Raw genomic sequence first — 54,904 nt, 5'->3', positions numbered from 1 at the left:
AGAGTCCTAAGGGTTCATATGCTCTTTGTGAAATTTCTGACCCCCTTTTTTCCTTTGGATGGAGATCACACTAAGAAACTGTTACACCTATACAGGAACTCTTAGTAGTTAGCTAAGTCTCTCCCCACACCCTTGGCGGAGGATCCAGAGGCTACAAAGCTTGTTGACACTTGTAAGTGTCAACATTTGTGTAACATACTATCTAAATTCACCAATTTGATACTAACAGTTTTTAATTTTTTTTTTTTTTGGTTTTTGGCCGGGGCTAGGTTTGAACCCGCCACCTCCAGCATATGGGACCGGCGCCCTGCTCACTGAGCCACAGGCGCCGCCCCGATACTAACAGTTTTTAAAGAAGTGAAAATATAGGGCGGCGCCTGTGGCTCAGTGAGTAGGGCGCCGGCCCCATATGCCGAGGGTGGCAGGTTCAAACCCAGCCCCGGCCAAACTGCAACAAAAAATAGCCGGGCGTTGTGGCGGGTGCCTGTAGTCCCAGCTGCTTGGGAGGCTGAGGCAAGAGAATCGCATAAGCCCAAGAGTTGGAGGTTGCTGTGAGCCGTGTGACGCCACGGCACTCTACCCAAGGGCGGTACAGTGAGACTCTGTCTCTACAAAAAAAAAAAAAAAAAAGAAGTGAAAATATAGATGTATCAAAGCCAAACACTTATCCTTCCTTCCGGTATTTAAAACTACTAACTGTGGCTCAGTGAGTAGAGCGCTGGCCCCATATACTGAGGGTGGCGGGTTCAAACCCAGCCCGGGCTGAACTGCAACAACAACAAAAAAAACCCTACTAACTAAATTAGCAAAGCAACATTAGCGTAACTTGACATTATTTTGGTAAGCAGCCCATATTAAATATTAAAAAATGTGTTAACCAAGCTTAAGGAAAAACAACTGAAAATAAAAATAGACATTTCATATTTATCTTTCAAAAGTAGTTCTGAAAATTTCTTCCAATTGTTATCATTTCCTGTTTTCCTAACACCCATTCATTCAACAATAACTCAAGTGCCAGTGTGTGTGGCACTGCGAGGACACTGAGCAAAGAGTCATCATCCTATGTCAGACTCTGCAGTGGAGGTTTTTGGTTCTGACAGTAGCTCTTAGGACTATTTACTGGGGAAAAAAACAAAACAAAACTTTGTCCAGAGGAAAAAAAAATTTATTATTGAATAAATTAATTTTCTGATGTATGTAACTTATGAGAATTAAGAAGGGAAATAAATACATTATTGCTGTATAAATTTTGTTAAATGTTTAAAAATCATATCTTAAATAATTTTTATGTACATGTCTATTTACTCAACCTATACAGTTAATAATTTACAGAAATTATGCCAACTATACACAATAAAAAATTATTCAAAGTGGTGTAACACATCATTTCTGAGAATTACTTTTATCATGTTTTCTAATAATGTCCATAAGATTAGCTCCTGTAACCAGATCATTTTGTGTCTGTTTATCTTTTTGTTGTTCTTTTCTCTTCTGGTCATGAAGATAAGGGGAATTTAATAATTGTGGGGGAAGAATGGATCCTGTGGGTTTTACTCGTTTTGCAATATCCCAGAAGAGTCTTTTTGAATTATTATTGATGAAAGTAATTGCTGTTCCATTTTGACCTAATCTCCCCACTCTTCCAACCTGGAATGAAATGCAAAGCACATTTTAAAAATGTTCACATAAAATTTTAATGTCTCTTGCAAGAAATCAAATACTATTATTTAAAGAAGCTTTACTAAGATTAACCTCCATTCAGATAGCATTTTTTTAACTGCATCTCAAATATTTGTGAAATCAATTTAGTGAGTTTCTACCAATATATTTTAAGTGACATGGCCCCCAAATAAGAAAGTGATCACAAATAATAAAAGCATTGCTTATAAAACCTGTGTTTTCAGTTATATACTTGTGTGCGTATGGGAGGGAGGAGGGAGCATGTAATGATATAAAAATGTTTCTCATTGGGCGGCGCCTGTGGCTCAAGGAGTAGGGCGCCGGTCCCATATGCCAGAGGTGGCGGGTTCAAACCCAGCCCCGGCCAAAAACCAAAAAAAAAAAAAAAAAAAAAATTAAGAAAAATGTTTCTCATTGTGGGTAAGTTAGGGTCAAAAAATTTTGAAACCTCCTACATTGAGAACAAGAGGACCATTTAGAACATTTGGCCAGGTGCGGTGGTTCACACCTATAATCCTAACACTCAGTGAGGCTGATGTGGGTGGATTGCGTGAGCTCAGGAATTCAAGACCAACCTGAACAAGAGTGAGATCCCATCTATAAAACTAGTTGGGTGTTGTGGTGGGTTCCTGTAGTCCCAGCTGAGGCAAGAGGATCTCTTGAGCCCAAGAGACTGAGGTTGCTGTGAGTTATGGTGCCATAGCACTCCACCCAAGGTGACAAGTAAGACTGTCTCAAATAAACAGACAAACAAACAAGAAAAAAAAAGAAGGCCCAGCGCTTATGGCTCAAGCGGCTAAGGCACCAGCCACATACACCAGAGCTGGCGGGTTCGAATCCAGCCCAGGCCTGCCAAACAACAAGGACAACTGCAACCAAAAAATAGGCGGGCATTGTGGTGGGCGCCTGTAGTCCCAGACACTTAGGAGGCAGAGGCAGGAGAATCACTTGAGCCCAGGAGTTGGAGGTTGCTGTGAGCTGTGATGCCACAGCACTCTACCCAGGGTGACAGCTTGAGGCTCTGTCTCAAAAAAAAAAAAAAAGAAAGGAAAAAGAAAAAAAAGAGTATTTAAGAAGCCCTGAAATGCTAGCTATCAACTAATTCATTTTTGCATAAAGTTCTTTCTTTCTTCTTTTTAAAATTTGAAAAAGTCACTGTCATAAGGGCTACAGTACAATGGCCTCATCATAGCACACTGATGATCATAATTCATTCATTATATGCTCACTGAATAAAATAAAAATAAACCCCAAATTTTACTACCTACATTATTTTTAAGCTAACATTTTAGGTATAGGCATATGTCCTCATGCCCGGCTAAATTTTCTTTCTTTTTTTTTTTTCCGGCTAAATTTTCTAATTTTTGCAGAAACAGGGTCTCACTATGTTGCCCAGGCTGGTCTCCAACTCCTGGCCTCAAGTGATCCTCCTGCCTCGGCCTCCCTATGTGCTGGGATTACAATAGGCATAAGCCACTATGCCCAGCCTATTTCTCATTTTGACAGAATTAAATGGACGCAAATTTGTGATGGAGAACCCATAGTAAGGCACAAATCTACTTGTTTCCAAGTATATGTATAATGAAAATGTTCTGAGAAACTCTTTGGAAGATGAGAAAAATACACAATCATAATCAACTTCTGTTTAATTGAAATGTAAAACTTAAAGTCTATATACAAAAATATTTAGATGAATAGATGGTTCCTGCTAATAGGAAGGGCATTTCTACCATTATAGCAAAAAAGCCTCTAAAAAAGTTAAAAGAGGTTGCTTCAAGGGAATGAGACTGGGAGATGTGAGGCAAATCAATATTGTTTTCCAGTATCAGCTTATATTTTTACCTGATTTAATTATATCACTGAATTGTTCCAATTAAAATAAAAATAAAAATAAAGTACCTTCAACCCACAGAATTGGAGAAAATATCTGCAAATCATGTATCCAATAAGAGGGTGGCGCCTGTGGCTCAAAGGGGTAAGGTGCCAGTCCCATATGCCGGAGGTGGTGGGTTCAAACCCAGCCCTGGCCGAAAACCACAAAAAAAAAAAAAAAAGAGTCTTCTAGAGTATATAAAGAAGTTTTACAACTCAATAATAAAGACAACTTAACTTTTTTTTTTTTTTGAGACAGAGCCTCAAGCTGTCACTCTGGGTAGAGTGTCATGGCATCACAGCTCACAGCAACCTCCAACTCTTGGGCTCAAGCGATTCTCCTGCTTCAGCCTCCCAAGTAGCTGGGACTACAGGTGCCCACCACAATGCCTGGCTATTTTTTGGTTGCACCCGTCACTGTTGTTTGGTGGGCCCGGGCTGGATTCAAACCCACCAGCTCAGGTGTATGTGGCTGGTGCCTTAGCCACTTGAGCCACAGGCGCCAAGCAATAAAGACAATTTAATTTAAAAAAAAAAAAAATGAGCAAAGGATTTAAAATCATTTCTCCAAAGAAGATATAGAAAAATGACCAATAAGTACATGAAATGCTACTTCAACACCATTAGTCTTAGTGAAATGCAAATCAAAATACAAGGAGTATCCTTTTATATCCTCTGACATAGACAGATAAATGCTGAACTCTCATAAAACAGTGAAGCCATTTTGGAAAACAGTCTGGCAGTTCCTCAAAATGTTAAATATGTAGTTATCATATAACCCAACAATTCCATTCTTAGGTAAATGATCAACAGAAATGAAAACATGTCCACACAAAAACTTGTACATGAATATTCATGGCACCATTATTCATAGTAGACAAAAAGTAGAAACAACCTAAATGTCTAACAATTCATGAATGGATAAACAAAGGTGGTATATCCAGATGATGAAATATTATTTGGTAGGTATAAAAAATGAAATACTGATACATACTAAAATATGGATGAAACTTAAAAACAGGCTAAGTGAAACAATCAACTCCTGGAGAATATTCACTTTACCGTGCAGGTAAATGAGGTGGCACCCCCCCCAAAAAAAAAAACAAAAAAAAGAGGAAAGAGTACTACTGCTGTATTATTAAGTCTAAGTTACAAATAAAAGCAACAATGTATTAAAAGCAATAAAAGCCTTTCAGTGGGTGATTCAAGTAAATGTGGCATTCAGAGACTTTCTCAGAACATTAGAGAAAGGTTTTACTTGGAGAGTTTATTAAGTGATGCCTGAGAAGGAAGACGGACAGCCGTCAATGAGATAACATGGTGCCAAGAGAAGGCTCCATTTCTGCTAGAAAGAGAAGCTATTGTTACCTTTGGCAGCAAAGGAAAGAAACAAAACATTAAAAAGTGAAAGATAAGAACAAACACGGATATCAAGAAGAGGTGAAGATTCCCTGAAAAAACAAGTAACATTTAAAAGTTCAATTTTATTTTGGCCATATAGATCAATGTAAAATATCTTTTTAAACAAAGATTCTTTTTTATTATGAAAACTCACTGATTATATGCTCACCGAATAAAATAAGAAAAATAAAGGAAATAAAAATAAATCCAAAATTTTACTACCTATATTATTATTTTATTTATTTATTTTTTGTAGAGATAGAGTCTTACTTTATCACCCTCGGTAGAGTGCCGTGGCGTCACATAGCTCACAGCAACCTCCAACTCCTGGGCTTAGGCGATTCTCTTGCCTCAGCCTCCCAAGCAGCTGGGACTACAGGCACCTGCCACAACGCCCGGCTATTTTTTTGTTGTTGTTGCAGTTTTGGCCAGGGCCGGGTTTGAACTCACCACCCTCAGCATATGGGGCAGGCGCCCTACCCGCTGAGCCACAGGCGCCACCCCTACCTATATTATTTTTAAGCTAACATTTTAGGTTATTGTCAGTTTTTATTTAATGCACCTTAGGCATAGTCTCAAGCTGGTGCCCTGTGTAGAGTGCCGTGGCGTCATAATTCACAGCAACCTCCAACTCGAGCTCCAGCAATCCTCTTGCCTCAGTTTTTCTATTTTTAGTAGAGATAGAGTCTTGCTTTTGCTTAGGCTGGTCTTGAACTTTTTTTTTTTTTTTTCTTGTAGAGACAGAGTCTCACTTTATGGCCCTTAGTAGAGTGCCGTGGCATCACACAGCTCACAGCAACCTCCAACTCCTGGGCTTAAGCGATTCTCTTGCCTCAGCCTCCTGAGTAGCTGGGACTACAGGCGCCCGCCACAACGCCCGGCTAGAGAAAGTTATTTTTTTTTTTTTTTGTTTGTTTTTTTTTTTTTTTTTGTAGAGACAGAGTCTCACTTTATGGCCCTCAGTAGAGTGCTGTGGCATCACACAGCTCACAGCAACCTCCAACTCCTGGGCTTAAGCGATTCTCTTGCCTCAGTGGTCTTGAACTTTTTAAGTTCAAGGGATCCACCTGCCTTGGTCTCCCAGAGTGCTAAGATTATAGGAATAAGCCACCACATCTGGCCTATATACATGTATATTTTTTAAAGTAAAAACAGTTTTATGTCCCCTTTTTTCTTTCCTTAAAATTTAACATCACATTGACAATACCTTACTCAGTAAAACTCATAAACAAAATGGTGGCAACAACAAAAAAAAAGTGGTGGTAACATATAAGTATCTTTACCTGATGGACATACTCATCCATACTTGAAGGCATATCAAAATTGACAATCAGCTTGACGCTGATCAAGTCCAGGCCTCGTCCCAGGACTCCTGTGCTCACTACAACTTCATAATCTCCATCAAGTAATCCCTTTTTAAAAAAGCAACAAAATTTATTATTCAGAATTTATTTTACATAATTCTGTTTCTGTTTTCAATGCCGACTTCGGTATTTTTATTGTAACATCTTTTTAAGAGACAGGTTGTCGCTAACATTGCCCAGGTTGGTCTGGAACACCTATGCTCAAGTGATCTTCTCACCTTAGTCTCCTAGTAGCTGCGACCAGAGACATAAACCACTGCACCCAGCTCAGCTGCATTATCTCTTCCTTTTATAAAATTAAAAAAAATGTTTTGTAAACCTTTTTTAAAAAAGTCTCACTATGTTGCCCAGGCTGGTCTTAAACTCCTGGCCTCCCAAAGTACTGGGATTACAGGTGTGAGCCTCCACACCAGGCCATATCTTTTTTGTTTGTTTTTTATTAAATCATAACTTTGTACATTGATGTATTTATGGGGTTCAGGGTACTGCTTCAATACATACCTTTTAAATAAGTAAACATCTTAGGATGCCTGAAAATTTACCCCAGTCCTCATGGAATTTATTCTATTAATTTACTCAGGCAAAGCTTTTCCACAGGTGAGCTACGGCTCTACCCCAGTCCAAACTGACTTGATTTCAGAAATGGCAAATTCTAGGGTCGGGCATGGTGGCTCATGCCTGGAATCCCAGCACTCTGGAAGGCCAAGGTGGGTGGATCACTTGAACTCATAAGTTCAAGACCAGCATGAGCAAGTGTGAGATCCTGTCTCTAAAAAATAGCCAGGTTGTGGTGAGTGCTTTAGTCCAACCTACTTGGGAGGCTGAGGCAAGGGGATCACTTGAGCCCAAGAGTTTGAGGTTGCTGGTAGAACCGGGGTAACAAAGAGAGACTGCCTCAAAAAAAAAAACAAAAAAGGAAAATTCTGAATTAGTAATCTACTTAGTACGTAATGCCTACAGAATAGGCTATTGCTCTCCCAACACAAAATCCGAAGCAAGAGGAACAATTAACTTCAAGCTGCTTACTTGAAGTTCTTGCAGTCATTATAAGAGGGTGTGCTTTTAAAACCAGTTGTAATGTGGTATCCCTTAAGGAGGCAAAACAGATTTATAGGAAAGAAAATATAAAATGTTGAGTGCCAAACCTTCAATATGTTTTTCCTTTCCACTTGTGACTTCTCTGAATGTATAGATACGCTTTTTAGACCTGTGATTTTCTGAACAGCCTCACTCAACAGATCTGCTCCTAGTTTGCAGTCCACAAACACCAACACTGGAGGCTTAAAGAGTTTCTTATCCTGAAAAATTAATAATATATATTTAAAAGTATGCATATACCATAATTTACAACAGGAAGTTTTCTGAAGGCATTAGCACAAGCTAGTTATCAATAGGTCTATAAATATTGGTAGAGACCTAAAAAGGCAGTCTGTTAAAATGAGTTATTTTTTTTTTTTTCTTTTTTTGAGACAGAGCCTTAAGTTGTTGCCCTGGGGAGAGTGTCGTGGCATCACAGCTCACAGCAACCTCCAACTCCTGGGCTCAAGTGATTCTCCTGCCTCCACCTCTCAAATAGCTGGGACTACAGATGCCTGCCACAACGCCCAGCTATTATTTTGTTGCGGCCGTCATTGTTGTTTGGAGGGCCCGGGCTGGATTCGAACCCGCCAAATCAGGTGTATGTGACTGGCGCCTTAGCCACTTGAGCCACAGGCGCCAAGGCAAAAATGGGTATTTTGTTTAAAATACATATAAACAGAAGCTAGTCTGCTGCCCTTTATATTTCTGCATCACTTCATGAGTACTGCAATATTATGAGTAATTAAAAAGTGTTAAGTGCAATTAATATAGTTCTACATACTGTTCATAACTCAATACCCACCATATTTAACTTAATTCTGTGTTTGTAAGTAATTACACTTGTATATATCACCAATTTAACAAATTTCTGTTTAAACTAGTAACAGTTAAAAACATTCTCAAGGATAGAATAGCCAAAAAATACTTTACCCCTCCTCATCTATAAAAGTACTAGTATATTTTAAAGAAAAAGTATTCTTTAGGAATAATCTTAATATTTAATTATCTTTCTATAATAAGAAAAAGAAAACTGGCTTCGCGCCTGTAGTACAGTGGTTACAGTGCCAGCCACATACACCAAGGCTGGCGGGTTCGACCACAGCCTGGGCCAGCTAAACTACTGCAACAAAAAAATAGCCGGGCATTGTGTTGGGCGCCTGTAGTCCCAGCTACTTGGGAGAATGAGGCAAGCGAATCACTTAAGCCCAAGAGTTTAAGGTTGCTGTGAGCTGTGACACCACGGCATTCTGCTGAGGGAAACATAAAGAGACTTTGTCACAAAAAAAAAAAAGAAAGAAAGAAAGAAAGAAAGGAAAGAAAACCTAACCCCCCTATCTACCCAGCATGTTTTCACAAATAACAATTTGTTTGGTCCTCACAGAACTCTGAGGCAGGTAAAGCAATTTCAATTCATTGTTCAATACCTACACCAAATTCCCTGAAAGATGCATCTAAAAATCATTCTCTCAAGAGCTCTGAAAAATGCAAACACAATCTATAAAACATGGCTAACTGCTTTACTACTCACATTTAAAATTTCAAATAATTTTTTCTTTTTGGCTGGATCTTCCACCCACAAAATTATCTGACGCACGTTGGCACAAGGTAGGTTCTTTTCTCCAGCTATAATTCTCACAGGATCATGAAGAAGCTGGCTTGCTAGTTGTTCTATGCTAGTTGGAATTGTGGCTGAAACCAAAATGGTCTGGCAATCATTTGGAATGTTTTCCAAAATGTCAAGCACTTGCTGTTGAAAGCCCATCTTTAACATGGTATCAGCCTAAAATAAAATCATTTTAAAGTTAGTTCAGCTTGGCTTCAAAACCCAGAACTGGGGCGGTGCCTGTGGCTCAGTCGGTAAGGCGCGGGCCCCATATACCGAGGGTGGTGGGTTCAAACCCGGCCCGGCCAAACTGCAACAAAAAATAGCCGGGCGTTGTGGCGGGCGCCTGTAGTCCCAGCTACTTGGGAGGCTGAGGCAAGAGAATCGCTTCAGCCCAGGAGTTGGAGGTTGCTGTGAGCTGTGTGAGGCCACGGCACTTTACCGAGGGCCATAAAGTGAGACTCTGTCTCTACCAAAAAAAAAAAACAAAAAAAACCCAGAACCACCAAAGACTAATGTAATTAGGAATATAAAGAAAAATACACTACAAACAATGTCAAAAGACAAAGGACAAACTAGGGAAAATATATACTTATAAAAAATTATAAACTATGTAGACTGTTATTATGGCAATTCATAATATACATACCCTAAATATTCATCAATAGGGGACTTGGTAAATGATGGTAGATCCACATAATACCACATTTTTGTCATGAAAAATGATCATAAAGCACTTTATTAAATAACGAATGGTTGCTAGGAGGAAAAAAAGCAAAGCATACAATACTATGTTTAATAGGATACAATTTATGTTACAAAATATTATATACTCAAAAAGCTTCATTATTAACACTAGGGAAAAGGCTAGAGGGCAGTTGGAGGCACAGTTTCACTTTTCATATTTTAGCTTTTTGCAGAGTTTGATTTTATTTACCGTGAGCATATACTATATTTATAATAAAATATTAAATAAAACAGTTAATGTTGGGGGCTTCTGTGTCTGAATGCAGGTATCTCCCCTAAATTCACATGTTGAGACCTAACCCAAAATGTGATGGAATTAAGACACAGAGCCTTTAGGAGGTGATTAAGTCATGAGAGCACCTCCTTTGTGAACAGGATTAGTGCCCTTACAAAGGAAGTTGAAGGGAGCTGCCCTCCCCTTCTGCTGGGTGGAGATGAAATGAGAGAGCACCATCTTTGAAGCACAGAGCAATCCCAGATCCTGAATCTGCTGGCTCCTCAATCAGCCTTCAGAGCTGTGAGAAATCAATCTCTGTTGTTTATAAATTACCCAATCTAGGATATTTTATTTTGCAGCAGGAATCGACTAAAACAGGGGTTTTCATTTCTGTATATGCTCTGTATTGTTGGTGTAAGTGCTGCTTAAAAAAATAAAAGATTAAGGCTGTCTTGATTTTCAAATACAATCCAAGTATGTATAATTGGGGAAATAAGTTATTTAATTATTTTAATATAGTAACGTATTATATTTTTAAGTACCCACTAATGTATTTTCATTTAAAGTTTGAACATTCATTTTAATATTATTCATTCTATGACATTTAAAAAAAATCTGAAATAATCATGACAGATTGGATTTGATCCTGGCTTGACCTACAGCCTTAAGTGAGTTAATTAGCTTTAAGCCTTACTTTTACCCTTTATAAATGAGAATAATAATAGTACCTACCACAAAGGACTGTCATGAGGATTAATGAAATAAAGTATAAAATAGACTACATTTAGGACAATGCCTACAACCTAAGTATCAGCCACTGTTTCAATTACTTATGGGACACAGAGAACAAGGCACACACAGTTTATCTGGAAAATGAGTCTGACTTCTCTCAACAACCTCGCCAAGCCCTATTCATCTCAGTAGATGGCCTTGCTTCTCCTGGCTCAGAGAAAATGCAGGCCTTTAGGAAGAAATTCCTTCAATTTCTCTTCTCACACAAGCTTTCTCTCAGAGTAGTCTAGACCTGCTGTCTCCATTCCTTCACTTTTTGCCTCCTACTCACCATTCAATCTACTAGCCTCCACCTTCACTTCACTGGCACTACTCTTTCAGGTAGAAAGCACCGTGAGTGTCAAATTCAAAGGCAGTCTTTGTCTCTCTTTATGATATATATATATCTCATATATATATGTATATAAATTATATATACACACACACACATATATATTTTAATTTCAGGTTACAATATTTGCATTTGTTAGATAGAGTCCCTCTTGTCCTGATGCAAAGGGTGTGCCATATACCCCTACATTGTGCCCATTAAGTAGGAGCACACCAGTCTCATCCCTTTCTCCCCCTCCCTCGTCCCCCTCAACTTGAATTTAAGATATCTTTTTTAAAAAATAACAGAATATACTCACTGTAGAAAACTTGGTAAACACAACCAAGTATAAAGAACTAAATTCACCTACAGCAGCCTCAAACTCTTGGGCTTGAGCAATCTTCTTGCCTCAGCCTCCCAAGTAGCTGGGCCTATAGGCACCTGCCAAAATCAACCAACTCAATGCCCTTCAGCGACATATGTATGAGTTTTTAAAGACACCTCTCAGTGAAGGATGGAAGACGCATGGAATGGTGTGCAGGGCCACTGAGCATGGGGTGACCAGAAGGAAGCAAGTGCTCTGACCTGGGGGAGCACCATGGTGACAGAGAGGAGGAGAATCATCAAGAGATATTCAGAAGCCCGACCCTACAGGATTGGTCAGTAATGCCAGGTTATGCACTGGAGTGACAAGGAATGGGGAAAAAGACAATTCTAGTTTGGCCGTTGGTACTAATGGCACCCGCTGGGACCAGATACACAGCGTCAGGTGGTTCTTTTTTTAGCATCAGTGAGAACAGGTGAAATTATGTTCTTTGTGCTAGGTAAAGTGTTTTAAAAAGCAGAGAAGGTGGCTTCAGTCAGAATTTATCAAAAACCATTTCTGCCAGCCATATCAATTGATGACTCAACTCCTCAACTGACTTATTAGCTCTCCAGGCATACGAATCTGAATTGCCCAGCACCGTTAGACATTTCCTATACTCAAGTGGTTCTCAACATTCCCTATTACTGTACGTTATATTATCCCAGGGGTGGAGGAGAAAGGGTTAAAAAGTGTGTACAACAAAGTCCATGCAAAAACTTCAACGTCAGAATGTCTGGGGTCAAATCACCGGCATCACTATGTTAAAAATATTTTCCAAATGATTCTAATATGAAAACATGACTGAGAATTAAAATGTAAATCCTAAAAAAAAAAAAAAAAAGAACTAAATTCACCTATTATCCCATAATCCAAGTGTTACCTCCTTTACTTTCAATCTCCCTCCTCCTTATCCTTCTAGCCCAGTGGTTCTCAACATTCCTAACACCTCCTAATGCCACGACCCTTTAATACAGTTCCTCATGTTGTAGTGACCGCCAACCATAAAATTATTTTCTTTGCTACTTCATAATTGTAATTTTGCTACTATTATGAATCGTAATGTAAATATCTGATATGCAGGATGTATTTTCAATGTTACCAAGAATCGCGACCCACAGGTTGAGAACTGCTGCTCTAGCCACTGTCCTGGCTGGAACCCTCCCCTTCACTAACCAGGAGTCTGATTATAATACACTCCTACTTAAAACCTTTAAAGGTTCTTAATGTACACAGATTAAACTCTGAAGGCCTCTTACAAACAAGCACAGGAGAAAAAAATCTGAAAAGAAATACACTAACTGTGGTCAGGCACAGTGGCTCACACCTGTAATCCTAGCATTCAGGGAGGCCAAGGCAGGTGGATTACCTGAGCTCACAGGTTTGAGACCAGCCTGAGCAAGAGTGAGACACTATCTCTAAAAATAGCTGGGTGTTGTGGCGGGCGCCTATAAGCCCAGCTACTCGGGAGGCTGAGGCAAGAGGATCACTTAAGCCCAAGAATTTGAGGTGCCTGTGAGCTGTGATGCGACAGCACTCCTCCCAGGGTGACAAAGTGAGAGTCTGTTTCAAAAAAAAAAAAAAGAAAGAAATTCACTAACTATGGTTGTTTTTAAGGTGGTAGAAATATTGATGGTCCCCTCCATTTTCCAATCTGCCTTTCATGTGCATGAAATACAATTGTTATTTAAAATACAAAGTGCAAAAAATAAAATAAAATAAAATAAAATACAAAGTGCAGCTCGGCACCTGTGGCTCAAGCGGCTAAGGTGCCAGCCACATACACCTGAGCTGGAGGGTTCGAATCCAGCCTGGCCTGCCAAACGACAATGATGGCTGCAACCAAAAAATAGCTGGGCATGTGGAGGTGCCTGTAGTCCCAGCTACTTGGGAGGCAAAGGCAGGAGAATCGCTTGAGCCCAGGAGTTTGAGGTTGCTGTGAGCTGTGATGCCACAGCACTCTACCCAAGGGGACAGCTTGAGGCTCTGTTAGAATAGAATAGAATAGAATAGAATAGAGTAAAATAAAATAAAATACAAAGTGGGCCATCAATAGCATTTTTAAAAAATCAGAAAATGGGACAGAATACAATAGAAAATATCCAAATAGAAAAAATCACATGTACCAAGGGTAATAATTACTATTTCACAAAACTTTTGCTTCATTTAAATGTGCACAAATACAACATTTATATAGTACAAGTCCCCATCTAAACTGTATTTTTAAAAATTAGATATTGGGGGGCGGTGCCTGTGGCTCAAGGAGTAGGGCGCCGGTCCCATATGCCGGAGGTGATGGGTTCAAACCCAGCCCCGGCCAAAAAAAAAAAATTAGATATTGGGAAAATCTTAGTCTTTCTACACTTCAGTTTTCTACTTATAAATCTATTTCCTTACCTACCTTAGAAGAATGCTAGCATATTAAAATATGAAAAATAAAAAGACTGTCCCTGGGTTACAAATGAGATAGGTTTGTTTTTAAGTTGAATTTATATGTAAGTTAGCAACAGGTACATTTATTTTATTTGTAATAACCTCTGTTTGTAAGTGCAAGTTGTATGTCAGTAGGATGTTTGTAACTCGGAGACTGTCTGTATACTTTTTAAAAACTCTTAGAAATAAACATAAGGTACTTCAAATATTACAACCAATTACAATTAAAATAAAGTTACTCTGGGCTGGGTGCCCGCAGCTCAATGATTAGGGCACTGGCCACATGCACCAGGGATGGTGGGTTAGAACCCTGCCCAGGCCTGCTAAACAGAACAAACAAACAAACAAACAAAAAAAAAAAAACCAGCTGGTCACTGTGGCAGGTGCCTATACTCCCAGCTACTAGGGAGGGTGAGGCAAGAGAATCGCTTGAGCCCAAGAGTTTGAGGTTGCTGTGAGCTATGATGCTACAGCATTCTACAGAGGGAGACAAAGTGATACTCTGTCTCAATAAATAAATAAATAATAAAGTTACTCTGAAAATGTAAAAGTGAGAGGTAAACCCAGATAGAGCAGGAGTTAAGAATAAAGAGGTAAACATACTCATAGGTATTCCCCAATCATAAAACAAACTTTGCCGGGCGGCGCCTGTGGCTCAGTGAGTAGGGCGCCGGCCCCATATGCCGCGGGTGGCAGGTTCGGACCCAGCCCCGGCCAAACTGCAACAGAAAAATAGCCGGGCATTGTGGCGGGCGCCTGTAGTCCCAGCTGCTCGGGAGGCTGAGGCAAGAGAATCGCGGAAGCCCAAGAGTTAGAGGTTGCTGTGAGCCGTGTGACGCCACGGCACTCTACCCGAGGGTGGTACAGTGAGACCCTGTCTCTACAAAAAAAAAAAAAACAAACTTTGCCAAACTTTTCTGGAAATGTTTGTTTTTAGTGTTGCCTATAGTTTCTTCACTAGTCATGACTTCTTTAACCTACAATCTGCCTTCCATCTCTACTACCAAAACTTCACTTGAGGATCTCAAGGCTAAGCATCTCTCATTCCCCACTGAGTGGCTAACTGTGGCTCGAAGCCCACGTGCATGAAGTGTTTACTATGTACCTAGCACCTTTCTAGGTGCTGCACATGTCTCCAAGATAATCCTGTGAGGCTGATACTACTAGAATTCCAGTTTTACAGCTGAGGAAACTGAGCCATATTACATAACTTTTCTTTGTTGTTTTTTGAGACAGAGTCTCAAGCTATTGTCCTAGGTAGAGTGCTATGGCGTCATAGCTCACAGCAACCTCCAACTCTTGGACTCAAGCTATCCTTTTGCCTCAGTTTTTCTATTTTTAGTAGAGACGGGGGTCTTGCTTTTTGCTTAGGCTGCCTCAAACTTGTGAGCTCAAGCTATCCATCCACCTTGGCCTCCCAGAGTGCTAAGATTATAGGCGTGAGCCCCCGTGCCCAGCCTTATATTACGTAGTTATTAACTGGTAGGGCCAGGACTTGGCAATTTGGTTCTAGAACATGCATTGCAAATGAACTTGAAATTCTGTGTGCAAGTGGTCAAGACACATGAAAAGACCCTACCTTCAAAGAATTTATAGTCTAACAGAGAAACAGATAGGTCACCCAAAACTTAATATTCATACACATGCAATATTCTACACTTACATTACAGCACTTGATGTAACTGACCACCGCCTCTTCATGCCCTTCTTTCCTCCTCTGGCGATTCTCCTGCTCTCTCACTGGCTTCTGTTCCTAGGAGCCCCTTCCCTTCTCGCAATCTCTGTATGCTGGACAGAGCCGTGGGCTGTATCCCAGGCCCTCTCCTCCCCATCTATACTCTCTCCCCAGATAAGATCAACAAGCTCCATGGCTCTGAATACCATACGTGATCAGAGATTCCCCAAATCTTATCACTGTCACAACGGCTTCCCTGAATTCAAGTGGTAGAGACTAACTCTTGACTTAACATCGCCACCTGATCTAACAGACCCCTCAAAGACAACATGTTCAAATGTAAAATATGTCTTATATTTCCTGCCTGCTAAACCCACTCCAGGAAAGGGCACCATCAGAAGCCCCCCATTTCATCTCGTCTTCATTACTCTACATCACATCAATTAACAACCCAGACAACACCAATGACACTTGGCAAAGCTGGTCACGCTTTTGGGCTCAGGCTGTTCAGAGTGCTCCCATTCCTGTTACCTTCACCCCACAACCCATGTTGCTCAAGCAACCAGATTATTCTAAAATATAAACCTAGTCTTCGTAATTCTCTGATTAAACCCTCCAATGGTTTCCCAACACGCTTAGGATAAAATCCAAATTCAGATCATGGCCTAAAAGTCCTCGTCCACTTCTCTGACTTCATCTCCTACCACCTTCTCTTCACTCTCCAGGATCCTTCCACACCAACCTTCTTCCTGTTCTCAAACACCCCATGCTCACTCTCACGTTAGCCCATGTGGACTGGCCAGCTTTGTCTGAAACACATGATCTTTACATCTGGCTCCTTCTCATTCAGGTATCAGCATAAAAGTCACCTTTCCAGAAAGCCTTGCCCTGACTCCAAGGTAGCCCCCTGGTTGCCACTGCCATATGACCTTGTGCAGGTCTGTCACAGCTCCATACAACCCACTCTGATGTCTCACTTTCTACCATCTCCTCAAAACCAACAATAGTGTCTGGCACATAAAAAGCCCTGAATATGTATTTCATAAATAAATGAACATGTTAATTGAAGGCACAGAACAAGCACCTTACTTTATATCAGACAACTTACTAGTCAGTGTGTACCAAACCTCTCTAAAGATAAGATCACCTGGAATGAGTTTTTAAAGATTCCTGGGCTCCAACTCAGACCTACTGAACCAAAAGATCCAAGTGAGAGAGATTTGGTCTTTACTGCATTAGCTGAACACGCCAGGTGATTCTTATCATTAGGGAAACCTGGGCAAACACTGTGCTTGATTACTGGACACTGCAGGAAACACGACAGCAATTAGCCATCTGTGCACAGTTCAACAGAGCAGAGGAAAGAAGACCTAAAACCTGTCTTGGGGGCCAGGCACAGTGGCTCAAGCCTGTAATCCTAGCACTCTGGGAGGCTGAGGTGGGTGGACTGCCTGAACTCACAGGTTTGAGACCAGCCTGAGCAAGAGCAAGACCCCCATCTCTAAAAATACCTGGGCGTTGTGGCAGGTGCCTGTAGTCCCAGCTACTTGGGAGGCTGAGGCAAGACACTCACTTGAGCTCAGGAGTTTGAGGTTACTGTGAGCTGTGACACCATGGAACTCTACCAAGGGTGACAAAGTGAGACTATCTCAAAAACAAACAAACAAACAAAAAACCCTGTCCTGGTGATAAAGATTTCAGAGTCATGGATACTTAAAGACAAAAAAGAAGGCACATAGGGTGGGAGAGGATTCTGAACCAAAGGACAGGTGTGACAGGAGAGACAGAAAAGTGACAGAGCAGAGTTTTCTAATTCAATGAATGATCTGAGTCCTTACCCTCCTCTTGTGACAGGAACTTCTTCCTTTTTCAGGGATATTATTCATTCTTAGTTCCTCTCTGGTCTCTCAGACTACCTCTCTGTTTACTGACTCATCTTCAAACTCCCAAAGTCAGTCCTCGGCCCCAATCCTTGTCTTTCTCTTCTGCCCATTTCTCCCCAACCTTCCTCCCTGAGAGAAACTACTGTGTCTCATGGACTCCAACGCATATTCCTTATTTCTATAGAATACTTCCCCTTAGTTCTTCATTCACAAGAAATTCAACAGGTCTAAAGCCAAACTCAAATATTACTACTGAGACCCAGCGTTTACCCACTCACCCTTTTCTAAACTTGAGGACCATAACTTAGGGAGTCACTCTGTCACTGCCTTTTCCTTCCTCTCTCATATTCGGTCATCAGAAGACTCAAGAATGGTTCCTTCAGTGACTCTCAGATGCACTCCTGACTCCTACTGCCCCCACCCTGTCTCTGACTCCTCACCCTTGTCTGGACTGTTGGCTGCTGTCCCACAAACTCTCTTCTCTAATTTCTCCTGTACTCAGCAGACTAACCTTCCTAAACCACCACTTTCAACATATTATGTCTCACTCAATAATTTAGAAAGCCTCTGTCTCCAACATCAAATCCAAATTCCTCTGCCTTCCCTTCTAGGCCCTCTATAATCTGGCTCCACGCAAACTACCCGACTTTACCTCCTGTTATTTCTCAGGAAGAATTCTTCAAGTGAGTGCTCTTTTCTTTGCCTCCTCCACACAGACACTTGGACTTCTAACTCTGTTTATTGTCAGTCTCTTCACTTGGAATATCTGATCCATCCTTTTGTTTTCTAAAGCTTTTCCCATCTTTTGAGGCCAATACCTTTAGAGGTCATTTTTTTTTTTTTTTGTAGAGACAGAGTCTCACTTTATGGCCCTCGGTAGAGTGCCGTGGCCTCACACAGCTCACAGCAACCTCCAACTCCTGGGCTTAAGCGATTCTCTTGCCTCAGCCTCCCGAGTTGCTGGGACTACAGGCGCCCGCCACAACACCTGGCTATTTTTTGGTTGCAATTTGGCCGGGGCCGGGTTTGAACCCGCCACCCTCGGTATATGGGGCCGGCACCTTACCGACTGAGCCACAGACGCCGCCCTAGAGGTCATTTTTTTATAGTGCAATCCAGTTACTCTTTCATTTCTCCTTTTTTTGTCCTGAGCAATAACCATACCATATATAGTCCAATTATTTTACTAACAGTTTGTATCAGGTGGTTGGCAAATAATAGCTCTGGGGACAAATTCATTTATTTATTTTTATAAATAAAGCTTTATGGGAACCCAAACACATTCACTTTTTTTTTTTTTTTTGGTTTTTGGCTGAGGCTGGGTTTGAACCCACCACCTCTGGCATACGGGACCGGCGCCCCACTCCTTGAGCCACAGGCGCCGCCCACTTTTTTTTTTTTTTTTTCTTTTTTGAGACAGAGTCTCATTATGTCGCCTTTGGCAGAGTGCTGTGGCGTTACAGCTCACAGCAACCTCCAACTCTTGGGCTTATGCAATTCTCTTGCCTCAGCCTCTCAAGTAGCTGGGACTACAGGTGCCTGCCACAACACCCAGCTATTTTTTGGTTGTAGTTGACTGTTTGGCAGGCCCAGGCTGGATTTGAACCCGCTAGCTCTGGTGTATGTGGCTGGCACCCTAGCTGCTTAGCTATAGGCGCCAAGCTGGGACACATTCATTTTCATACTGTGTACATATCAAGTAGTTGCAACAGAGACCACATGGCCCCCAAAGTCTATAAACTATTTTACTATCTGGGTCTTTACAGAAAGCATGTGTCAACCATTGGCCTACGTCATACAGTTCAGTATTTTTGTACCTCAGTATGTACGGTAAATCCTTGCCTTTATTTCATGTGTATGTGTCTCTTCTCTCCAATAAGATTTCAGCACCTGGTAGGTTTGAATGGTACTCAAAGCTTCTCTGTGATGCCACCCCAAACTTATCCAGCGTTGGCCAATTCATACCTAAAGAGCACTACTGCACTGACTTCAGTTTCAGCACATTACTGGTCATGTTTACCAGCTCATTTCCCCTCTCAACCACATGGAAATCATATTCTTTAAAAGTAAGGAGCTGGGACAGTGGCTGTACAAATTAAGCACTTGACACCTGTGTGCTGAATACTCCTTTTATACCACAACAGTGAGCACAGCACTGAAGTGCATTATAAAGCCTTATTAATTGAAGAAAATGAAAATGCCAAAAACAGAAGTGAAGATGAAAGAAAACTAACTTTAAATTCTATATAAGAATTGTTTCTCAGGGCGGCACCTGTGGCTCAAGGAGTAGGGCGCTGGCCCCATATGCTGGAGGTAGCAGGTTCATACCCAGCCCCAGCCAAAAACTGCAAAAAAAAAAAAAAAAAAAGAATTATTTCTCAGGTTCACAGATGGAGAGAACTTAAGAACATGGGATCATCAGCAAAAGGAAGCCCAGGCATATGTTAAGGGTGGCAGTAAGTCTCATGATAATCAGATGCAATTAATCAATTCCACAAAACATCTGTGCCAAGAAAATGCTGATTCAGCAGTACTTTTTATAGGCCTGAATAATATTATTTTACATTTCTACAGGACTTTTCAGTCTATGAGATATTTTCACAGTCTTTCTTCACCCTCACCAAAACTGGAAAATTAAATGATTTTCGGACAACCTCACAGGGAATGGAATAAATATTCAAACCCGGGTCTTTCAGATACTGGCTATGTGTTCTCTCACATCCTCCAGGATCCCACTGGGGCCCACAAAAGGTGGACAAACATGCTGGGTAACACCAGGACCCTGCTCAGTCACTGGTGGTGGGTCATGTGGAAAGACACATGTGCCCTGCAAGCAGGAATGGCCCATACCCAGGGTGGACTGACATGTCTGGGTTCATGTTCTTCTTTGCATGGTAGAATATCCTTGAGTAATCTTACTTTTGCTACATCTTACTAAGCAGGCCAAAGGTACAAAAATGCTTATATCATATGTGTAACATTAAAAATGAGAACTGCAGGGCGGCGCCTATGGCTCAAGGAGTAGGGCGCCGGTCCCATATGCCAGCGGTGGCGGGTTCAAACCCAGCCCCCGCCAAAAACCACAAAAAAAATGAGAACTGCAGATGCTTATGTCCATAAAGAAAAAAAGAGAAATAAAAAAAGGCCATCCAACTAAGCACTATAAGTTACTTCCAAAATTCCTGTTAATAATTATTTGCTGTAGATTCCTTGGATTCCATGGATTAGACAAATGACAGCAAATGCCAAATGTTAAGAAACTTATCGCTGAAAAGAGAGCACCTGTTGAATTTGGGTTTCCTATCAAATAGGAAAAGATGGTTCTGGTTTGATTTTAGTGTACTACTTCTTACTTTGGCTGTGGTAATACACAGGAATAAGCTGAAGAGCCACTACTGCAATTTTTCAAAAGTCTCTGAATGTGTTTTCTTTTGTGAGAAAAAATGTCCTGAATATACAATGAAACATAAAATGATACTTTTCATAAATTACATAAAACGAGGTGACTAACAGTTTTTGAACATCACTACTTACTTCATCTACTACTACAGTTTTTACACCACCAAGTTCTACACAGCTCTGTTTTATTATATCCAGAAGTCGCCCAGGGGTCGCTATGATAACCTGAATAAAAGAGAAAAAGCAAATTTAAAAATTAGGTAATATTCACTCTTTAACTCATTTTATATTTATTGAGAGGCTATTATGTGCCAACGTGTTAAGCACTTGGAATTCAATGATGAATAAGCCTGATAGAGACTCTTTGCTCATGAAACTCCTAAAGGAAAAAATAAAACATGGTAAGTACTCATGAGGTAAGTACTCAGAATGCCACAAATGGAGGGATCTATGCAGGCTCCCTAACACATAAGGTCAAACATAAAGGATTAGTGGGAGTGAGCAAGGTGAGAAGTGGTCTAGGCAGAGGGAAAAGCATCTATAAAATTCCCAAGGCTGGAGGCTGGTGAGGTTTCTATGTCGTTAGGGAGAGGAAAATGGTAGAGGCTGGGGCTTGAGACCAAGAAAGGCTTTACAAGCAGATTGATTGTTATTTGGCCCTGCAAACAAGTACAAATTCCATAACATCTCTGGGCTTTTAAAAAACATTTTTCATTTTTTAGAGAAAGGGTCTTACTCTGTTGCCTAGGCTGGAGTGTAATGGCATGACCATAGCTTACTGCAACCTCAAACTTCTGGGCTCAAGCAATCCTCCTTCATCAGCCTCCCAAATAGCTGGAACTATAGGCACACAATACTATGTCCAGCTAATTGTTAAATTTTTTTATAGAGATGGAGTCTCACTATGTTGTCTTGAATTCCTGACCTCAAGCAATCTTCCCACTTCGACCTCTTAACGTGTTAACAGGCATGAGCCACCATGCCAAGCCTATTTCATTATTAAATAAGAGATTGGGCAAAATGATTTCTAAGGTTGCTCAAGGCTCTTAACAGTTCTGTTTTGTTTTTTTGAGACAGAGTCACATTACGTCACCCTTGGTAGAGTGGTATGGCATCACAGCTCATAGCAACCTCAAACTCTTGGGCTTAAGCAATTCTCTTGCCTCAGCCTCCCAAGTAGCTGGGACTACAGGTGCCCACCACAATGCCCGGCTATTTGATGTGGCAGTTGTCATTGTTGTTTAGCTGGCCCGGGTTGGGTTCGAACCTGCCAGCCTCAGTGTATGGCTGGCAATGTAACCACTGTGCTACAGGCACCGAGCCTCTTAACAGTTTTTTTGTTTTGTTTTTTTGAGATGGAGTCTTACTCTGTCACGGCATCATCGTAGCTCATAGCAACCTCAAATTTTTGGGCTTGAGTAATCCACTTGCCTCAGCCTCCCAAGTAGCTGGGACTACAGGTACCTGCCACTAATCCCATCTGGTTTTTCTATTTTTAGTAGAGACAGGGTCTCACTCTTGCTCAGGCTGGTCTGGAACTCCTGAGCTGAAGTAATCCATCTGCCTCGGCCTCACAGAGTGCTAGGATTACAGGTATGAGCCACCTTGCCCAGTCAGTGTCTTCACAGTTTTATAATGTACTAGTTGAAGTAGGGGCTAAAAGTCAGGGTGCTCTTGGCTCAGTGGTTTTAGGGCTGCAGGGTTCCAGCCCAGCCCAGGCCTGCTAAACAATGACAATTACAAGAAAAAAATAGCTGGGCACTGTGGCAGGCACCTGTAGTCCCAGCTGCTTAGAAGGCTAAGGCAGGAGAATCACTGAAGCCCAAAAGTTTGAGGTTGCTGTGAGCTGTGACACCACAGCATTCAACCAAGGACAACATAGCGAGACTCTGTCACAAAAAAAAAAAAATTAAAGAAAGTCAGGGTGCTCTTTAGTCAAACAAACTTTGGTGGGAATCCTGGCTATAGCATGTAATGTTGTGCACCTTATTGTAAGGATTAAATGAGACAGACCTGGCATAAGGTATAGTAGAATTACAAATGATCTAACAAATTCATTGTATTCTACTCTTCAAACACACACCAGCAGGCTGGTAATCACTGATGATAAAACCTGAGCATTGTAGGATCCAAATCTATAGATCTGTAGGGTTTTGCTCAGGTACTTAAGAAATACCACAAACATTTTTTGTTGTTGTTGTTGCAGTTTGGCCGGGGCCAGGTTTGAACCAGCCACCCTCAGTATATGGGGCCAGCGCCCTACCCACTGAACCACAGGCACTGCCCACCACAAACATTTAAATCAATTTTAATTATTTTGAATTGATTTCAAAATATTCTATATCCTTTTTTCCCTTACTGCTAGTTTGGAAGTTTTAAACTTTTTTCATTCCTTTAGTGTTTTCCCTTAATTTTAACAACATATATAACTTAATAAAGTCTAAAGTTATTTAACATTTTTGCCTTTTTCTTGAACAATCAAAGAAAAATACTTTAACAATCACATCTCCTATGCTTACATACTACTGTTGACCAGTATTTGACTATTTTATTTTAGAACACACAGATTGTTCATTATTAATACTATTTCATTCAGTCAGTGTTTGTTGAGATTTACCACATCCTATTTTCTTTACACCCCACTGTTCCCTCCATCCCACATATTCCTTTCTGGAATCATCTTCTTTATCTGTGGAATATCTCAGTTTCAAAGGTCTTGTAGATGGTTTATTGTTAGTAACTCTCTCAGTTTTCTTTATTTGAAAAGCTTTTTATTTTGCACTTGCTCTTGAAAGAGAGCTTTGCTGAGCAGACAGAAGTTTTAGTTTCTTTCTCAGAGGGTGCCTGTGAAGAGTGCAGGCTGGCACACCAGCACAAGGTGGGGTGTGTGTGGCTGCACGGTGAAGAGGGGCTTCCTCTGAGGGGGAGAAGAGGGGAAGACATCTAATGAGGAAGGCCTCACTGTGGGAGGGGATGGTGGTGATGGTGGGAGACCGATAACATATAGGAGGATTAAATAAATTATACATAAAGGAAAATGAGTGGCAGGTGTCTCCCTGCCAGAGTTATGAATGTGGAAACAAGAAACCTCAAATGAATCCTGCTGTGTTGAATGTGAATTAGAAGTATGAAAAGGAACTTATAGTCTTATGGTCTCCAATAAGTAATAGATGGAAAAACACACACTTAGATATATTCCTAAACTATATCCATGAGAGGTCTTAGAAGCAGTGATAGCCCAGTAGCAACAAGCACACACAAAGCCCTGGTCTCGGTTTCTAAGTATTGTTCTCCAGCTTGCAGAAAGGCATGATTCCAGGGCTGAGGCAGGGGAAGAACAAGGTAAGCATATAACATCTTTAAGTAGAAAGGGAGGACATACTCAAAAATGACAGGGATAGAATCAAAAGACACAAAAGCAACCTGAAGATGCTTCCACTAGTCAAGGTGGGAGCAACTGGAGTATTAAAACAAATAATGCTGCTGCTCGGGAGGCTGAGGCAGGAGAATCGCCTAAGCCCAGGAGTTGGAGGTTGCTGTGAGCCGTGTGACGCCACGGCACGCTACCGGAGGGCAATAAAGTGAAACTCTGTCTCTACAAAAAAAAAAAATAATAATAATAATGCTAATAACAAATTATAACCCTTTAAATAAGAAATCATAAGACCAAATTAATATAAATAAATGAATATATCGAAAGCTTAGTGAAGAATGAGAAACTTACATTTCAAAGCACATCAACTACTCCCCACTCCCAATATTTACTAAATATAAATGGGAAAAAAAAACTTTATAGTTGCTTTACAGATAATAATAGCAGGAAAAGGACAAATTGGAATCATGTGCTACCTAATAAGAAGCAATGAAAAGAACAAAGCACCCCCTCTGTGGTATTCCTGTCAAGGATAAACAGTTTAAATCTAACTGATGGATGTTCCTCAAAGTTAGTGATTTGCAAACCTTAAAAATGCCAAGATTATAAAAAAGGAAAGACTAAGGAACTGCTCCAAATTAAAAGAAACGATAGAAACATGACATCTAAATGCAATTTAAGATTTTGAACTGGATTCCTTGTGCTATAAAAATAAATGATGGGACAATTGTAAAAATATGAACAGAGGGCGGCGCCTGTGGCTCAGTCGGTAAGGCCCCGGCCCCATATACCAAGGGTGGCGGGTTCAAACCCGGCCCCGGCCGAACTGCAACAAAAAAAATAGCCGGGCGTTGTGGCGGGCGCCTGTAGTCCCAGCTACTCGGGAGGCTGAGGCAAGAGAATCACTTAAGCCCAGAAGTTGGAGGTTGCTGTGAGCTGTGTGATGCCACGGCACTCTACCGAGGGCCATAAAGTGAGACTCTGTCTCTACAAAAAAAAAAAAAAAAAAAAAAAATATGAACAGAGTCTGAAGGGTAGGCAATATCAATGATGTTAATTTCTGATGTATGCTAATGTATCAAGGTCAGTGTTGACCTGGCAAGGTGGCTCATGCCTGTAATCCTAACACTCTGGGAGGCCAAGACCAGTGGACTGCCCGAGCTCAGAAGTTCGAGACCAGCCTGAGCAAGAGGGAGATGCCATCTCTACTACAAATAGAACTAACCAGGGGTGTGGCGGGTGCCTATAGTCCCCAGCTACTCAGGAGGCTGAGGCAAAAGGATCACTTGGCCCAAGAGTTTGAGGTTGCTGTGAGCTATTGACAACACAGCACTTTACCTGGATGAAAGAGTGAGACTCTGCCTCAAAAAAAAAAAAAAAAAAAAAAGTGCCAACTTTCTGATTCTATAATTATGCTGTGGTTAAAGTCTTTTTTTGCAGAAATCACACTCTGAAGTAAATGGGGATAGGGTTCAAGTCAGCAACTTACTTCCAAAAGGACTGGAAGAAAAAAAAGTTCTTTGTACAGTACTTGCTATCTTACCTTATTTTATTTATTTATTTATTTATTTATTTTTGAGACAGAGTCTCAAGCTGTTGCCCTGGGTAGAGTGCCGTAGTGTCATAGCTTACAGCAACCTCCAACTCAGGCTCAAGCAATCCTCTTGCTTCAGCTTTTTTATTTTTTAATAGAGATGGGGGTCTCTTTTTGCTGAAGCTGGTCTCGAACTCATGAGTTCAAGCAATCCACCCACCTTGGCCTCCCAGAGTGCTAGGATTATAGGCGTGAGCACCACACCCAGCCATTGCCACCTTCAGTATGAGATTCCTGTAAGAAAGGCTGATAATCACCCATAGAAGTTGTCAAATACCGGGTGGCGCCTGTGGCTCAAGGAGTAGGGCGCCAGTCCCACATGCCAGAGGTGGTGGGTTCAAACCCAGCCCCGGCCAAAAAAACCACAAAAAAAAAAAAAAAAAAAGAAAGAAAAAAAAATTAAAAAAAAAAAAAAGAAGTTGTCAAATACCATACTAGCTTCATCCCAGCTGGTATCTTTATTTATTAATTTATTTAATTTTATTTTTAAATTTTGATATGACTACAAATCGTTAGGTTACACTGCTTTCACTTCTAAGGTAAAGTTCAAGTTGTAGTTGAGCCCTTCATCTAGGGGGCATGCTGAACACCTTCACCTTGTGCACAACAGGTGAGATCCCACTAATCATCCTCTCTCCTTCCTGCTGTCCTTTCCCCGTTCTTTCCTTCCCCTCACTAGACTATACTTGTATTTTCTTTAGTGTGCATCTCAGCTGGTAGATAACTGCTGCCCCTGCCCCTGACTGCCCTTCTCCAGCTCCCTGTGTACCCAGCTCCTGCCCCAGGACTCCAGGACCTCCTACCACTGCAAAGACTAAACAGTTAATGCTGAGAAAACCAAAGGGCCTCCAGGATCTGCTCCTGTACCGAGGCTGCAGTACACTTTGATTTGGTCAGTATGTGTGCCAAACCTTTCATTAAACATTTTGACTTTAGGCTCGGTGTCTGTAGCTCAGTGGTTAGGGCACTGGCCATGTGCTCCAGGGCTGGTGGGTATGAACATGACCAGGGCCCGCTAAACAACAACAACAAAAGCATTGTGGTGGGTGCCTGTAGTCCCAGCTACTTGGGAGGCTGAAGCAAGAGAATTGCTTAAGTCCAGGAGTTTACGGTTACTGTGAGCTGTGATGGCACTGCACTCTACTGAGGGTGACATAGTGAGACTGTCTCAAAAAAAAAAAAAAAAAAAAAAAATTTTTTTTTTTTTTTTTTTTTTTGACTTTAAAAGGCAGGTGTCTTCACCACCTATTCAAACTCAAGAAAACTGAGGCTCATGAAACTAAAAGAACTTATCTATGATCAAATAGCTACCAGATTCCCAAGCTAGAACCAGACCACATTGCTTTTACATACTTTTATATATCAGAAAGTGCAGACTACACATAAGGGCATCACTAAGGAAGGAGGAGAGTCAGGTAAATTATGGTTTCAGTTTTGGCAATTATTATTTATTGGCTCCAGATCCTTAGATGAATCCCATCTTTCTGAGCTTCAACTTCTCAACCATGAAAGATGGGATGTACCAACCTCCCCTAGAAGTAAATGTGATGCTTCAATGAGATAACACTCATGAGAACATCCAACAGTATTTGGCATATAAGAGGCACTCAATTAACTGTGTTTCTTGCCCTTATTATATAAAACAAATGCTTTAAAAAAAATTAAGGCTTATCCACTAAGGATTTAAAGCTACCTAAAATTACACTTGTAAGTTCCTCAAGGGGGGGGAGGGGGGGACCGCAATAGTACACTGCTTACAAAACTTTTCAAAGGCATTGTATGTGCTTACCTTAACATGTTGTTGCAAACGGTAAAGCTGTGGGGGTAAGGGTAAGCCCCCTACTAGAAGCACCGTTTTCATGCGTGGGAGGCCACTCATCAGTTCCTTGGCTTGTCTCTCTATCTGAATGGCTAACTCTCTTGTTGGTGTAAGAATGAGTGCAGATGGAGTTCTGCTCTGCAACAACATGAAAAACAAGTCTAAAAACACCAGCAATTAATTCCTGCTGATCTGAACTCAATCTTCACAGTGATTCCAAGAACACTGCCCTTTAAAGTGTTCCCATAAGCCCAACTGGATATATGAGCCCTCCTGCCTTCTGTTTGCTGCAGATTTTTTCCTCTAAAAATTAAAGCTATTTCTTATATAACACAGACACAGTACTATGAAAGATTAAAATTGGGCCACAGTAACCAAGGTGAGAAAACCGAGGGTTTGCTCTTAGTTAATTGGACCCTGCAATCTCAAGCCATCTTCCCCTGGAGAAAAAATCTTGGTCACCATGATGATCTGGTCAAAGATTAGCATTCAACCCTTGACTTTTCCCTCTCGGCTCTCTTGTAGATTAGCTTCTTTTTTTTCCCCTAAAGAACTTATAGATATATCCATATCCTATTTCTTGCCTTATAGCTCTATTTTGGTCCTCCAGCAGTGTGTCTGACCTACATTTTGAACATCTAGTGCTTTCTTTTATTTTTTTCCTCACATTATCTTCTACGACTCTCTAGTTCCAAATTTATCTCCTTTATCTCTTCTCTCTTTGTCCACAATTTTGTACTCGTTTCCCTCCTTGCCATACTTCATATCTCACAAGCTTACCATACTACTTGGCAAACAGTCATTACCCAAAATGCTTGTTAAGCTACTTATTATGAAAATGCTGTAAACACTATAACAAGTAAGACAGTATTAAGATGAAGTATGGGGGTGGCACCTGTGGCTCAGTGAGCAGGGCGCCGGTCCCATATACCGAGGGTGGTGAGTTCAAACCCATCCCCGGCCAAAACCGCACCAGTAAAATAGCCGGGCATTGTGGCGGGCGCCTGTAGTCCCAGCTACTGGGGAGGCTAAGGCAAGAGAATTGCCTAAGCCCAGGAGCTGGAGGTTGCTGTGAGCTGTGTGATGCCATGGCACTCTACCATGGGTGATAAAGTGAGACTCTGTCTCTATAAAAAAAAAAAAAAAAAAAAGGGCGGCGCCTGTGGCTCAGTGAGTAGGGCGCCGGCTCCATATGCCGAGGGTGGCGGGTTCAAGCCTGGCCCCGGCCAAACTGCAACAGAAAAATAGCCGGGCGTTGTGGCAGGCGCCTGTAGTCCCAGCTGCTTGGGAGGCTGAGGCAAGAGAATCGCTTAAGCCCGAGAGTTAGAGGTTGCTGTGAGCCGTGTGATGCCACGGCACTCTACCCAAGGGCAGTACAGTGAGACTCTGTCTCTACAAAAAAAAAAAGAAAGAAGAAAAAAAAAAAAGATGAACTATGGGTCACATTTAAGGGTATTTTTTGAAATCCTATGATATTGTGTTCCAACTTTGGTCTAAATCAACTTTTTCAAAATATAAAATCCAAGGAGGCAGAACTGACATATAAATTGCAGTTCATCTGGTTGGCATAATCTTTCTCCCCAAATCAAAAGTTTCTTTCAAAAGTCTGTCTTAGGATGGTGCCTATAGCTCAGTGGATAGGACACCAACCACCCACTGGCAGGTTCAAGCCCAGCCCAGGGCCCGCTAAACAAGACAACTACAACAACAACAACAAAAATAGCTGGGCATTGTAGAAGGTGCCGGTAGTCCCAGCTACCTGGGAGGCTGGAGGCAAGAGAATGGCTTAAGCCCAAGAGTTTGAGGTTGCTGTGAGCTATGACGCCACAGCACTCTACCAAGGGCAATATAGTGAGACTCTGTCTCAAAAAAAAAAAAAGTCTGTTTTAAAAAATATTTAGTAAGAAAACATATTTTTAGGCCCTCAATAAAGAAATCTTTGGTTCAACATAATAGAAGAAAAATTCCCTAAAAAATAAAAAAATAAATAAAAAAGAAGAAAAATTCCCTAAAATTATGTTTTGCATACAAACTACCAGAAACAAGAAAGTCATTAGGAGCACTAGTGACTAAAGTTCCAAACATTCAGTATCAGCTTGCAATCTTAATATAGTTAAGGATGGAACTTGATAAACACCTCATTTGTTTCTGAGAATGATATATGTGAATTGTGTAACTTACTTCAAATAAAGCTCGGATGATAACAGGAAGGAGAAAAGCAGCTGTTTTTCCTGAACCAGTATCTGCACTAGCCAGAATATCTCTTCCCAGAAGTCCCACAGGAATCATCTGCATTTGGATAGGGGTTGGCACTTCATAACCTGATTTCTTTAAGTTGTGATTTAAGGCCTCAGGGAAACCACAATGTTCAAAGTCAATGATTGGCCTCGTGACTTCTTGCCCTTGAACTAAAATTCCCAGCTGCTGCTTAAGATTTTCAATCTGGTTCTCTTGAAGGTTCAAAATAAAGGGGTGTTCTTTGTAGACATAGAAAGCATTCAGTGGAGACTCTGGTTCCAAATCAGCTTTCTGTGGATCGCTAACTTTTAATTTCTCGTCCTTTTCCTTAACTTGTAGAAGATGTTTTGCTTTACACTCCAGGCTGCACACATCTTCATCAGTCTTATCACAGATATATTCTCCATATCGACCACAGACAACACAGACAGGTTCTCCAGGTTCTGCCCAGCGCTGTGTTTTGGAAAATGACTTAACAGGCTCTTCAGAAGGATGGCTGTCCTTTGCACATTGCTCAAGTCCTACTGAACAAACCTCAGCCAACTGGCCAGCTGGACTGGGAAAGGGGCAAGACTCACCAGTGTGCCTGTCTGGTGTTGTAGCTTCTTTTCTAACTAAAGGATCAACTGGAACATCTCTGTCTTTGTCCAACTGAAGATCTTCTGCTTCTGGTTTCATTTTCTTAGCTACACAACTTTTGCCATCTTCATTAGCATTCCTCTTGATTTTCAGAGATCTTGGAACAAACATCCTTCAATATTCTGTTGAGAAAATAATATAGTAAGATTTATTTTGCCCTTAATAAGATTCACACAGAAAGTACCACATATTATCCTCCAGTTAGCCTTTGCCCCAGGGCTTTGCCTCAAAGGAACAATGAAGACATCATTATACTATTTACATCACGCTTTTCTTCCATTCACCAATTTCCTCTGTTGAAAAGATAGAGTCTTTTCCTTATGGTTAGGAGTAGTGAAACATTGCACACAGCTCCACACAGCTCTGTTGACATGGTCTATTTCTGGTGGCTGATTACTTGAATTTTGAAGTATCAGATATTATAGAAATTCTGGGACAAATCCTTCTATTTCATTTTCATAAGTAAAGAAAATAGCATACTTCATAATTAGAATCTTCAAAATCAGGCCAGGCACGGTGGCTCATGCCTATAAATCACAGCTGCTGCTGGAGGCCTAAACAGGAGGATTGTTTGAGACAAGGAGTACCAGACCAGGCTGGAACTTCACAACAAATTTTTCAAAAATTAGCCAAGCATGGTGGTGAGTGCCTGTAGTCTCTGCTACTGGGAAGACTGAACAAGAAAGATTGTTTGAGCCTAGGAGTTGGAGGTTGCGGTGAGCTATAACAGTGCCACTGTACTCCCCTCTGGGCAGCAAAAAACAAGATCTTAGGGCTGTGCCTGTGGTGCAGTGAGTAGGGTGCTGGCCCCATATACCAAGGGTGGCAGGTTCGAACCAGGCCCCAGCCAAACTGCAACAAAAAAATAGCCGGGCATTGTGGCGGGCATCTATAGTCCCAGCTACTTGGGAGGCTGAGGCAAGAGAATCGCCTAAGCCCAAGAGCTGGAGGTTGCTGTGAGCTGTGATACCATGGCACTCTACCGAGGGCAACAAAGTGAAACTCTGCCTCTATAAAAAAAAGAGAGAGACTTTATTTCAAAAAAACGAAATACAGTAGAGCCTCCATAGTTGATCCCCTCCTTAAGTTGACCTAATTTTTATAGACTGGACATGTATCACATGTATGTATCCGTGCAGTAGGCCTAATTCCTTATGTTGACTACCTCTATATGTTTACCTTGCGAAATAAACTTCACAGAAGTTCTACTAAAATTAAAACCACAAACTACAGAGAAAAGCACTATTTTTATATAATACTTAGTGCTGATTGTGTGCCAGTGTTTAGTGTTTATTTTTTTTTTTTACATTTCCTGGATATTTTGAATAACCATTCTTTTATTTTTTCTTTAGTATTATTATTATTATTTTTGGAGACAGAGTCGCACTATGTTGCCCCCTCAAGTAGAGTGCCATGGCGTCACAGTTCACAGCAACCTCAGCCTCTCAAGTAGCTGGGACTATAGGCGCCCGTCACAACCCCCGACTATTTTTCTTGTTGCAGTTGTCATTGATGTTTAGCTAGCCCGGGCCGGGTTGGAACCTGACAGCCTCAGTGTACTTGGCGGGCACCCTACCCAGTGAGCTACAGGGGCGGCCAGTGTTTAGTGTTTTACCTGATCTTTACATCAGGTAAAGTAAATTACCTCCCGGGGTGGCGCCTGTGGCTCAGTGAGTAGGGCGCTGGCCCCATATACCGAGGGTGGCAGGTTCAAACCCAGCCCCGGCCAAATTACAACAAAAAAATAGCTGGGCATTGTGGTGGGCGCCTGTACTCCCAACTGCTCAGGAGGCTGAGGCAAGAGAATCGCGTAAGCCCAGGAGTTGGAGGTTGCTGTGTGAGTCCTGTGATGTCATGGCACTCTACGGAGGGCGGTAAAGTGAGACTCTGTCTCGACAAAAAAAAAAAAAAAAGAAAAGAAAAAGTTACCTCCTTATATATAGTGAGACCTATTTCCATTATGCTGTATTATATGTATCTTTACGATATGCATTATATGTATATTACATGGTACATTATACATAATATACATATTATGCCTTAACACAAACATACTTATTTTTCACATTTCACAAATAAAGGAGCCATCTAGTCAATGATATGTCCCAGATCACACAACTAAGTACTTGTTAGAGCCTACATCCTCTGGCTGTAGAGCACAAGCTCTCAACCATAGCCACACCTCTTTAGATCAAAAATATATCAAATATACTAATAATTGAGATAAATTCCCAGATTGCAGTGTCCTAAAAATTCCAAACAAAAATGCAACTGAAGGTCTAGAATTACTATCCTAAGCCTCCGAAAATGTAAGCAGAAGGTGGGTGGGGTAGGGATGGCTTTGTGAGCTGGGAAAAGCTTGGAACCGGAAGTCTCCAAATGGCGAAACGGAACCGGCTCGGCCAGGGCAGGCGGCGCTGCCACCATCTTTCGCCATCGCCAGCGCCCGCTCCCGCCCCAGATCCCGCGCTCTGTCCAGATCCTCCCCTCGGGCGTTGCCAGGCGGCCCCACACCCTGAGGCGCCCGCACGTCACTGCACTGCCCCGAGAAGCGGCGGGCGGGGCGCAGGGTTCCAGCTGGCAGCGGGAGACTGGATGGAGGGAAAAGGGAGGAGACTGCAAAGATGGGAGGGGGCACGACACGGAGGGACTGTCATGCCGCCACGGCCTAGCACCCGCGTCCCGAGGGAAGGGGGGGACGGCAAGAAGGCCGGCGCTGCCGGAGCCCCCGGCACGCTCACCCGCGCAGACCTGGGCCCGCGTCCGCTCCCGCTCGGGGCTGGCTCCCCCTTCCAGGTGCTGCGTCACGCTTCCTGCCGACAAGCCTGGACCGGCTCGTCCGGACAGCGGCCTGGGAGGGGCAGCAGGAGCGCAGAATCCGCGTCTCCGGGTTTTGGCAGGGGGCCGCCGCGCGCCTTTAGCGCGGCGGGGAGGCGGGGCTACGACGGAAGGCGGGGCTACAGCGGGACCCGTCGTAGGAGGAGGGAATAGAGGGCGAGGCAGGGCCCCGGCCCAGCTCTCGGCTGGCGGTACTTTTCGGAGCTGGGCGGCCTCTGCTTCGAGGGGCACGTTTGGGGATCCTTTTGGAATAATTTACGTAACCAAGTGGGTCAGGACTGGTGAAAAGGAGCCAGACTGTCCGGAAAGACACAAGAGGGTGGGGCAGAGGCCTGGCACCCTTGGAAAGTGGGAAGTTTGAGTGTAAAAGGGAGGGGCATGTCTGCCCATTGGGCCCCAAACCCTATTCTGTCTTTACCTAGTAAAAGATCTCAAAAATTAAATGGAGTAAGCTTTGTGTGGCGTATTTGGTATAATGCATGATATTTTCATCACGCCTACACCTCATCCGAACGCCAAAAACAAAATAACGTAAGTCACGGTTCTTGATTACTGTGGTTTGCCACTTCTCTGCTTTGCCAGTATCTGGAGCCAAGTGTCCCAGGAAGCTTGTAGTTAAGGGCGGGGGGTGGGGAGAGCGAGGAAAACTGGGCAAAGGAGCAGGAAACCGAGGTTCGTGACTTAGAAAATATTTTCAGATGCCTTAAGTATTTTAAAGTATTTTTCAATCTGCTACTGGATGCATACAAACTAGTACATTTTAAAAATTATGTAAAATTTACAGCGCACTAATAAAACGCTTATGACTCCGACACATTATCAATAATTAGCATCGGTGCGTTTCCAGGATTCCACCCCTTGCCTCCGCCTTCTCCCCCGCCCCACACCACCATCCTTAGTTTTGTTTTTTTCTCCTTGCCATTGTTTAGTAGTTTTATCATATTTGGATGCATCCTTAAATATATATTGGTTTTTCTTCTCTTTAAGATTTATAAAAATAAGATACCGTATGTAGCCTTTGGGAATTTGCTTTTATCACTCAACACTTGCTTTTTTGATTCATCCAACTTGTAAAGTGTAATAATCGTAGAATATTTTTTTTTTTTTTTTTTTTTTACTGTCTTGTCAGAAAGAAGTTTTCTCCCATCAAGAGTGGATTCAGGACTTGGCGCCTGTAGCTCAGCGGCTAGGGCGCCAGCTACATACACTGGAGCTCCCGGATTTGAACCCAGCCCGGGTTTGCCAAACAACAATGATAACTACCAAAAAATAGCCGGGAGTTGTGGCAGGCGCCTCGTAGTCCCAGCTACTTGGGAGGCTAAGACAAGAGAATCGCTTAAGCCAAAGAATTTGAGGTTACTGTGAGCTGTGATGCCACACTACTGTACCTACGGCGACATAGTGAGATTCTTTTCTCAAAAAAAAAAAAAGTGGATTCAGTACTATATTGCATTTGATGCTAAGTGCGCTTTACATATTTTTTGTATTGATGGGAACCACCGGAACTAATTTTATAGGATTTCCTGATTTTGTAGGTCACAAACCTATAACAGACTTCTTTCCTGAGTTTTATGAAATTTGTAATTTGTTGTGATTTCTTTTCCCAGTATAAGTACACTTTGGACATAATTGTCATTCATAATTCTGTACTTTTTCCTTAAAAAGCCTCCCCTTTCTCCAATTATGTAAGCTCAGATCCCCACGAAACTTGAATTTGCCCTCAATAATTACTAATAATGCTGGTAGGAGCATTCTTGTTCACCTTCTGTACATGTGCCCAAGTCTCCTTTAAACCTAGGAGTGAGCTCTACTGCATCAGAGGTTATGGGGCTGTTCAGCCGTAAAAGACAAGGAGAAAGTGTCTTCAAAGGGGCTGTGCCAATCATTACTGCTGCCAGCACTGATCAGTTCATGCATTCCACATTCTCTCCTATAATTGGCAGAATTCTTTCTGCTAGCCTGTGGAAAATAAATAGGTACCACTTTATGGTCTTAATTTGCATTCCCAAATTATTTCTGATAAGGTTGAGCTTTTTCATGTGTTGATTATTTATTCATGCTTCCTCTTCCTTTCCTAAGGGCTTTATTTATTTATTTACTTATTTATTTAGAGACAGAGTCTCACTTTGTTGCCCTCGGTAGATGGCTTGCAGCTATAATCCCAGCACTTGGAAAGGCAAAGGTGGGTGTATCAGTTTCAGAACTAATACAGTGAATTTCTGTGTACCTTTCAGTTTGCTGTATTTGTGTGTCAACAAATCCACTGAAAAAGATTTTCTTTTTAAAAAAAGGAGACTATACCAGTAAACAGTTTGCAAACTGAGGAGAGGCAGACTTCCTTATAAAAAGAAGATGTGTTTTGCAAGAATAAAGAAAAGGTTGCTCTTCTTTTTTTTTTTTTTTTCAGAGAGAGGGTGGGAAAGAGGAGGAGGATGGGGAGAGATAAAAATGGCTTATCTTTGATAGAGAAAGTTCCCACATATGTTCTCACTCTGGTCCACTTATGCAAATAAGGTACACATTTGCTTAGTTCTGATTAGTTGGCACTTGTTAAATTCTAACTGGCCAACACAAATCACAGTCTATTAGTTGATTCAGGCAGTAAAAAAGACACCTAGTATGTAAGTCCCAAAGTTACTCAGAACAGAGAGTACTGTAGGTGACCTCTAGTCAGCAAGTGGCCATTTGCGTCTATTTTGAATCTAAGCCCAGTTAGGCACTCGGGATCCATCCTGAAGGATTGCCTCTTTCAGGGTTCACATATGTAAGAGAGGTCATGTATGTATATGTATATGAGGTCTGACAATTAAGTTCATGGACTCATTCTAGAAAAAGTGCTACATACCTCATTGTTGAATATCACAATGGTCACCTTCGAAGTACTCCCCTTGGGAAGCGATGCATGGATGCCAGCGCCTAGTCCACCCTTCAAAGGATGCTCTGAAACTCTTTTTTCTGGAATGACCATGAGAACTGTCATCATATAAAAGTCTGACAATTAAGTTTGAAAAGTTGCCACCATGCACTTACGTTGTCAGCACTGTACAAATAACTCACTAAGATTTCATAACCTTGGTATGTAAGTGTCTTACAGCTGTATTCATGTGGATATGTCCTGGTGCCTTGCTGAGTGGCATTCATTATTGTGAGTTTTTGTGTGCTGTGTGACGACAGCTCTGATGGTCCAGAGAAAGAGTTCCAAAATTGCTTTGAAGGGTGGACTAGGCGCTGGCATCAGTGCCTAGCTTCCCAAAGGGAGTACCTCAAAAGTGACTGGTGAAGTTCAACGTGAGGTAGGTAGCACTTTTTCTAGGACAAGTTCAAGAACTTAATTGTCAGACTGTGTGTGTGCCTGCGTACACACGTGTATTTTTTTTCCTGAACTATTTCAGAGTAAGTTGTGGCATGTTATCTTTATTTTATTTTTTTATTCATATTTTTAGTTTTAATAATACCTATCTCAATACAATACTCTCCAGTATTCACATCTAAAAGAAAAAGCTCAAATTCAGGGTTTTAATATGCAAGAATCAAGTGTGGACTTTTTTTTTTTTTACAATTCTGGAACTTTACATTAATGCGTTTATGGGGTACGGCATGTATCTTTAAACACATTCTCTTAGGTATCCATAAAACAATGTTCAAATGTAGGTAGCTTAACATTGATATAATACTAATACTTAATACATGGTCCTTATTGAAATTTTGCCAGTTGTTCCAATAAGGTCCTTTAGAGCAATTCTTTCCTCTAATCCAGATCCAGTTCATGATGTTTTCATTTTCTTTATGGAGTCTTTGATGAATAAAAGGTCTTAAGTATAATGTAGTTAAATTTGTCAATCTTTTCTTTTGTAGCTACCCAACTTTAGTAGCTAAAAAATCCTTGCCTACCCTGAAATAGAAAGGTATTTTCTAAGTAATTTTTGGAAAAGTTTTAAAGTTTTGTTTTTCACAGTTAAATCGTTAATCCATGTAGAACTGGGTTTTCTTTTTTTTGAGACATAGTCTTACTTTGTCACCCTCAGTAGAGTGCTGTGGTATCATAGCTGACAGCAACCTCAAACTCTTGGACTCAAGTGATCTTCCCTCCTTAGCCTTCTGAGTAGCTGGGACTACAGAATAATTTTTAAAAACAGGGTCTCATTTTTGCTCAGGCTGGTCTCAAGCAATCCATCTTCCTCGGCCTCCCAGAGTGCTAGGATTACAGATGTGAGCCACTGTCCCCAGCCCTGAGATTTCTTTTTTTAAGAGGATTTCCTCTTTTTTTTCCACTCCCTTTCATTTTAGTTGACACATAATAATTGTACATATTTATAGGATACAAAGTGATGTTTTGATAGGTGTATATAATGTATAATGATCAGATCAGCGTTATTAGGGTATCCATTGCCTCAAACCTTTAACATTTCTTTGTGTTGTGAACATTCAAAATCCCCTTTTGTATCTTCATATGGCACCTGCAGGGCCACTTCTGGTCAGACATCAAGCTTCAACTGTGCACTTGTCTGTTTCTAGACTCACTGTTCTCTTCCAAGTTGTTTACTTCTGTGCCAGTTCCATCCTGTCTTGAGTATTATAGCTTTATTGTAAGTGTTCCTGTCCAGCTGAACAAGTCTTGCCATTTTAGCTTTATCCAAAAGTGTCTTGGCTATTCTTGCCCCTTTGTTCTTTCCCATGCATTGTGAAATTAGCTTATCAGTTTTCAGAAAAAATATTAATGCAGTTATTCTGTAGATTAATTTGAGGGAAGAATTGACATTTATACAATATTATCTTCCTGTATATCACTAATGATTTAGGTTTTCTTCAATGATCTCAGTGCAGTTTTCTTTCTCTAAAGATGCTTGCCCATCTTTGGTTTATTTATTCCTAGATTTTACAGTTTGTACTATTAGAGTTTATATTATCATTATAAATGGTATTCAATTATTTGCTCATTAATAAAAATGCAACTGATTTTCTAATGTTGATTTTATAGCCCCTTGCTACATATTCTATATTTCTAATAATTTCTTGATTACTTTTAGTTTTATATTTAAACGATCACATCTTTAAGATGACTGCTTTGTTTGTTCTTTTCCTTTTCTTTCATTTATTTTCTTATGCAGACTAGAATCTCCAATACAGTGTTGAATCAATGTGACGACAGCAGACATTTCCGCCTAGCTCCTGATTTTAAAATAACTCAATTCACATGTTTCCTCATTAAGACTGATGCATGTTGCAAGCTTTTCAGACACCTTTTATTAACTTAAGGAAGTTCTCTTCCATTCTGAATTTGCTAAAAGTTTTTATTATGAATGAGTATTGGATTTTATCAACAGCTTTTTCTCTCCAGCGGTGCCTGTGGCTTAGTGAGTAGAGCACCAGCCCCATATACTGAGGGTGGAGGATTCGAATCTCGCCCTGTCCAAACTGCAACAAAAAAAATAACCAGCTGTTGTGGCAGGTGCTGTAGTCCCAGATTCTTGGGAGGCTGAGGTAAGAGAATCACCTAAGCCCAAGAGCTAAAGGATGCTGTGAGCTGTGACGCCAGGGCACTCTACCAAGGGTGACAAAGTGAAACTCTGTCTCTAAAAAAAGAAAGAAAGCTTTCTCTCTCTTTTTCTTTTCCATTTGCAGAGATCAGCAAGGGTTTTTGTGTATCCTCATCTATCAATATAAGAAATTATACATGTATGTATAGGTTTTTCAAATCTTAAATACCTTTGCATTTCTAAGATAAACCTAATTTGGCCATGATATGTTATTTATTTATTTTTTTTTTGAGACAGAGTTTCACTATGTCACCCTCATGGTAGAGTGCCATGGCATCACAGCTCACACCAACCTCCAACTCTTGGGCTTAAGCGATTCTCTTGCCCCAACCTCCCAAGTAACTGGGACTACCAGCACCAGCCACAACACCTGGCTATTTTTTGTTGCAGTTGTCATTGTTGTTTTAGCAGGCCTAGCCCAGGTTCGAACCCACCAGCCTTGGTGTATGTGGCTGGCACTGTAACCACTGTGCTATAGGTGCTGAGCCCGTGATATGTTATCTTTTATATGTTTTATAACATATATGCTGTTTTATGTTAACCTTTTATTTAGGAAGTGAAATCAGCCTATAATATTATGCTTTTCCTTTCTTATACTGTCCATGGTTATACCAGCATCAAAGAATTGGGAAATATTCTCTTTTCCATCCCCATTCTCTGGAATAATTTATATAAGACAGAATTGATGTTTTTGCTGAAGTTCATTAGAACTTCCTATAAAATTATCTGGGCATGAAGGAGTTTTTTGTGGAAAGAATTTTACCTTTAGATTTATTTATTTATTTTTTTTTGTAGAGACAGAGTCTCACTTTATGGCCCTCGGTAGAGTGCTGTGGCCTCACACAGCTCACAGCAACCTCCAACTCCTGGGCTTAAGCGATTCTCCTGCCTCAGCCTCCCGAGTAGCTGGGACTACAGGCGCCCGCCACAACGCCCGGCTATTTTTTGGTTGCATTTTGGCCGGGGTCGGGTCTGAACCCGCCACCCTCGGTATATGGGGCCGGCGCCCTACCGACTGAGCCACAGGCGCCGCCCTACCTTTAGATTTATTATCGATGATAGTCATAGGACTAGTCAGTCTTTCTCAAGGAATTCTTAAGCCAGTTTTACTGTTAAGTTTTTAATATTTTTTAAACTAAGTTTTCAGATTTATTGATTATCATATCCATTCTTCACAGTTTCTTGAGACTTGCTGTGTGAGCAGTCTAGGTCAATTTTTATAAATGTTTAAAGCCAGAGAAAAGAATGTTTATTTACCAATAGATAGGTACAGCAGTGATATTTGCAAATAAAGCAAGCTTGGTAGTTTATATTTTCTATATCTTTATTAATAATGTTCCTATTCAGATTTGCCTGTTAGTATGCCTCTTAACCATTAGTGCATAAAGTAGATCAAGCCATTAATCTCCCATTTATAAAGGTGGATTTATCCATTTTCTCCTGTAGTTCCAGCAATTTTAGTTTGGCATATTTGGGGGCCACTTAATTTTAGAATCAAGATTTATAGAGCAGATCAAACATTAATATGTGATAGATTCTTAGAGTTGAACGCATTCACCAGAGTTCAATCACCACCCCTTGCCACTCTCCATATACACAGAGCACCCAGTTACAAGATCAAATGACTTCCTGAATGAATACCTTTAGAGGCAGGAAGCTTCCTACCTTACAGGGCAGTCTAGCTCTTCACTGGGGCTCTCCATGATTCTAATTGCCATTTAATTAGACTCTCTATGGCTAGGCATTATGCAAAGCATTTACAAAGATTGTTATATTTAATTCCCACCATAATCTTTTAAAGTAGGCATTTTATCTCCATTGTACTAATGAAGAAACAGGTTAGGGTAATTAAGCATCTTGCCCAAAGTCACACTGGTAGTTAGTGCCAGAGCAGAAATTTAAGCCCAAGTCTGTCTCCTAAATCCACTAGACTACACTGCCTCAAGCTCTTCCTTAGGTTAGGTCTAAAACCATTTCCTTTAACCTTTAATCAAGCGACTTGGTTCCAACCACCATTTTAATGTTTCCGAAGTTCCCAATTCTTTGGAAATCTCAGAAATAATTCAAGCTGATAGATGTTCCCTAACATCTGTTTTGTCATAGAAGTTTTGAACCTTTGGCATACGTGTTCATATTCTTATTCTGGTATTGTTACTTTTGGAAAAGTAGCTGGTCTTGACCTGTGGGATGATTCACTCTTAATGTATAACCTAGTGAGTTGCAACTCATTTCTGCATGTGAATTCTGCATGAGATGCTGGATGAAGCCTAATATTTAATATCCTAAGTTATTTGCCTTTTAAGGTTAATAAGTCGAACCTCAGAACAACTCAGGTCTCACATCTAGCTCTATCCCACTAGATGTTCTTTAATAAAAGCTCAGCTAGGCCCGGTGCGGTGCCTCACACCTGTAAATCTAGCACTCTGGAAGGCTAAGGCAAGTGGATTGCCTGAGGTCACAAGTGTGAGACCTCAACTCTAAAAATAGCCAGGCGTTGTGGCAGGTGCCTGTAGTTTCAGCTACTTAGGAAGCTGAGGCAAGAGAATCACTTGAGCCCAATAGTTTGAGGTTGCTGTGAGCTATGATGCCACAACATCTACCAAGAGTGACAAAATTGGACTCTGTCTCATTAAAAAAAAAGAAGAAGAAGAGCAGGCTTTTGCCAGTGGTTGCTCATCCCTGTAATCCTAGCACTGTGGGAGGCTGAGGCAAGTGGATTGCCTGAGCTCATGAGTTCAAGACTGCACTGAGCCAGAGCAAGACTCCCCTCCCCCTCCATCCCACTCCCCATCTCTAAAATAAATAGCTGGGTGCTGTGGCAGGCGCCTGTAGTCCCTGCTACTTGGGAGGCTGAGGCAAGAGAATCACTTGAGCCCAAGAATTTGAGGTTGCTGTGAGCCACAGCATCTACCAAGGGTGACAAAGTAAGACTCTGTCTCAACAAATAAATAAATAAAAAAAAAATAAAAATCAGCTTCAGTCCAAGTGCAGCAGTTCACACCTACAACCCTTGGTACTTTGAGAGGCCAAGGCAGGAAGATGACTCAAGGCTGGGAGTTCAAGATCTGTGCAACAAAGAGAGACCAGGTTTCCACAAAAAAAAATTTAAATGCCCAGGTATGGTGGTGAGGGTCTGTAGTTCCAGCTACTTGGGAGGCGGAGATGGGAGGATTGCTTGAGCCCAGACATTTAAGGCTGTAGTGACCTATGATCACACCACTGCAATCCAGCCTGGGCAAAAGAGTGAGACCTTGTCTCAAAATAAACAAAGAAACAAAACTCAGATTCAGACTTCTTCTTCGGTCTCACCAGATCACAATCTGATAAATCTAAATTCCTATTTCCGTTTTCTTCACAAACTCTTCAGCAACGTGGTTTTATGACGGTCTTTTAATCATGGGGTCACATAAAACATTACCTGTAATAGGTCAAATGGAAATCACAGATGGCATCATAATCCATGCTTATTATGTATTATGCTTTGTGGTAGGGAGGGACAGGAAAATATACAGGAGTGACTCAATTAGACAAGAGTTGTGGAATGCATACATCCTACATAATCATTCTAAGAGTTTGCCTTAAGCTGTGTGTTAGAACAGGAAATGCTGCAATGATGTGAGCTGACCTGTATATTATCCTCATGTGCTGTTGAGACATGTGTAGAAATAATAATGCCTAGCATTCTTTCATCTCAGGAAACTTTAGTCTCACACCTATTAATTTAAAGCTACTCCTTACTCTTTTAATATGTGAGGCTTAGAAAGCCTGTATAAATTTACATCAAGGTGAAGACCAGGAAAGGCAGATTGATTTGACTGCCATTAACTTTTTTTCCACTTGTGTCATCACAAGGAATTAGACCAGAACTTGGGTGCTTCTACTTACTGTCTTTGGTAACTTTTCCTGATAAGTATATTACCAAGTATTCAAATTCTAAAAATGGAATAATTTACTCCTTCCACAGATGTATGGCATCTGTCATGTGCCAGACCTGGGATTATCATGATGAAAAAGTCATAATCTCTGGTGGCGCCTGTGGCTCAGTCGGTAAGGCGCCAGCCCCATATACCGAGGGTGGCGGGTTCAAATCCGGCCCCGGCCAAACTGCAACCAAAAAATAGCCGGGCGTTGTGGCGGGTGCCTGTAGTCCCAGCTACTCGGGAGGCTGAGGCAAGAGAATCGCTTAAGCCCAGGAGTTGGAGGTTGCTGTGAGCTGTGTGAAGCCACGGCACTCTACCGAGGGCCATAAAGTGAGACTCTGTCTCTACAAAAAAAAAAAAAAAAAGTCATAATCTCTGCCCACACCAAGATTACAGCAGGGAAAATACCAGGGTGAAGGGATACAGACAAAAAATTCCATAGTAAATGCTATAAAGGAAGTACAGGATATTATAGGAATTTATAGAATGGGCATACAAAACAGACATGGGGCATTAGAGAAAGCTCTTCAGAGGAAATGGCATCTAAACTAAGATATAGAGGCTAAACAGGAAATGAGACAAGTAAAACAGGACAGAAAAGAGGAGAGGAAGCCTAAAGTGAGAGTATGGCACATCCAAGGAACTGAAAGAAGTTAGATATTAGTCTACTTAGGTTAAGTTATGCTGCAGTAACAAGTAGTCCCCAAATCTTAGTGGTATATAACAGTAGAGATTTAGTCCTCTAAACTCTAAATGTTGTGTTACAACATGGAGAAAATGTTGTAGTTTGTAAAACTGAGATGGGAAAACTAAGTAGGAAGCTGAGGCAGTAGTTCAGGCAGGAGAGGATGATGGCCTGAAATAAAATAGTGGCAATGAGGATACAGAAAAGGGCATCAAGAGATATGTGGAAAATAGAATCTGTAGTTCTTACTAATTGATTGGATAAGCAGGGTGAAGTAGGAGTTACGGTTGACACTCAGGTTCAATATGCCCTATTTAGCTTTGTAGTAACCACATATAACTTGATAAAAGCTTTTAAAGAGATGAACTTAACACTTAGACAGTAACAGAATAAACGTTTTAATGTAATCAGTTTAGGTGTCTTCCTCCTCATCTTGTATGCATCACAGAGTTTTTGATCTGAGTGATCAGTATTATTCTTTCTACCCAAATTCCTGGTACAGATAGATTCACAAAGTCCATAATTCTTGACGGTGAAGTTTTTGGAATGCCAAATTAGGAGATACCTAGTTAAAACTCTACATTCATCCTAAAATTTGAACTTACAAATATGTCATTGGATGGTTAGGGAAAAAAGGCTTCACTGAAATCTAAAGACTATTTTGTAAACTTTAGTAAAGGAAGCTCATGCAGGTTTCACTAGATTCAATAATGAGGTTGTCCCACTCTAAAGACATCATATAAAAGCTATGATCATTAGTTTAGAAACCCGCTGCCAATGTGCACTGGTTTTCCAAAGGAAAAAGTACCATGCTGGATTCTCCCTGTCAAGGTTATGTGTGTCATTGTGACACTAAATTCTCAAAAGATGAGGAGAAGCCACCTTGGTTTTTCCAAGACAACTCTAAATTTTTGGCAGTGGACAAATTGAGAGCACCAATTCAGATATTCTTTTATTTGGCAGCAACCTCTTTTTTTCAGCTTTACTTGTCCAGCTTCTCTTACCATGAGCATTTTCAACCACACTGGGACCTACTGTATGAATTTCTCTATTTTCTGCTCGGTGTCTGTAGCTCAGCAACTAGGGCGCCAGCCACATACACCGGAGCTGACAGGTTTGAACTCAGACTGTGCCTGCCAAACAACAATGACAACTACAACCAATAGCCAGGCATTGTGGCAGGCACCTGTAGGCCCAGCTACTTGGGAGGCTGAGGCAAGAGAATCGCTTAAGCCCAAGACTTTGAGGTTGCTGTGAGCTGTGACACCACAGCACTCTACTGAGGGCAATATAGTGAGACTCTGTCTCAAAAAAAAAAAAATTCTCTATTTTCACCCAATATGTCTGCCATCCTCTGTCTTCCTTTTCCATCTTACCCAACTTAGATTCTGCATTTTGAGGTTTAATTTTGGTATTCCAACAATAAGCCTGAGGTATTCTACTAAAATCAGAAATGTACCAGCATTGCACAGACTGCACGTCAAGGCACACAATGTACCAATTAAGAATGTTGCTTTGTAATCATGGATCTAAGGAGCTGGTTCTCCAGTATCCTTCGAAGGTGATCTATGAGTGTTTTATTTAAAAAAAAATCATTGTGAACTCAAGGGTTTTAACATCTGATGCATTTCAGTTCATTGCACTTACTATTCTGAAACAAGTTATCCCATCTTTGGCAGTAGAAACCTCTTTTTTATTTTTCTCACTATGGGCATACATGTGCAAGTAGAAACCTCTTTAAATTGGTTCCTATCCAGTAAAAATGTATCACCAAATCATCAAATTAGTATGTCTTGAAACTCTGTGAAATAATTCTTTACTGTTTGGTTAAGCCACTAAGTCAATACAAAGATAGGTTCATTTGTTTCTTTTAGCTTTTAATTTTTAAGAATTGCTTTTCATTTCTGTTTTGATTTTTGTTTTATAATTATATAAACCTATAGTCTCATGTACGCAGGAAGCCGAGGTGGGAGGATTGTTTGAGTCCAGGAGTTTGAGGCACTATGATTGCATCTGTGAATAGCCACTGCATTTCAGCCTTGGCAACATAGCAAGACCCCATCTCAAAATAAAATTTACATGGTTTGAAAGCAAATCTACAAAATAATGTATATTTCAAAACTTCAGCTTTTGGGCCAGGTGCAGTGGCTCACGCCTATAATCCCAGCATTCTGGGGGACCTGGGCGGGTGGATTGCCTGAGCTCACAGATTCAAGACCAGCCTAACCCAGAGTGAGACCTTGACTCTAAAAATAGCTGTGTGTTGTGGCAAGTGCCTGTAGTCCCAGCTACTTGGGAGGCTGAGGCAATAGAATTGCTTGAGCCAAAGAGTTAGAGGTTGCTGTGAGCTATGATGTCACAGCATTATACCAAGAAAACCTTAGCTTTTATCCTTGGTCCTTCCTCTCTATTACTTTCTTCTATTACAGGTTACATAAATTTTTTTAAAAATTTGATTAAACATTATTTTATCTATCCTTCCATTTAAAAAAAAATAAGCAATTATTTTATATATGTAAAAATATATACATCTACCTTTTAGATAAACAGAAACAAACTATATAGGCTTGGTGCCTGTAGCTCAGCAGCTAGGCTGTTGGCCACACACACCGGGCCTGGCAGGTTTGAAGCCAGGCCAGGCCTGCTAAACAATAATGACAACTACAGTAAAAAAAAAAAAAAAAAAGCTGGGTGTTGCGGTGGGAGCCTGTACCTCCAGCTACTTGGGAGGCTTAGGCAAGAGAATCACTTAAGCCCAAGAGTAAGAGTTTGAGATTGCTATGAGCTGTGACACCATGGCACTCTACCCAGGGTGACTGAGACTCTGTCTCAAAAAAAAAAAACAGAAGCCAAATGTAGACACCTTTCCCACCTTTTTTCAGTTAGCAGCATATCCTGGAGATCCCTTCAAGTCAATATACAAAAATAATATTCATTCCTTTCCAGTACTCCATTTTGTGTTGGCACTATTGCTCTAGTCTCTTATAGATAAATATTTGAGTTGTTTTTAGGTCTTTACTGTTAACAAGTGCTATAGTATATAGCCCTTCTAGACACTTTTTATTAACATTTAGCTTTTATAAGTATGACCATATTTTATTGATTCTGACACTCCTTTGATCATAAGGTACACCATTACTCTATGTAACATTAAGAAAGAAGAACACCCCGCTAGTTAATAGTAAGATACCATTGATTGTAAGATGAATTCCAACTTCATAATTTAAAATGTTTAAAAAAGTAAACATCTTAAAATTTAGGAAATTTAAATTTCTTTTTTCTTTCTTTCTTTCTTTTTAGGAAATTTAAATTTCATGTAGCCCTCATAACAACCTAAAAAGGAGGTACATACAACTGCCGTGAGCTCCATAAAGAGACTTCTTACTGTTCTTGGCTGTATTCTTGGCCCCAAGAACTATGCCTGGCACAGAGTAGTCAATAAATATTTATTGAAAAAACAAATGAGCCCGTATTTTACAAATGAGGAAACTCGAAGGCAAAGAGTTTTATAAACTTGTCTGACATTAGACAACCACTTACTGACAGGGCCAGGATTTGAACCAAGAAAGACACATTCATAAATGCTGCACTCTACCCAATAAATTCATGATCGCTAGTTACAAATGGGCCTTCAACAATCCTATCGCTTTTCTCTAGCTAACTTGAACTTCCACTCACAGTAACAATTATTTTTAATGATCATTCCCTCCAAGCCTCAAAAGTCTCTTCTCCCTGCTTCCCCGACCCTTTTCCCCACTCTGAAGAGAGAACCTTTTTTCCTGTTTCATAGGCAATGTGAAGCCATTGCATAAAAACCATCTCAGCTTCTTACTCCTTCTCTCTGTGGCAATGGAGGATATGCCCTTCCTCCTACTAATGGCTGATTCTTCTACTTGGCCTTGGGGGAAGGATGGATTCTATCCCTCCTGACTTCCCAAACCCTAACACTGGTAGTTACCCCTTTTGCTCTATAAATTCAACTGATCCCTCTGTTAAGATTAAGTTTGGCTGCATATAAGAAAGAGCCCAAATTAACTGCGGCCTAAACAAGAGAGAAATGGTCTAGAAGTAGTGGCTCATACCTTAATCCTAATACTTTGAGAAGCTGAGGCAGGACCATAGCTTGAGGCCAGGAGTTCGATACCAACCTGGGGAACACAGTGAAAGACCATCTCTATAAAAAAAGAAAAGTTCGGGGGGTGGAGCAAGATGCCGGCCAAGTAACAGCTTCCCTGCAACTGGGCATGGTGAGTCTGGGGAGATAAGACTCCAGGAATCTCTGGTTGGTGGGATCTGCCTATAATCATCCCTTGAGGACACAGGGTGTCAGAGAGGGACTTCTGGACCCCAAGAGGAGGACAAAAACAGTGGAAAACTGGCAAGTGGTTGCGTGTGTTCGATTGACCTAATCTTGCCGGCAACCATACCTACAAGCAGCAGTGAGACTGCAAACCAGAAAGGCCTTACCTGTGAACTGTTTTGGTGTTTTTGGACTTGGCACTCAGTTGAACTGCCTTGGGGAGAGCTTGAGCAGGAGTGCGGAGAACGTTGGGCATTGTCTAGGGCCCCAGACTGAGCCGCTGAGGCGGACAGAGCTAATAGTATTTGGCTGTGGGCCACAGGGAGTCATTGTGAGAGAACTGACCTGGCAAGCTCCACCCTCTGGGTCGCAGAGCAAGGATCGAGTGGAAGCTAGTAACCTAGTGACTGAGCAGCCTAAAGGCAGGGAGTGAGCTATCTTACAGCCTTAACCCTCAGGGGCAGAGTGAGACTGGTTTTGGCACACTGAAGCCTCAGGCTGTTGCCCTAGGTAGAGTGCCGTGGCATCACAGATCATAGCAACCTCAAACTCTTGGGCATGGCACTGCCCAGACCTCCATAAGAGCTGCTGGGCTTCCACATGCCCTGACCAGGAACTGCGGGAACCACACAACCCCGCATCCTCCCTCCCTCCTGTACCCTTCCTGCCTCCACACTGACCCGCTCATCTGGCCAGGAACACTGGTAGCCACATGCCCCTGGAGCCCTCCTTGCCTCTGCGCAGAGCCTTTCTCCTGGCCAGAGACTGCTGGAGCCTTGGGCTCTCTGTGCTAAATTCACTGAGCGCGAGGCACTCCCAGAACTCTCAAAGAGGAAGACAAATGGAGAGCAAAAACAGATCACTTTCTCAGAGAGCTCTGGGACAATTTGAAGAAAAACAATATTTGTCTTATAGGGATCCCCGAAAGCGACGAAGTGACTTCACAAGGCACAGAGCCTCTTCTCCATGAGATTATGAAGGAGAACTTTCCAGACATGCCAAGAGATTCTGAAATTCAGATAGCAGACAGTTTCAGAACTCCAGCACAACTCGACCCAAATAAGACATCCCCCAGACACATCATAATCAATTTCACTTGGAGAAATTGAAGGAGAAAATTCTGAAAGCAGCCAGACAAAAGAAAACCATCACCTACAAGGGCAAGCATATTAGAATAACTGCAGATCTCTCTGCTGAAACCTTTCAAGCTAGAAGAGGATGGTCATCAACTTTTAATCTCCTAAAACAAAATAACTTTCAACCCAGGATCCTGTACCCAGATAAACTGAGTTTCATTTATGACGGAGAAATTAAATACTTCAATGACATTCACATGTTGAAGAAATTTGCCATAACTAAACCAGTTCTCCAGGATATTCTCAGACCTATCCTCCATAAAGACCAGCGTAATCCTCCAACACAAAAGTAAACCCACCCAGAAAATTCTGATCAAATTCCAACTTCCACAGTCCCAAAGGGATTAAAAATGTCCACCGGACTCTCGAAAGGCTTATCAATATTCTCAATTAATGTGAATGGTTTAAATTGTCCTCTAAAGAGGCACAGGTTGGCTTACTGGATACAAAAAACTCAAGCCAGATATCTGTTGCATACAAGAATCGCATCTTACATTAAAAGACAAATATAGACTCAAGGTGAAGGGATGGTCATCTATACTCCAGGCAAATGGAAAGCAGAAAAAAGCAGGCATTGTAATCCTATTCACAGACGCAATAGGCTTTAAACCAACCGAAATAAGGAAGGATAAGAATGGACACTTAATATTTGTTAAAGGTAATACTCAATATGAGATCTCAATTATTAATATTTATGCACCCAACCAGAAGGCACCTCAATTTATAAGAGAAACTCTAACAGACATGAGCAACTTGATTTCCTCCAGTTCCATAGTAGTTGGAGATTTTAACACCCCTTTAGCAGTGCTGGATAGATTCTCCAAAAAGAAGCTAAGCAAAGAAATCTTAGATTTAAACTTAACCATTCAACATCTGGACTTAACAGACATCTACAGAACACTTCATCCCGGCGGCACCTGTGGCTCAGTCGGTAAGGCACCGGCCCCATATACCGAGGGTGGCGGATTCAAACCCAGCCCCGGCCAAACTGCAACCAAAAAATAGCCGGGTGTTGTGGTGGGCGCCTGTAGTCCCAGCTACTCGGGAGGCTGAGGCAAGAGAATCGCTTAAGCCCAGGAGTTAGAGGTTGCTGTGAGCTGTGTGAGGCCATGGCACTCTACCGAGGGCCATAAAGTGAGACTCTGTCTCTACAAAAAAAAAAACAAAAAAAAATTTCATCCCAAGAAAACTGAATACACATTCATCTCATCAGCCCATGGAACATACTCCAAAATCAACCACATCCTAGGCCACAAATATAACCTCAGCAAATTTTAAAAAATAGAAATTATTCCTTGCATCTTCTCAGACTATCATAGAATAAAAGTTGAACTCAATAACAACAGGAACCTGCATACGCATACAAAAACATGGAAGCTAAACAACCTTATGCTGAAGGACAGATGGGTTATAGACAAGATTAAAAAGGAAATCACCAAATTTTTGGAACAAAACAACAATCAAGACACGAATTATCAGAACCTCTGGGATACTGCAAAGGCAGTCCTAAGAGGGAAATTTATAGCACTGCAAGCCTTCCTCAAGAAAACAGAAAGAGAGGAAGTTAATAACTTAATGGGGCATCTCAAGGAACTGGAGAAGGAAGAACACTCCAACCTCAAACCCAGTAGAAGAAAAGAAATAACCAAAATCAGGGCAGAATTAAATGAAATTGAAAACAAAAGAATTATACAACAGATCAATAAATCCAAATTGGTTTTTTGAAAAGATCAATAAAATAGATAAACCTTTGGCCAACCTAACCAGGAAAAAAGAGTAAATTCTCTAATTTCATCAATCAGAAATGGTAACGATGAAATAAAAACAGACCCCTCAGCAATTCAAAAAATCCTTAACAAATACTAGAAGAAACTCTACTCTCAGAAATATGAAAATCTGAAAGAAATTGACCAATACCTGGAAGTACGCCACCTACCAAGACTTAGCCAGAACGAAGTAGAAATGTTGAACAGGCCTATATCAAGTTCTGAAATAGCATCAACTATACAAAATCTCCCTAAAAAGAAAAGCCCAGGACCAGATGGCTTTACGTCAGAATTCTACCAAACCTTTAAAGAAGAAATAGTACCTATATTACTAAACCTCTTCCAAAATATAGAAAAAGAAGGAATAGGGCGGTGCCTGTGGCTCAGTTGGTAAGGCACCGGCCCCATATACTGAGGGTGGTGGGTTCAAACCCAGCCCCGGCTGAACTACAACCAAAAAATAGCTGGGCGTTGTGGCGGGCATTGGGCATTGTTGGGAGGCTGAGGCAAGAGAATCACTTAAGCCCAGGAGTTGGAGGTTGCTATCAGCTATGTGACGCCATGGCGCTCTACTGAGGGCCATAAAATGAGACTCTGTCTCTACAAAAAAAAAAAAAAGAAGGAATATTACCCAACACATTCTACGAAGCAAACATCACCTTGATCTCCAAACCAGGGAAAAACCCGACAAGAAAAGAAAATTATAGACCAATATCACTAATGAATATTGATACTAAAATACTCAATAAGATCCTAACAAACAGAATCCAACAGCACATCAAAAAAATTATATACCACGACCAAGTGGGATTTATCCCAGGGTCTCAAGGCTGGTTCAATATACATAAATCTATAAATGTAATTCAGCACATAAACAAACTAAAAAATAAGGACCATATGATTCTTTCAATTGATGCAGAAAAAGCTTTTGATAATATCCAGCATCCCTTCATGATCAGAACACTTAAGAAAATTGGTATAGAAGGGACATTTCTTAAACTTAATAGAGGCCATCTATAGCAAACCCACAGCCAATATTGTATTGAATGGAGTTAAATTGAAATCATTTCCACTCTGATCAGGAACCAGGCAAGGTTGCCCATTGTCTCCATTGCTCTTTAACATTATAATGGAAGTTTTAGCCATTGCAATTAGGGAAGAAAAGGCGATCACGGGTATCCACATAGAGTCAGAAGACATCAAACTTTCACTTTTTGCAGATGATATGATTGTATATCTGGAAAACACTAGGGATTCTACTACAAAACTTTTAGAAGTGATCAACGAATACAGCAATGTCTCAGGCTACAAAATCAACACCCATAAATCTGTAGCCTTTATATACACCAACAATAACCAAGCCGAAAAAACAGTCAAAGACTCTGTTCCTTTCACAGTAGTGCCAAAGAAGATGAAATATTTGGGAGTATACCTAACAAAGGATGTGAAAGATCTCCTCACAGAGAACTATGAAACTTTAAGAAAAGAAATAGCTGAAGATGTTAACAAATGGAAAAACATACCATGCTCATGGCTGGAAAGAATCAACATTGTTAAAATGTCTACACTACCCAAAGCAATATATAATTTTAATGCAATTCCTATTAAAGCTCCATTATCATACTTTAAAAACATTGAAAAAATAATACTTTGTTTTATATGGAATCAGAAAAAACCTTGAATAGCCAAAACATTACTCAGCAATAATATAATAATTATATAATATAAACATTACTCAGCAATAATAAACACAGCAGGAGGAATCACGCTACCAGACCTGAGACTGTACTATAAATTGATAGTGATCAAAACAGCATGGTACTGGCACAAAAACAGAGAAGTAGATGTCTGGAACAGAATAGAGAACCAAGAGATGAATCCAGCTACTTACCGTTATTTGATCTTTGACAAGCCAATTAAAAACATTCAGTGCGGAAAAGACTCCCTATTTAATAAATGGTGCTGGTAAACAGGCTGGCAACCTGTAGAAGATTGAAACTGGACCCACACCTTTCACCATTAACTAAGATAGACTCTCACTGGATAAAAGATTTAAACTTAAGACATGAAGCTATAAATATACTTGAAGAAAGTGCAGGGAAAACTCTTGAAGAAATCAGCCTGGGTGAATATTTTATGAGGAGGACTCCCAGGCAATTGAAGCAGTATCAAAAATACACTACTGGGACCTGATCAAACTAAAAAGCTTCTGCACAGCCAAGAACAAAGTAAGTAAAGCAAGCAGACAGCCCTCAGAATGGGAGAAAATATTTGCAGGTTATACCTCCGATAAAGGTCTAATAACCAGAATCCACAGAGAACTCAAACATTTTAGCAAGAAAAGAACAAGTGATCCCATCTCAGGGTGGGCAAGGGACTTGAAGAGAAACTTCTCTAAAGAAGACCGATGCACAATCTACAAACATATGAAAAAAAGCTCATCATCCTTAATCATCAGAGAAATGCAAATCAAAACTACTTTGAGATATCACCTAACCCCAGTAAGAGAAGCCCACATAACAAAATTCCAAAACCAGAGATGTTGGCATGGATGTGGAGAAAAGGGCACATTTCTACACTGCTGGTGGGAATGCACACTAATACGTTCCTTCTGGTGGGAATGCACACTAAAATGTTCCTTCTGGAAGGATGTTTGGAGAATACTTAGAGACCTAAAAATAGACCTTGCCATTCTATAATTCCTTTACTAGGTTTATACGCAGAAGACCAAAAATCACAACATAATAAAGACATCTGTACCAGAATGTTTATTGCAGCCCAATTCATAATTGCTAAGTCATGGAAGAAGCCCAAGTGCCCATCAACCCACGAATGGACTAGCAAATTGTGGTACATGTATACCATGGAATATTATGCAGCCTTAAAGAACGATGGAGACTTTACCTCTTTCATGTTTACATGGATGGAGCTGGAAAATTCTTCTTAGCAAAGTATCTCAGGAATGGAAGAAAAAGTATCCAATGTACTCAGCCCTACTATGAAGCGAATTTATAGCTTTCACATGAAGGCTATAACCCAACTATAGCACAAGAATATGGGGAAAGGGCCAAGGAAGGGGAAGGGAGGGGGAGGTTAGAGTGGAGGGAGGGTAATGGATAAAGGGAGGGGGAGGTTAGGGTGGAGGCCACACCTATGGTGCATCTTAGAATGGGTGTAGGTGAAACTTACTAAATGCAGAATACAAATGTCTACATACAATAATTAAGAAAATGCCACGAGGGCGGTGCCTGTGGCTCAGTCGGTAAGGCGCCGGCCCCATATACCGAGGGTGGCGGGTTCAAACCCGGCCCCGGCCAAACTGCAACCAAAAAATAGCCGGGCGTTGTGGCGGGCGCCTGTAGTCCCAGCTACTCGGGAGGCTGAGGCAAGAGAATCGCTTAAGCCCAGGAGTTGGAGGTTGCTGTGAGCTGTGTGATGCCATGGCACTCTACTGAGGGCCATAAAGTGAGACTCTATCTCTACAAAAAAAAAAAAATAAATAAATAAATAAATAAAAAAAAAGAAAATGCCATGAAGGCTACATTGAACAGTTTGATGAGAATATTTCAGATTGTATATGAAACCAGCACATTGTACCCCTTGATTGCACTAATGTACACAGCTATGATTTAACAATAAAAAAAAGAAAAGAAAACATCTTTGCAGAGGAATGGTGAACTTGCTGAACTATTTAAGCTTGAAGTGTCATTGTCATGATGTTTGTAATTTAATCACAAACATTAGATTACAATGACTTTAAGAAACTTTTATATGTGTACATACACATCCAGAGAGAGAGAGAGTGCGCGCATGCCTGCAAGGCGGATGCTCACCATTGTTTTATTCTAGGTGCTGGGTGTATCCTCTCCTGAGAAATAGAAACAACATAATATGTACATATATTACATAATACAGACTTCTTTTAAGGAATTGGCCTGCTCAATTGTGGCTCTGGCAAATCTGAACTCTGCAGGCCAGTGGGCAGGAAGCCCAGGCAGGTTCCCCTGGCTGCAGTTGCGAGGTCTAGTTCCTTCTTTCCCAGGAAGCTTCAACTTTGCTCTTCAGGCCTTCCATGGTCGGGTGGGGCCCACCTGGTGGAGGATAAGCCGCTGTACACAGAGTGATCTCATCTGAGAGATTCCTTCACAGCCACGTCCAGACTGGAGTTTGACCAGCAGCTGGGCGGAGCTGCCATGTAGACTTGGCCATCACAGAGGGTACAGGCATATTCATGGAACT

The 54,904-nt window shown here is 41.1% G+C and overlaps 1 protein-coding gene across 4 annotated transcripts; it reads right to left on the bottom strand.

Annotated features, from left to right (window-relative positions):
* Positions 1–1,232: 1,232 nt before the first annotated feature.
* DDX59 (DEAD-box helicase 59) lies at positions 1,233–33,365 on the bottom strand. 4 transcript variants are annotated; one of them, XM_053607256.1, is made up of 8 exons: positions 33,235–33,365; positions 29,788–30,605; positions 27,577–27,744; positions 20,956–21,045; positions 8,926–9,177; positions 7,463–7,615; positions 6,237–6,365; positions 1,233–1,647 (listed from the first exon to the last, which is right to left on the bottom strand). In XM_053607256.1, exons 2-8 carry the CDS (start codon positions 30,592–30,594, stop codon positions 1,384–1,386), a joined length of 1,863 nt encoding a protein of 620 aa, XP_053463231.1. In that variant the 5' UTR covers positions 30,595–30,605; positions 33,235–33,365; the 3' UTR covers positions 1,233–1,383. The 4 variants fall into 4 exon arrangements, with proteins under 4 accessions (XP_053463231.1, XP_053463230.1, XP_053463234.1 ...); XM_053607255.1 differs by having other exon boundaries at positions 33,225–33,363; XM_053607259.1 differs by lacking the exon at positions 8,926–9,177 and having other exon boundaries at positions 33,225–33,363.
* Between the last annotated feature and the right edge of the window lie 21,539 nt (positions 33,366–54,904).

Source organism: Nycticebus coucang, chromosome 10, assembly GCF_027406575.1.
Source record: "Nycticebus coucang isolate mNycCou1 chromosome 10, mNycCou1.pri, whole genome shotgun sequence".
NCBI lineage: Eukaryota > Metazoa > Chordata > Mammalia > Primates > Lorisidae > Nycticebus > Nycticebus coucang.
This window is presented reverse-complemented; position numbering and strand designations above follow the sequence as displayed.

Coding starts and splice junctions, on each gene's coding strand:
- DDX59 (XM_053607256.1), bottom strand. CDS start 30,594: ATGTTTGTTCCAAGATCTCTGAAAATCAAGAGGAATGCTAATGAAGAT. Junction 9,178..20,955: donor AAACTGTAGTAGTAGATGAA/GTAAGTAGTGAT, acceptor ATTTTATTTTAG/GCTGATACCATGTTAAAGAT. Junction 6,366..7,462: donor AAAGGAAAAACATATTGAAG/GTTTGGCACTCA, acceptor TTTTTTAAAAAG/GGATTACTTGATGGAGATTA.